A 61,833-nucleotide genomic window follows, 5' to 3' on the forward strand; every position below is an offset into this window, starting at 1 on the left:
ATCGGGGCTTACCGGGTCGAGGTCCTCGCAACGCAAAGGTGAACAGCTGGAATGGGGGTTAACCTCAGCTGGGTGTACCTGACCCCTTCTCTAAGAGACAGAGATAAATCCCCAACCAATATGAGTATCTTCCTTCCCGTGTGCAATGGCTCATCACTCCGTCACCTGGAGGTGTATTTTTAGAGAGGGGAAAGACCCATTTAAAGCTCATTAATCAAGCCAGAGCTAAATTTAGCTGGACATGAGATCACCTCCAGACTGGCCCGAGACGGTGTGTATTGAGGTCTGCAGTGTGGAAATTGGCAGCTGTTGCTCAGGCTCGCTGATCCAGACTGAATGCAGAGAGCTGGTCAATAGAGGGCACCTGGGGAAAAAAAAAAACGTTTTGCAAAATGTATATTAACATAATTTTTCTTTTTATGTATTTAGCATATTATTGTCCTATGTCCTAAATCGTCAGGGAAGAGTGCTTTTATCTAAAAACAGAAGGGTTACTAGAGCACTGTATTGCTTTATGGGGTGAATTGTAGGTCAAAATTCAGAAATACTTAAGATAGATTGAATACAAATAAAAACAAGAAACAAAAATTTGTATTATATTTATTTCATTATATCAAAAATATTTCATCCAAAATTAGTTTTTTTTTTTTACTGTACTCAGCTAGTAGTTATAGAAGCAAAACCTCATAATATCTCAAAATTGACCAATTCAGCCAAGATCCCCATTTTCACCTGTGGTGCCTCACATCAAGTTATATACATCCCATTTCATTGGCTTGTAAATGTGATTCTAATGGTGTGCTTATTGGCTGTCCAACCTCCAGCGCCATGTCTCCAATACCCCTGTTGCGTCAATTCCCAATTGCTGCCCCCAATCAGCAGACAGGAAGTAGAACCTCCTGATTATTACGGCTCTGTTTTTTTCCACCTGCATGTGTTTCTGATTTGGACATGAGGCAAAGTGTTTTCTTTGGAAGCCAAGGCCGGTGGCTCTGCTGGGTTTCCTGTTACAGACACTCTTTTGTGCGCTGCCATTCCTGAAAACCGTATGCCTTGTCCTCTCCACTTTTATTTCCTTTAACATGGAGGGTAAGAGGCCACTCAGCGCTGGTCATGGAAGGCCACAATGACTGCCGGCTTTTCTTCTGCAGGCTTCTCATCCAGCTAATTGGGAGGTTGTCTTAACCGAACCACTTTACCCCCACCCCAGTTATGACAGGGTTAATGGCTTTAGTGAGTGGTACTTTTTACTGGTCCTCAAGGGTCCTGAGACCCTGCTGTTTTCTGTTGGGCCTCAGTGCCAATTACAGTAATCAAAGCCAATATGTGGATACAGAGAAAGTCACCACATCTGGTAGTTAAGGTGTAAACCAATCTATGGAGTCTTTTTTTTCAGTAGGAGAATAACTCCTTGTTTAAAGGGTATTTACGCTCCAGTGTCGTTCATATTTTCCCCCACGTAGGTAAAACCCCAATCCAGGATATTTTGACCATATAAATTCTATGTGCATTGACATATGTTCTTGAAGAGATTGACTTGCAGGGATAAAATAAGCTTTTGGCAGCTTTGCAACTCTTAACCTATCGTAATTTAAAATACAGACTTAGTTTTGTAGTAGTGGGTGAGTCGGACCGGAAGCATGATGTGAGTTGAACGCAGACTCACTGATTATTTAACTTTGCCAAAACAACGATCAGTGGGTTAAGCTACATACTACATAAACATGGGTTGAATTCATCTGAGTTAAGCGTGTTATCTCCAGTTCTTTTAACACATGTTCCTTGCATGTGCATCCCTACACGCGTGCACCCAGAGACCATGTTTGTGGGTGCCATGTGCAAGTGACATGGTAATTGGTAACTTAAAGACACATGCGTCCCATTAGATTTTCCTTGTTCCACCTGCCAGGATGATTCCAATTATCACGTATTAGGCCAACTGCACTGATGGCAAATGACTTCCACAGACCTATGGGAAGCTGCTGTAATTACCTTGATTCTGTGTGCAGTAGTTTCTACAGGGAATCCACATTTGGAATCTATAATCAACTGGAATTGTGTATGCTATGTGTTGCAAGTCGTTTTCGATTTTGTAAAGTACATTTTATTATGTTGTATCCAATTAATTTCCCAATGGCAAGTTGCCAGTTGCCAGGCTAAGGTAGTGGTTCTCAGCGTGGGGTCCGGGGACCACCAGGGGTCCTTGAGGGGGTTGCAGGGGGTCCCCAGTAAATTGATGAATTGTTAAACTTCAGCATTATTTAATTTATAAGAAGTTAACACAATTAGAGAATGTAGAAGAATGACTGTTCTGATCATAGTTTTTCTCTTATCTCTCTACCTACAATACAGATAGTCATGGAATTCTGGACAAAATCAAATCTAACAATAAAAATATTCTCAGATTTGAGTTCAAGAGACAAAATCTCATCAAATGGGGGTCTGTGGCCCTAATGTGGACTAAATTAGGGGTCCTGGATATGGAAAAGCTTGAGAATCACTGGGCTAAGGCACATACCATGTACCTGCAACATCCTGTCAACTTCCGCCAGCTCCTCCTCCCAGGCATGCTGGGAGATGTAGTCTCTCCAGTGTGTCCAGGGTCTTCCCTTGGGTCTCCTCCTAGATGCCTGGGACAGTTCCAAAGGGAGGCTACGGGTGTTCATCCCAGTTGAAATGTGAAGGAGCAGCATCTCAGATGTTCTCCTGGATTGGTATTTAAAACGGCATTTAAAGGCAGTGCTTCAGCAGAAAGGCATAACCAGGTGAAAAGTCTGTGGACTGGTTTCCCACTGTAAGGACTAAGGGGCCAAGGTCAAACCTTAGATGCATGTTACCTGCACAAAACACCTTAAGTTAAGATTTTCCTTATTAAAGTCCGAGTTAAGGTTTCCTTAAAATAAAATCGGTTGCACAAAACACCCTTAAGTCTTCTCCTTAAGGTTTCCTTAAAATGTTCACTTAAGTATTTAAGGTTTTCTCCTTATCTTGGTCTTATGCTTAAGGAGTCCCTAAAAGTTAGTTAAACCATTGCCCAAAAGACCTTAGCAACCAAAGTAAGGAAAAAAACTTAAGGTACCTCTGACTCTATCTTAACCGCAACATGGCCGAGTTTATGGCAATAAATGAAGAAGTTGTCATTTTTTTTTTACCTCTTGGATGGACCTCTTCTTGAATTAATTTTCATTGCAATTTCCTCCCACATTCGTTGTTTTCTGTCTGCTGTTATTTACGGATCAAATTTACTTTTTAGTATGTGCTTTCTTTTAGTGTATTCCTCCAGAAGTATAATCTTTTCCTCCTCTGACCAATTTGGTGTTCTTGTCTTTTCTTCTGCCATTTTTTTTTACTATCTATAGGCCAACTTTGTGAGACGATAACAGGTGAGGCAATAACAGGTATCACAAGTGCAAGTGCAAGCAAACAAACGGTCTCCATGGAAACTGTAGAATTTTACCACTGTAAAATCTCTTTCAATGCAGTAAATGCCTTAACGTTTTTCCTTAACTAAGGAAACCTTTTAAGGGATTCTGTGCAACACCCTTAAGTAAGTCCCTCAGCTAAGGAGAAATTAAGCCTTAAGTGTCATACTTAAGGAGAAAACTTAAGGTGTTTTGTGCAACCGGCCCAGTAACATGGGAGTAATGTTGGTTCCGTGATCTGGCAGTAGTTCTAAAGACATTGCACTTAAATGATCTATGTGGAGATGTGCTTCTTGGCTCTCTCTGTGCAACCTGGTTGTACTGTCTCCTTTGATGATCCCCCACTGCCTCTTCTAAAAGAACAAACCATCTACACTGTATTCTTTCTCTGTCTTAATACTCATGTTATCTATTTTGGTCATTTACTTATCATCATCACTTTTGTACCATTTGCTTCATATATTTGTCATATTGTATTATCTTTATCCCTTCGCTGTAAAGTGTATTTGAGTACCATGTAAAGTGCTCTAGAAATAAAATGTATTATTATTATTATTATTATTATTAAAATCATGATGAAACTCAAACATCAGGAAACATTGAGTGCTCAAATTTGTTTAAATACCATTCCAGTTATTCACAGACCAATCAGCAGCATTCTTCAGTCTCATTCATTATCTTCCAGTTTTTGTGACTCAACAAATCAAATCTCTACATCAAATGGGAGTACTAGACATATTGTTTTGGGTGCGTAATGAAAGGTACATACAAACTGTCAGAATCTGAGTATCCAAGCCACTCCAAAAAACACTTAAAAAGCCTTTATTCTGTTTGGCTAGTCATAATTGTAATTTGAAAATTGCACCAAAATGCATTTGGCCCTCATTGCCTTCATCAGGTTGAGGTTCTTTGCAGCCTGTCCCAACTGTTCTACATAATTAGTTAACCCCTGACAACTTTGATGTACAAAAAACTATCCATCAGACTTTCCCTAAACCCGCCCCAGTATTAGTGCTAGCGCCCCTTGTATTAGTGCCAGTGCTATTGTGTTATTGCCAAAAATGTTTGGGCTACCGCCAAGCTGCAGAACTGCTTGGTTGTATGTTCTCTACATCCTCAAAGTTTTATTCATTTATTTTTTTTACATTTTAAGGGACTTTTCATTGGGACTCAAAATTGAGTGACATTATAAACATTACAATTTTCACAGCTTCACAATACATTTAATACCTAAATGTAGCATTGATTTTCCTGGCAATAAAAGCTTGAAAAAAAAGTTTCCTTTGCTTCTCCTTCCATTGCTACCCTTTTAATTGGATTGGGTCTTTGACAGTTCATAGTATCAACATCACCCCCTAGACCAGTGGTTCTCAAACTTTTTCATGTCAAGGACCCCTAAACTGACACAAATTAGACCAGGGTCCCCCATTTGATAAGATTTTGTCCCAGGGTCCCCCATCTGATAAGATTTTTGCTTTTAGATGTTTTATTACAGAAAGTGTATGAAACCCATGACCAAAATAGTCATACATTCTGTCATTGTGTTACTTATGGATGGAATTATAGTGAAAATAAATGATTCCCCCTTTTGCTGGGGACCCCCTGGAACCCCCTCAAGGACCCCACATTGAGAACCACTGCCCTAGACCACAATAACCAATATTATTATTTTGAATTTATATACTGTATATATATATATATATATATATATATTTTTTTTTTTTTTACATGGCTCATGCATAGATGCATTTGCCACAGTGTCTTAGCTATATGCTTACATGACATTGTCAAACCCAGCATTGTGAATATATGTGTATAATACTTCATAAATAATATATTGTATGCCCCTGAATTCCTGTAGAAAGTAACATTGCAGCATTTTAAATATTATTTTCCAGCCTTGAGCGCATTAACTCTGTGTTCTCAGTCCATTGTGTTTGCACCTCCTGCACCTGACAACATGCCTGCAACCTCCTCCCATCACGCCCAGGCTTATTTCCATCCACTGCCCTCTCTGGCAAACAACTCCTAGCTCTTCTGAAAAACACATTCATGCTTCCCCCCCTTCTCCACATGCGCTGTGCTCCGAGTTCCCACGAGTGGCATACACACAAGTAAGAGTGCCAAATCCGGACCTGCAGGAGAGCTGTTTATTTAGACTGTTGGGGTTTATTTTTAGACTGTGGCAGGGTCAAAGGTCAGCCCGTGAGGCTTATACCCACACATCTGCCAGGGCGAGGTTAAGCAGCTAGTGCATGGAAAACCTATCAGAGGTGCGGCCTGGCCTCTGCGTTTGGTGCTCCAAACAAATACATCATATAGAGAGATAATGGCCTCTTGTTAACGTTGCTGTGATCCTCCCAAACCACGGAAAATGGATTATCTGTACAACTACAGCATACACACTCATTCTCAACCAATACTTGGCACCTGTCATTCACATGTCATTTGCACATTTTACTCGAAACAATAGCAAGGACGAAGTGTACGTTCTCTGTTTTCCCCAGTTCAGACTTGCTGCTTGGTTAAGCAGAAATGGAATAGGTGTCAGGCTGTGTTTCCATGTTGCAGCGTTCTGGAGGAGCTCTAGAGAGGAAAGTTTCTGTTCTGGGAAAGCCCCTGACCTTCTGACAGATGTCCCCCCTCCTCTGTAATTGCGCCAATTACTTTTCCATAACAGCCCTGAAACACTTATGTATGTGGTTAGAATAACAATTTCCACATGAAACACTCGCTCATTCATAGCGTCCAGTTAGGTGATGCGGGGGTATCCTCGCCGCGGACGTCACGGTAGAAACGCCGCGCTGTGGGATAAGCGCTGTAGTTACATTAGTGCGACAAGATACAGCCTATGAAGACTGGTAGCTGGGAGGCGGCAGTGTGTCTTTCCTGCCCTCTGATCTGTGATTAGTGTGGGTGCTGCACTGCTGGCTGCCCCAGGCGCACCCTTTCCATGGCAGCGGGACAGGGAGATCCTTTTTGATCCACCGCTTCTTGTTTTGTCTAGAAAGTGTACAATCTAATCAACACATACTCATGATGGTGGAGATAAACCGAAAGGCAGAGACAGAGAGTTGCTCTAGGTTTTAACAACAGGGAGTTCCAGCCGATTCCAGCCAAGATAGCAGGCCTCGCATGGTCGGTAGGCAGCGTTCACACTGCAGCTGAAAGTGTCCAAATGTCCCAAAGTGTCACTTCAATCAATTCCCATCAGGACCACATGGATATTTGGTACAAAATCGGATCCAGAGGCACGTGCTCTACATACGACTGTGAACGTTCAAACATTCTAACAAAGTGTCACCATAACAATAAGTAAATCTTATGTCATTCACCTGAGACAGCTGTCATAATTTTGGCAGCTTGGCTGAGGCAGCATTAGCATGGAGGACAAGAAGACACAACAATGTAAAGAAAGACAAACAGTAGACTTGATTGGTATTTGAGTCAAAACTCAAAGGTACATACCGTAACCGAACATCACTGTCAGTTCATATTGGTATGTGATATGGGTTCTATCCTAGAATAGATATGAACTGTCAGATGTGAGCAGCAATTCTGCAATAAAGTCCTGCAGTGTGAACGGAGCCTTAGTGGTGGGTAATGGAAATGGCTTGGCGTAAACAAATCAGAGACCAGCGTGATAGTATAGTACCGAATAATGCCAAATGCACACATTCACACACACACACACACACAACTCTGTGTATCTCAAAGTGTCAAATGCTGTCTCATTAGTTTGGTGTCTAAAAGCTGAACTGTGTGTTGCAACAGTAAACACAATCATTCAATTCTAGTTGGACTGTGTGATGGATCACTCTTTCTTTTGCACCTTTTATTGTTTTGGACTAAATATGCCTCTGTCTGTCTTGGTGAACCAGGTCAGCGTGACCCTAGGTTTACACAATATTATGTAGAAATGAGAGTCGTAGAGGGAAGTTCCACTGCCTCTCCCATCCTCCTTTTCTCAGCTGGCATCCACACAGTAATACCAAAATATAGATGATAACGTCTTGTCAGCGCTCGGCACCACACTGTGAAAGAGCACCGCATGAATCTTTAAAGATCTGCATTAATTTCGCCGGAATTCTTTCTCTGTGTATTTGCTGTTCAGCCATATTTATGTCTTTTTTCTTTCCTCTGGTGTTACACGCATGGGGAGAGTAAAAAACCGAATCCCGACCCACTTTTGAGCCAAATGGGTCACCCATCTGCAGAGAAACGCACAACGCGAACAGCATGAACGAGGGAGAAAAAGCGCTGGTGTCTGCATCCTGTCGGACTTACAACCTGCATTTATGTTCACCTTACCCCTGCTGTAGGAAATGATGTCAGCGCGGCGAGCCGGAGGCGGAGGGGGCGCACTGACTGAAAACTTCCAGAGAAAAAAGACCTCGACGCCGTCCGGCAAAGCCGACAGACCCGTAGGCCTGTTTGTCAAGCTGGAATGCTGTCATGCCTTACTTCAGCCTGAAGAAATCCCATTTCTGTCGACCATACCTCACCCGCCTGTACGAGTGCTAAAGAACATTCATTGCATGACGTGTGGAATAAGTTACATAAGACTGTCATTAACTAGGTGACTAGTGATATAGACTGGTCATACTGAAGCATTGTCCGTCTGCCAGTCTCGGCGCATGTCGTCATCCCAAACAAACGGATGTTTACAAGGTCTGATTTTAAATGAGAGTATTGGGTTAATAGCATTTGATTCATTTGCTGATGACTTGATTGGAGGTCTATTCATAGTTGCTTGTTATCAGTGCAGTCATTGCGATCTGTGCGATGACAGCTTGGCTCACACGCCCAGCTGCAAACACGGTGGATGAGTGACTGCGAGGCACGTACAGCGGCCCGACACATTCTGATAAGGGCGGGAACAAGTATAGGCTGCAGAGGCTATAGAGCAGTGGTTCTCAACGTGGGGTCCGGGGACCACCAGGGGTCCTTGAGGGGGTTCCATGGGGTCCCCAGCAAATTGATGAATTGTTAAACTTCAGCATTATTTCATTTATAATAAGTTAACACAATAAGAGAATGTAGAAGAATGACTGTTTTGGGCATAGTTTCACTGTTATCGCTCTACCTACAATACAGATAGTCATACATTTCTGGACAAAATCATATCAAACAATAAAAATATTCTCAGATTTGGGTCCGAGAGACAAAATCTCATCAAATAGGGGTCCATGGCCCTAATGTGGACTAAATTAGCGGTCCTTGAAAAAGGTTGAGAATCACTGCTATAGAGAACAGAGCAGAAGTCACATGGTACCAGGAGTCCAGGAAGTGCTTTTTCCACCTTTTAGCACCTGCCCAACATCATTATTGTAATTATGACCCTTTATTCATCCAGGGAAAGTCAACTGAGCTCCCTGCTCTTTTCCAGCAAGACCCTGCTTTACATTCATACAGTTCCACACATTCCCACTGGGAGCTGCCCAGTACAACCACAGTCTGACACTGGTGGCCGTTGAGCAGCTTCACTGGAGCAGCTGGGGGTTCAGTGCCTTGCTCAAGGGCACTGAGACAGTAGTTTGCTGAGGGAGGGGGGAGTGTTGAACTGGTGGTCCACGGATTCAAACTGCTGACTTTCCAATCAGCCTTCTTCTTCTTTTTCTTCTTCATCTTCTTCTTCTTCTTCTTCTTCTATAAGTTATAATAGTTGCATAAATAATAATAAAGAGAATAAGAAGAATGATTTATTGTTACTATTAGTAGCACTAGTAACAGTAGTAGTAGCAGCACTAGTAGCAGTAGTAGTAGCGGTATTTGTAGTAATAATAGTAGTAGTAGTAGTAGTAGTATTAGCAGCAGTAGTACTAGCAGTATTAGTAGTGGTATTTGTAGTAATAATAGTAGTAGCAGTAGTAGTAGCAGTAGTATTAGTGGTATTTGTAGTAATAATAGTAGTAGCAGCAGCAGTAGTAGTAGCAGCAGTAGTAGTGGTATTTGTAGTAATAATTGTAGTAGCAGCAGCAGTAATAGTAGCAGTAGTAGTAGTGGTATTTGTAGTAATAATAGTAGTAGTAGCAGTAGTAGCGGTAGTAATAGTAGTTCCAATACATATAGTTGTCACTATTTGCCTGAAATTGAGAAGGCAGAATGTACTGTGAGTTTTAATGGGTCTTTGATGGTGGATGTGTAGATGTGCATAAAGCTGTAAACAGATGTGCCTGGTCAGTAGGAGAACAGGGAGGAGGAGGCTGGTGGCAGTCAGGCTCCATTAGCAGGGCCTGCTGAGAGATACTGAGCCTGTTGATTAGAAATACTCTACTTGGTGCTGCTTATACAATCTGAGAGCCACTTCCACTCCGGCTGCCAAATAACTGATGTACACAGTTTTTTTCTCTCCAAATACATCCTGATTTTTTTCTTGTCCTAATGACCTCATCTGTTCATCCAGCCGTCTGTGACCCTGTGATTTTTTTCTGGTCATTGACGTTGTGGGTAATTTTACAATCCAATTTTGCTACTTGCGTCTCTAGAAAGAAGCGACTGCTCAAAGCAAGCAAGTTGTATCTTTCTGTGTCTGCCGAGACCTTGGTAGGAGGATATTGCCAAGAAAAATTCAACAAGTGCAGTGATATTTCTTTCAAGTATCCATCCCTCCCTTACATCCTAGATGTGCGTGCAAACATAACAAATGAGATTTCATATTCCCTGAGTTTTAATAACAAGAGTAGAGTGAAGACGCGGTTCAAATTGTCCAAAGACATGCAACACAGTTCAATGTGTGTGCTTTGGCAGCTATCCCAATGTGTGAAGAGAAACCATCATGGTGCAATGAATCTCTCTGTATCCCTTTCCAAGGCTTCCCTATATCCTCCGCTGGACAGGAGACGCCACCATCATTTTTCACTGTTGCAATCTCTCTGCTCTTATATTGTTATTAGATGTAGGAATTATTCATTTGAGGCCCTTGTATATGAACTTGAAATACCTGTGCCATCTGAGGGAAAAAAAATCCTGTGGTCTCTGAATTTACTGATCTGGGAATCTCACAAATGCTAAATATATAATCTTTTTCAAATAGTGAGCATTGTTCGTGTCACATACCAGCCGTAGGTGTGTTTATAGGCATTCAACATTTATTCAGTCTATTGACCTTATTCACAGGGTGGCCATTTTGAACAGTCGGGGTGGGAAACTACCTGGAAGAGCAAGTACAGCCCAGCTACTGTTATGTACCAACATGCATCATACAAACATTTATCATTTCACAGATTCCCCACTGAAATCATATTAGAAACAAATTAATCTCACAAATCTGGAGGAATATAGGTTCACATTTGAATATATTTGGCCCATTAGCACTTGCTACCACAGCCTAGGTAGCTAACTAGCTTCCCTGCTAAATTCAAGCAGACCTTGTAGTTGTTGTTCCAAAGATTGCTAGCTAATTTGATAACTGTTGTGTTTATCTGAAGCCCTCGCTTATGTGTTGAAGTAATACTAGTTTATATATTCCGGTAGTAGTTCCAGGTAGTTTCCCAGCCCAAGTGTTCAAAATGGCCGTGAATAAGGTCAATTGGAGTCATTCCTATGTTCCCAGGGTCCTATGTTCCACAGATTTATATGGCACATAATGGGAACATGACAAAGGGTCCTATGTTCCCAGGGTCCTATGTTCCCCAGTTCTACATATGTGCTCTCCCAGGGTCCTATGTTCCCAAGGTCCTATGTTAACAGGGCCCTATGTTCCCAAGCTCTATATAGCACATAATGGGAACCTGAAAAAGATGTTCCCCAGCTCTGTATTCGCTTAATATGGTTAGTTAGGGTTAGGGTTAGGGTTAGGGTTAAACATAGGACCCTGGGGACATAGGACTCTGGGAGAGCACATATGTAGAACTGGGGAACATAGGACCCTGGGAACATAGATACACGCACGGTCAATTCCAGTGGTTCTCAACCATGTGCCATGAAGGACTCATGAAAACATGAAAGACTCATGTTTTCATTCCAACCAAACACTACAGCAGCTGATTACTCTCTGGTTGAAGTTGTGTTAATCAGTGAAATCAGCTGTTGTAGTATTTAGATGCAATGAAAGCCTGCAGACTGTTGGCCCTCTATGGCCCATTGAGAATCGCTGATCTACTCCCATGTCTACATGTATGTTTTTGCCCAGTGCTCTAGGAAAACTCCTGGCCCGCTCATCCCACCCATCCTCCAGAGCACCAGGACATTCTGTCTAATCCACCCCAGGTCAGGTTACAGTTGCCGGGGTGTGGGGCGCTCCGCTGAAAGCTCCTCTTCCTTGTTTTGATTGTGTGCAGGGTGAGGCCCCAGACTCCGGCTCCAGCCCCAGGATGCTGATCCTCCACTGCCTGCTAAGTCCATGTCATCACTGGACTTTGCTGTGCTGCATAGGACACTGGGTCTCAACCGTGTGGCCCATTGGGGTCCAAGAGTCTGCAGGTTTTCATCCCAACCAAACACTACAGCAGCTGATTTCATTGATTCGCACGCCTTCAACCAGAGAGGAGGAACTCATTGGTGGAATCAGCTGCTGTAGTGTTTGGTTGGGATGAAAACTCTCAGGCCACAATGTCATATGACTGAAAACCACTGCGCTTAGCAAGGCCTCATATGCTAATATTATATTGTCAACAGAGGATTAAGTCCACTTACAACGAAGAAGTCCAACAAACAAAATGTTAAACCTAAACCAGAATAAATATAGGTTAAAGGTCTAATTTATAACTTTTGATGTTTTACTTCTGATAACTTTTTTTTTTACATTTTGACTGTCAGTGAAGAATTGTCCCAACCCTGACCCTCAAAATTCTCCCAAAAGGCACTTCTGCTCTCATACCTCTAGAGGTCAGCGCTGTCAACACTTCAGTCTTCCACACACAGCCACAGTGAATACAATGGGCTTCTGATTTTGTGCTTTCATATTGCATTAAAAAGCAAGCATACAGTTAAAGGTATCACCCAGCTGTCACTCAGATTCTGAACACTTGAAATATAATACTTTATTATTTTCTGTCCTTTTATGTAACTTTATACGTTTTATTTATGTATAAGCTTATATGACTATACCTGCATTTGTTTATATCAGTTAGACTTTCTCTACCTTTTTTCTTCATAACTGGGCTGTGATCTCCATTCTGTCTAGTTAATATACTTTGTTTTACATTTGTTTACAGTATTTTTCTTCTCTTTTCTGATGTCTCTACATGTTTATGTTTTTGTCAGTTCTGTGTGTTTTGTGTTGTATTTTTGTCAAGTAATATAGTTTGACTTTTTATATAATTTTTACATACAGGAAGTGACAAATCATATTTATGATCTGTATCATAACAAAATGTGTGTTTGGGGTAGACTGCAAATTGTTTGTCCCTCTTAAACCAGAACCAGGCAGAATTTTAGAGGCCATTGTGACTCTATTTAGACATGCTTTTATGTGTTCATGTTACGTGTGCCTTTTGAAAACAAAGCCCGGGGGGAAGTCGCATGTGCTCTACTCCCAGAATGTGTGCGGGCTATATGCGTGAGAAAATTCAGACTCCCATGTAATTATTTCCACTGCTACTTGCGTAGCCGCCAACTTTACTAAGGGCCTTCCTGAAATTATTTTCTTGTGGAAGAAAAAAAAAAAAACTTCATGCACTCAAACAGACAAAGCTCCCACAGTTAGAATACCTGGGATCCTCCCACTTCCTATCACTTGATGCGTTTTACAGGATTACTGAAGATGGCCTGCCTGGGCACTGGCAGAATGAATAGCCTGTTTCCGTCGGACTGTTTTCCACTGGTGGGGCCTTCATCATTCACCTTGATTGAATAGGCCCAAAGGGAGTACATGGATCGGTGAAACCCCAGCAGGACCGCTGATCCAAGATAAGCTGAACCTTTCTCGCTATGAATCCTAGTCTTGGTTGATGATGTTAGTAGGAAAGTCACTACACAAATCAGCTGCACTTAGGGTGCAGGAAATCCATTCAAACCGCCTTTCATATGCCCCATGAAATCCTATCAGTTAGGCTACCTCAGCACCTTTGACAGATTCAAGATTGATGGGTCTCTTACCAGGGTAAGACCGATATCCTACTATTCCTACTATAAAATGAGGAAAACTCTGTCCTTCTGTCTGTCTGTCTGCATCCATTTTGCTCCTCAATGGGTTGGCCAATCAATCTGAAACTGCACATGGGCATTGAGCACTGGCATAGGCAGGGACTGACGAAGCTGATTTTTCCATTTTCCCAAATTTACGCTGTTTAAGCGCATTTTTGGCAAGTCTGCACGTAGTTGTGGCACGCGCATCCCCGGGTATGGACTAGTATCAGGCTGATATTGGCCTTTCATTAAATATCAGATATAAGCCAATCCTGTGGTCCAAGGATGAAATGTCCATCAAATTTCTCCAAATATCTTGTGCAGCATAACCTGAGTGTTTTATAGCCAAACAATTACAGTCAGCCAAAAGTCCAATATTTTCCTTACTGACAGCGACTCTGCATTATCAGCATTATCAGTGAGGGAACTCAAGGAGATAATGAGGTAAGTATTGGACTTTTGGACTGACAGTGCAATTGTTTGGCTACAAAACACTTATGCTGCACAAGATGTTTGGAGAAATTTGATGGACGTTTCATACTTGGATAGTAATGAGATAAATATTGGGAAAGGGAAGGGAAAGGGAAAACATTAGCAATATCAGCGCAAACTATTGGCGATCAGCAGCTTCGGTACAAAAATATTGGTATCTGTATCGGCCTTCAAAAACCCATATTAGTCAAATCTGTTACGCTGGCCCAGTGTTGAGAAGATGATGAACTGTAGGGTGGACAACCTGTAACCCCTCATTCCTCTCTCTGCCCTTGGGCCACTGAAGAACAGTGGGCTCCATTCACCAGAGACAGGAACTGGAGGTAGTCTATGTTGTAAGCCGTCTACAGCTACTTTACCTCTCCCTACGCTCGATGAAAAGGAGCAAAGCTGTTTGTCATGCTTTTTTAGTTGTTCCTTTCCTCCCGGTGCCTGCTGCACTGCTCGGAGAGAGCAGCTTGGCTTTTCAAATGGACCGCACCACCCTCTCTGGTTGCACCAAAAAGTCCCATGATGCAGAGTTAATGAAAGCCTAGTCAGCTCTTGGCTGAGGCGGGTCTTAGTCTCAAAGAAAAAAATCAACCGCTGACACCGATGCACTGGTTTCATTTTGGCTTTTGAAGGAAGATTTTCTTTACATGTAACTTTAATTCTGTTAACCATTTTCATTTAGCTGCATTCAAAAGGGACTAAACACAATTATTCTCCACCAAATGAACAGGCTTCTTAGGACAGTGATTCTCAACCTTTTTCATATCAAGGACCCCTCATTTACTACACATTAGAGCTACGGACCCCCATTTGATGCGATTTAGTCTCTTGGATCCAAATCTGAGAATATTTTTATTGTTGATTATGATTTTGTCCAACTATCTGTATTGTAGGCAGAGAGATAACACTGAAACTATGATCAAAACAGTAATTCTTCTACATTCTCTAATGCTGAAGTTTAACAATTCATCTGTTTGCTGCGGACCCCCTGGAACCCCCTCAAGGACCCCTGGTGGTCCGCGGACCCCACGTTGAGAACCACTGTCTTAGGAAATCAAGAGAGGTCATGGTTGTGGAGCTCCATGACCTGGAGCTCCAGATCATGGAGCTCCAGGTCAGGCTGCTCCAGGCTGATTTGAACAGTGTTTGCTGAAACCCTGTTTATCTGACTCAGAACATACACTACCCCAAAAACACTGATTCAAGGAGAATATAAAGCTGCCTCCTAACTTCACAAATATGTAATATAATCACACGAGAAAGCCCAGAATTCACACGAGTAAAAACAGAATCTCTTCACGATGAGACTCGTATATATATAACCTTTCAGAGACCTTATGTTTCCATCGGTGTTCGGGCGGTGGCGAGCGTGTCAGGGGCAAACCGTGGTAATTGAACTCGAATAAAAGTTCTTAAACGCGAGCATTTTTGATATAATCACTGTCATTATTGAGGCTACTAAAATAATCAGGCCCATTAAGAGCTTGAGGCCTCGCCGCGCCGGTGCCCGGGGCTTCCTCCAAAGTGTTCGCAGATACCTTCGCAGCGCCGGGCCGCCAGCGACCGCAGCAGAACCAGACTCCGGTCTCCAGTACGGCGGGACTGGAAACACCGGGCCGCCTCGACTCGGAGCTGCCAGCCCTGCAGGCAACAGGAGGGCAAACATCTCCGAGGAGCCCGAGCTGGAAAGCGAAGGGAAACCGATCCCGAGCGTTTGATGCACCGGCGATATTTATAGCCCGTGGCTGGATGCTGTTTTTTTAGCGCGCAGCGTGGGGTACGGTAACTTAAGATGCCAGTTGTCTTCGTGTGGGACGGCGGGATTGTTGTGTTAAATGAAGGGGAACAACAGGCAGGCTGGCTGGAGGTCTGGACGGGACGCCGGTGGATGACACAGGATTTGGCCGCGCGTTTGTTTTTGGGAAAGAGTAGCGTTTCACCTGTCAGCCAGTGATGTGACAGAATGAGAGAGAGCTAGGAAGGAATCTCTCTCTCTCTCTCTCTCTCCCTCTCCCTCCAGCAGAAACCACACTCAGCCTCAGAGGGATAGACAGAAAGGAGGCACCACTACAAAACACAGCAGGGGCTTTCAATACCAGGAGAGCTCAGGAACCAAAGCGTGAAATGTGATCAACACCACACCATCTAATTATCCATCCATCCCTATGTATTCGTATTTGCTTTGAGACTTACCGTAACGCCTCTGCGCGCAGGGCCAACAGGAACATGGTAAAATAAAAAATCCGCAGAAAAGCTTTTTGTTGACTTTACGGAGAAACGGCATTCGTTCGCGGGCCGTTGATTCGTGTTCGGTATTTCTAACCATACACTTCACCCGGGGTTATGTTGGAGCAGGTCTGGATGGTGGCCCTGCTGTTTGGGGGGGTGTCGAGTTATCGGCCCTCAGCTGGAGGTGTTGTTGTTCCACACCAGGAGGAGGGAGGTGGGAGCCAAACCCAGCAATCCCCTGGCACTGGGGACTCCAGGCTTTCTCCCAGCATACATCACTGATAGGCAGTGCTGGGGAAGCTACTTTGAAAGTCTAGTTTTACAGGCAAACCAGTTACTTTGCATCGGAAGAAACTGAACTACAGTAAAGCTTTCCTCAAGACAAATATAGTTTTGTTGACTGACGTTACTTAGAAAAAGTAGTTCAAACTATCTTGTACAAAAAAAAGCTACTAAAAGCATCTACAATGCAATGTCATATAACACAAAATCAGGACTGCAAAAAACACCACTTATTAGGATGTTAAAAGTTGAAATAAAAAAAATGTATTAAATAAATTAAAGGATGAAATAATGCAGTTCCCTTCTTTTCTTTTATGGCCTAAAATAGTAGGTAGTTGCAGTAATTAACTCTGCCTCTAAATGACAAAAACAAGTAATAAACTAGGAAAAATACTATCCAAATTTTAGTTGAACGGCCAGCAAGCTACTGCAAAATGTAGTTAACTATTAGTTTAAAGGGGCATTAAGTAATCTATGACTTTTATCGACGTCTATAGGTGACCAGTAGAAATTACAACAACATTGACACGTCTCTGGCAGCTTACAGTGGCCTGTAATGGACACAAATAATAAAGTCACATATTCACAATATAGAGGATTACACTAGCTCAGTGGTTCTCAACGTGGGGTCCGGGGACCACCAGGGGTCCTTGAGGGGATTCCAGGGGGTCCCCAGCAAATTGAATTGTTAAACTTCACCATTATTTCATTTACTAGAAGTTAACACAACTAGAGAATGCTGAAGAAAAGACTGTTTTGATCATAGTTTCTCTGTTATCTCTCTACCTACAATAGAGATAGTCATGGAATTCTGGACAAATCATATCTAACAATAAAAAATATTCTCAGATTTGGGTCCGAGAGACAAAATCTCATCAAATGGGGGTCTGTGGCTCTAATGTGGACTAAATTAGGGGTCCTTGAGGTTGAGAATCACTGCACTAGCTAATTAGAGCAAAGTTCCAACAGGAATGTCTAGTGAATCTGTTTGCCTAGATTAAATTCTGGCATTGGTATGGTCGTTGGTACGGTCACTGCACAGGATTTCCGGGTAATGAAGTCCTCCAAATTCAAACAGTTACCTCTCACTGCCATTTGGGGCCGCCAACGTGGAAAAATTGTCAAGTGCAACTTTGATTACATGTTGTGAAAATCAGGGGCGGTCTTATCATTAGGCAAAGGTAGGCGACTGCCTTGGGCCCCAGCAGCCAGAGGGCCCCACAACATGAATAGAACAAATGTAAACTTATTTTTAATCAATTTAAAATAAATGTACCTATTGAAAAACACCCGTCATGGTCTCCCCCCTACTCATTCCGGCTACAGTGGGCTATTCCACTTCTTGTGATTGTGCCATTTGACTTTAAGCTAATTTTACTTGCAACTGCATCAGTAGAGAGAAGTAAAATAATAATAATAATAATAATAATAATAATAATAATTATCAGCAAAGCTACCCATGTAGAGCGGAAAAACAAAAACAAAAAAAAATGTCCTTGCATGCATACTTTGCTCAGCCCAACTTGAAGGTAATGTATATAAAGGATGGATTCAAAAGGGAAAGGGTTGGGATTCAGGGGGCCCCATGCTTGCCTTTGCTTAGGGCCCCCAAATCACTAAGTCCGCCCCTGGTGAAAATACATCAGTTAACAATTTCTGCCCCTTATAACCATTCCACTCAAGTTGTATAGTTCTGGTAAACATGACCACTATAAATCCAAGTCTACATGAGTATTTATTCATAGCAAACTGAGAATTGAGATGACAAGCTGTACTCTCCTGCCCTTCTTGAAGGCTTGTGATGGAGTAGACAGCACACCGAAATATCATTCATCCAGTAAACTGCTTTATTCTTTCTTTTGTGAAAGGTATTAAGGATGACAGCTAAGTATTCTGCGACTTCAGACAGAAATGCGGTTTCTAGATTGGCTGCTAATTTGAACTGGGGTTAGACCAATCCATTGGAATAAAACATGGAATATCAGACAGTCAGTGTTGCCCGCTGCTGATATGACGGAGGTATGGAAGGATTTCAGGGGTGTCAGTCTGTCAAATCTGACCAGTGAAACCTGCCTCACCCTGCTAACCCCACTTAAAAGAATTCCATTAGTCTGACTTTTCAGTGGAGAGTTTTAGTGTCCCATGATGGTGTAAATGCCGTTTCAGAGGCTTTTCCACCCTGACAAGAACAAAATTCTGGGGGAAACACTGACTACTATTTTTGGAATGGATATTTTTGGCATGAAAATGGCCAAATTTAAACATGCAGCAGAACATATCAGCACAAAATATCAGCTTCAATCCAAAAATATCCGTATCGGCCTTCAAAACCGTCGACAGTCGAACCCGAATTTGAACTGAGCTCAGATTGCAGGCGTAGAACCTCTCTGCTTGGTAAGATTCGACCATTCACCGTGCCTTTCAGCTTTCCTCCTCCTGTACTGTGTTGTTATGTAATCACCCAACCCACCATCTTTCACCATGGGCGCGGCGGGGAGATGTCATCCCAGCTGTCAGCTAAGCTGTTGTAAATGAGCTTCTTCCCTCACTCGTGAGCACTGTTGATCTGCCTGTTTTTGCCTGTTGCTTAGCGAGTTTTAGTGCAGCCTTCAGGTTGCAGACGCTGCGGTGGAAGGGAATCCGCACGGCTCTTTGCAAACTTAAATGAAAAATGCTTCGAGCCAATTAACATCGCCGAGTGTGGCCTTGGTCAGATGTTTTGTTGAAAAGCTTGAGGTGTTTCCATATTTCTGCAGGGAAACGGGCTGCCAGGGTTTTTACGGTTGCCATGGCCTCTTGGACAAGTGGAATATTTGGGAGCATGAAGCAAGTGGGTCAGAATGATTCTTTATTTGACTAAATTGCAGAACATTACTCTCGACTTGCATTAAAATAAAGGAAAATGTAAACAATTGTCATCGTTTGATTGGTTGCTATGTCGTTATGGCTGTAACTTCATATTTTCATGTTATTCCCGCTGCAAAGTCTGTAGGAACTGTCCATCAGCCAATCATCACTGGTTATGATGGCCTTTAAATTCATCCCAAAAGCCCTTCTGATTGAATTCTCCACAAGCTCCCTTCCTTCATGTGTGGGCCGTAATATTGAGGCTTGCAGTATTACATGACTGTCTGGGACTGGATGTCCCAAAAACTTCTTCCAACTCAATTCAGACAAAACTGACATCGTCATTAGTCCTAAACAAATCTCTGCACAGATTCAGCTGTCTTTTGGTCTTTTAACTCCTTTAACCTCAAGCCTGGATGTAAAAAAAATTTGGATTTATCTTTGATTGGTGTTCAATCCTTGAGCCACATGCTAAAAAGCTGGTTAAGACAAGTTTATTCTAACGCAGAAACATTGCAAAGATTGAATGTTTTGTCTTTTAACAACACTGAGAGACTTGTATGTGTTTCTCTATGATCTCGCCTCGATGTGAGGCCTGTGGTCGTGTCTCCAGCAGCAGGCAGGCAGGCTGTGGCAGGTCGGGCCTCCAGTTACAGCTTAGGTGTTAACCCTCTATGGACCAGACAGTGGCATTGATATCTGGGTCCTCGGCTTTTGAATTCCTTTGAATTGACTTTGGATCAACCTGCCCGAGGAGCTTGAGCAGCTAAATCTGTTTCATCTTTTAAATCTGTTCTTAAAATTCTTTTTTTATAGACTTGCCTTATGTAATGATCTTTACCCTTTTATGATTCTTGCCTTGCTTTCATTCTTTTGCAGTTTTTGTAAATAGCATTGTAACTATGTTTTTGAAAAGTGTGATGTAAATAATAATAATAATATGAATAATAATATTATTGTTGTTATTATTGTTTATTGTTTATTTGGAACCCCATTAGTTGTTACCAAGGTAACAGCTACTCCACGTTAAGAACATAAATGTATACACATGCTTTCACATGCATGCATACATTAATACAATTACAGCAATAATCTGGTCCACCCCACCCCACCCCAATTAAAACAGTATAAACATTACAAAAACCAAATACAATTTCAACAAAACCATGTGAAACTCTCTCTATATAGGCTACATCTCTCCTTATATGTAGCCTATACATATATATATGCATACACACACACACACACATACACACACTTATATACACATACATACATACACACACACACACATGCATACATACTATATAACAAGCAGTATCTATGACCATGTTTACCAAATACTTTGAGCTACCAATTTAACACATTTGACAAATTTAACAAAACCAAAGTTTTTATTTATTATTTATTTATTTTGCAGGCCTGTACCCAAGAATAACCTCTTTAGTTGCTTTTTAAAACTTTCTTTACTTGTTGCTTGAGTAATAAAGTATGGCAAACTATTCCAATGAGAGATGGCTCTATGCATAACATTTTTTTTCATTGCATTGGTTCTAGGTTGAAGAATTGTAACATGACCCCTCTTCACTTGTCTTATTATGATTTATTAAAGTTGTGGGGTTTTTATTATTATTCTTATATTGTTACCAGTAGTAGTATTTAGTAATAGTAGTAGTAGTAGTAGTAGTAATGGTACAAGTAGTTTTAGTATTGTTAGTGTTGGTATTTTTATTATTATTTGTAGTATCAGTTGTATTAGTATTATTAGTTTTGGCATTATTATTATCATTATCGTGATTGCCCTTATTATCCTTATTATCGCCATTATCATCAACATTGCTCTTGTTCTTGTTCCTGTTATTCTTTGTTGATCTTTGTTGCATAGCACTGCGACCACAGCTGACAAAGTCACCATAAAGCAAAAATGCGTTTGGCATCTGTAGTGTCTGCTCTGATGAGTAAGCTTCATAGCCAGCTGTTACAGAGTAAAAATCAACCCGTAGTCAAAAGGCTTCATAACCAGGAATGTAAACCCAGTTGACCCACCTATTTGTTTGCAGAATAGAGTTTACCACCTTTTTTTTTTTTTTTTTTTATAAATCTTTATGATGCAAATTAATAGTATACATCAAAATAAGTAGTATCAAACTAATGTAAGTTAGATGAAGATAGGGTCTTTTAAGGGAAAAAAAAAGCAAGAATCAATGTTTTTCTGAAAATATAACATAAATTTTCCCTCCTTTTTATTTACCACTACATCGCCGTTATAATGTTATTTTGTTGTTGGATTAACTATTACATTTGTCCCCTGTATGGACATTCAAATGTCAAACACATGTCCAGAGATACTGTATTTAAGTCCTGTCTTTATCCATTACAGATGTCCTGGAGTATGAGTGACTGATGTACTTTATTTCAAGAGTTCATCCACATTTTGTTCGGCCCATTCACCCATATAAAAGAAAAGGTTGCCACCAATTTACTCTAGGAACACACACACACTTTAACTGATTAAATTAAGGTATATTTGTACTACTTACAGAAATGACATGGCCTACATTTTGATTTTTTTTCTCTCGATGATCTGGTTTATTTTGCCCACAATTCTGCACCTAAATTCCAGAGTCAGAGAGCAGTCCTGTCTTTCTTCTCTTTATGGAAAATGTCCTCGACAAATTAGCTATCCAAACATCATTTCCAAAACGGACAAATTGAATAATTCGGCCCAATTACCTGAACAAACACACACTTTCACGCATGTTAATAGGATTAACGAGCTGCACTTAACTGTCTGTTGACATTTTCTGAGGACATTTAGCTTTCCATCTTTAAACCAACATCCTCACTTTTCCGAGAGCTTGTAATGGCCGCATTGATTAACTCCTAACAACACGAGCGCGGACCCCGACCCCAACAGACTTGGACACATCCAGTTGAGGTCTCTCCAAGAACAACCCCGCGGGCTTTTGAAGTGTGAGAGCGACCGGCAGACTCGAACAACACGACCGTTTTCTGTAGACGGGCCAAGCCCACCAAAGAAGACGCTTCCGCCCGACAGATCCGTCAGTGGCAGGAGGCTGCGGCGCTCCAGCACTTCTCTTTGTTGTCTGTCTCTCCATGGAGCAAACACAACCGACGGCTTAGCCCTAATTAGGAACACACTTCAGTTCATAAAGTTGAGCATTGTTTGCACTTTTTTTTAGAGAATTTATGAACTTAAAGGGGCGATAAGTACGATTTTTCCTGCCCCATCCCAGAACAGGACCGTGATATATCTGCAAAGGGTTGCTGATCAATAGCAGTGACTCTACGATGACTTGGCCAGGTGCTGAGATTTCTGGCTTTCAAAACCCACTTTTCCGTTCTGTACTCTGTTGTGGAACAAAAAAACTCCCCAAACCAAGATTCAAGACTCTCCCAACTTCCCCCACCCACTGGCATTTTCAACTGCGCAAACGATGGAGGACGGCGCCGCGAGAGAGTAACCAGCATCTCAACACATTTCAGCTACCAAGGCTAAAAAAAACCTTGTTCTCGAGCCTAAAAACCAAATGGCAAAGCAGTGTTATTATTCCAGTATTTAGCATGGTGATATAGCTCTTCACTAGATGTTTCTGTTGGATCTCTGCTCTAATTAGCTAGCTTACTCCTCTACATTGGTCAAATGGGACTTTCTTGAGTGTGGGTTTGAAAAAGGAGTGAGTGAACTATATATTATAATGGGATGGCCCACATGTGAGACAACATTCTATTGCACTAATTTCAAAAATTCAAAAGTTTAAAAAGCCAGTTAGTATTAAGGACAAACTGTTATTAGTACGTGATAAACATCAAGTTAACATAAGAATAAGAGATAAAAATCATTATGTACTACCAAAAATAAAAACTGAAATGGGAAGACGGACTTTTATTTTCAGAACTGTTCAATTATGGAATTCATTACAATAACTCACTCAAGAACAGTACAGCTGTTGGATTGTTGATTGCAAGATTTCAAGATTCAAATGTAGTTATCATCACACTATTGTATTGCACTGTCAATAGGGTTGTAGACTATTGGTATTATATGTGAACACATGTAGATGAATATGTGTATATACAGTATGTAGGTCCATACAGGATATGTGCCAATGTATGTAGGTTATATGTGTGTATGTATGCATGTATGTATATGATATGTGTGTGTCAACAATTATGTGTTGTATTATTATGAATTATTGTATGCTTAAAGAGTAACTAAACCCCAAACCCAAATCTTTGGTGAAGCCTGACACCTAATAGTGAAAAGTAGGGTATTGAACTGGCCATCTGCTATTGGCTGGTCTTTGTCCCAGGTGATGTCACCACCTGTTGTACTCTATAGATGGTGACATCACAGGGCACAGAGACCAGCCAATAGCGGATGACCAGTTTAGTACCCTACTTTTCACCATTAGGTGTCAGGCTTCACCACAGATTTAGGTGGGGTTTAGTTACTCTTTAAATGTTTTTAATGTGGATTCTTGGATTAGCCAATGGGGTAAAAGAGATCCAAAATCAAATCAAATCAAATCAAACGGGACTTCCTTTGTGTCAATTACAGGTCACCATACCTCAATTTTGTAGGAGGAGACAAGTTCTAGCAATTCCTACTGGTCGCCTATAGAGGTCAATAGAGGCCATTTACTTAAAGAGTAACTAAACCCCAAACCCAAATCTTTGGTGAAGCCTGTCACCTAGTCTTTGTTAAGGTCTTTGTTCCATGTGATGTCACCACCTGTTGTACTCTATAGAGGGTGACATCACTGGCACAAAGACCAGCCAATAGCAGATGGCCAGTTCAGTACCCTACTTTTCACCACCAGGTGTCAGACCAAAGATTTGGGTTTGGGGTTTAGTTACTCTTTAATAAGTTTGAATGCTGACATCCTACATGCTGAAATCATCTCTGAGATTCATCTGGGATTTCTGGGTAAACCTTTGAGCCCAAATGCTTGGGAATGCTTGACACAAACCAGTCCATCCTGTAAATAAAGGACAATATTATAAACTGGGAGATTGGATATTTTTAATGTAACGAGACACAGCCCATTTGCCCTCGACGTCTGGGCCTCGTCTTTTTAAGACTGACTGATTCAACATGGGCTGTATTCCCTACCAAATAAAACGCTATGCCCTATTTTTTTTTTTTTTGCTCACCTCCATACTTGCCCGCTAGTTTCCAATAATAAGTCACTGCTCCCCTGTGGAGACCAGCGGTGCTCTGCTTAGAAGTACATGGGGAATGTGCCGAGCCAAAAGCCAAATTATAACACTGGAGAAATATAGAAGAATGGAGATTTGACATCACACAATTATAGCACACAGTAAAAGAGTTCAAAAAATGCAAAGGGGTCCCTCCAGTACACTCTTGTCATCTGATATTGTTAAGAGGTGGGACGTCCTTTTCGCGGCCGATCCTCCATCTCACTGCATCTCGGACGGAGGATCAAAGTCCCGGTTAAAAGATAAATCCTGGAACACTGTTTTCTCCGTGGGCATTCAGATGAAGGCCAGGTTTTTCCAAGTGTCCGGGGATGTGCAAAAACCATCGGTCCTGAGAAGGGAAAACACATGTTGGAGCTTGGCAAAGCGAGGCACATCCTGGATTTCCTTGATTTCACTGGTAATGATTCTGGTCTGTGGGCCACTCCAAAGACAAAAGGCAGACCACCAAATGGAATTTGTGTGTGTTTGTGTCTGAATGTGCATTTAATTTTACATTTGCATTTGTTTTGGTGAAGACCACATTCATATAGTGTCTATCCATGGCATTATAATGTAGCTTTATAGTAGGGTAAACTAACCTAAACTGAGTTTGCCACATTTTTTGTCTGACATAAATCTTTATGCTGTAAACTTATATTATACATCATAAGTAATATCACACTGATGTAAGTTATACGAAGTATAAAAGTAAAAAAGCACACATTAATGCTTTGATAAATTAATACCTTAGTTAACATGAACACCATTAGTAGATTACACATTAGTTTTTAATTACACATTAAACTAACCCTTATTAAGCATTAACTAACCCTTAACTTAGTGACCCTTATTGTAAAGTGTCACCGAATTGTTTTTGTTGACAGCTGAGTGTAGTGGTCCCTTGTCATCATAAGTAAATGCAAAAATTATCATGACAGCAAATACTAATGAATCACCAATCATAGATTTGAGTCTGGAGCTCTTCTCACAAGACTGTTACACTACTGTTAGACTGTTACATCTGTTGATAATGACCTTTTATTATATCTCATCCTCTTGTCTCACCATTCAGTGTCAGTCTCGAAATCCTGACATGACGTTTTATTTTCTTTGCACATTTTATTTATTTATTGAATTGTTCAGTAATGTTCTTTTGTAATTGAATTCTTGAGTTAAACGCAGTAATGTATCCTAGAGTTTCCCTAACATTGAATGGGTGTGGTGGGTCACCCTGCCTTAGAGAGCTGCTAACACTGAAAGAATTTCATTAGTCTGTGTTTTAGTGGAGAGTTTTAGTGTCCTATGATGGTCTAAATTCTGTTTCAGAGGCTTTTCCACCGTGACAAGAATACAGTTCTGGGGGAAACACTGAATCTTTTGATTTTCTTTTTTTTTTGGTCATGAAAATTATTGCATAACATATTGACTATTGGCACAAAATATCAGTATCGGCCTTCAGAAGGCCATATTGGTCAAACCCCAGTTTACACATCACCATGTGCTTTTCCAATGTTCCCTGTTTGTCAGAGCAAGAAAGGAAAAGCCATACTAAGTTATCTAGGTCAGTGATTCTCAACCTTTTTCATATCCAGGACCCCTAATTCAGTCCACATTAGAGCCACGGATCCCTATTTGATGAGATTTTGTCTCTCAGACCCAAATCTGAGAATATTTTTATTGTTAGATATGATTTTGTCCAGAATTCCATGACTATCTGTATTGTAGGTACAGAGATAACAGTGGAACTATGATCAAAACAGTCATTCCTCTACATTGTCTAACCATGTTAACTTCTTGTAAATGAAATAATGCTGAAGTTTAACAATTCATCAATTTTCTGTGGACCCCCTGGAACCCCCTCAAGGAGCCCTGGTGGTCCCCGGACCCCATGTTGAGAACCTCTGATCTAGGTTATCTAGTTAGTGTAGCTGACCTTCCAAGTTCAAACTAGCCATAGCCTGTATCTACCTTGGTAAGCTAGTTAGCTAGCTGCTGAACTTCCAATATCATCATGAATCAATAAAAAAAAAAGTCATTGGCATTCATATTTTTATTTATATTTGGACTGCAGTCTCTTCTTTGTCATTCAGGTTTGCTAATTGCACTCCAAAAAACTGATTTCTGCCTCTGTGAAATGTTTGTAAAATAAAAAACTCCAATGTGCGCGTAGTGGGCCACCTACAAATGTGTCCATTATTCCGTTAAAAAAAGGGAGTACAAATTGACAGTGATTTTTTTTAACAGTGACAGCCACAGAGACGGCTATTATATGAGCAACATGTCCCTAAAAAAATGAAATTATGTTTGAAATGTGTTGGATGGAAAATCTCTGCTTTGTTTTATTAATGAGGTGTGGGGGCGTCAGAGTGATGTTGCATGCTCTTGTCACAGAGTTCACTGGCTACTGAAAAAACACAGCACCGGCAGCCAAGAGCCAATCATACTTTTCCATCATAACGTTTGCAAACAGAGTCTATATGACGCATGACAAGGCAGTCAGGCTATGTGCGCGGTGCCTTAGATGTGCTAATGATAAGAGGACGGGCTTCGTCCCAACGCTGGGGTCTGGTTCCTCTCAACATGTGAGCGAGCGGCTCCGGCCAAACTTTCTCTAATTACCGTTATCATGCTGGATTAATCTGGTGCCTTAGCCTCATGCACCATATGCTCCAGGTTTATAAAAAGTGAGCTGTGTGTAGATTTGATTGATTTTTCTGTGCTCTTTAGATCAGAGGTTCTCAACCTCATATCAAGGACCCCTAATTTAGTCCACATTAGAGCCACGGACCCCCCATTTGATGAGATTTTGTCTCTCAGACCCAAATCTGAGAATATTTTTTTGTTAGATATGATTTTGTCGAGAATTCCATGACTATCTGTATTGTAGGTAGAGAGATAACAGAGAAACTATGATCAAAATAGTCATTTTTCTACATTCTCTAATGGTGTTAACTTCTTGTAAATGAAATAATAGTGAATTGGACCCTTGGTGGTCCCCGGACCCCACGGTGAGAACCAATGCTTTAGATAATGTTGTTTGATGACATATGTTTGCCATATATATGTTATTTGACATAAACCATACAAAGCACCTTTGTCATTTAAAGCTCTTTTCAAGTCTATACGACGAGTTCGGAATGAGAATGGGTTGCGAGTCCATATTATGCCAAAATGATCATTAGATGTAATGAATCTTGGTGGGAGACAGTGTGTGTGTAGTGTAGTGCTTTGGCACATCAGAGATGACATGTCACCAGTATTTAGCCTTGTGGGACAATCAGTTTGGCAATCTGACTGCCACTGCCTCACTGACTGCTTTTGTACTGTAGTCCCCATGGCCAAGGCAAGACCTCCTCATCCAATCTGCCTGCTCCCTGTTATATCTTGGCCATTCATGTTGGATTGCAATCTGCTTTTGGATGTTACACTTCACCCATGTGCATTTGATTCAAATTTGTCATTAAAATTTACTTCTTTCCTGTCTACAATATTTCTCCATTGTTTTGCTCTTCTAGCTTTTGTGCGGTTTAGCCGTAATTCATGTTTTATTGTATCTTCTCTGTATTTTCTCCCACTGTTTCTCATGTAAGTTGAGTCATAGGAGAGTTTTCAGAGGACTTTCCAGGGCTTTCCTGGGTTCAATATATCCGCATAAAGCTACATTGTTTAGCTGCTCTCAGACAGATATGTTTCAACAAATGTTCTCTCCTTCATATAGACTTGGAGTTCTTCTCCAAATAGTCCCATCCAGTGACAATGGGTCACTTGACTTGACATTAAATGCGGTCTGAGTTATCAATATGTCTCTTTTGTGCCGATAGGTACTGAGATAGCACCTGTAGCTACAGGTAAGTTTGTGACATGTCATGTAGAGCAGTGATTCTCAACCTTTTTCATATCAAGGACCCTAATTTAGCACACATTTGGGCCACAGACCCCCATTTGATGAGATTTTGAATATTTTTATTGTTAGATATGATTTTGTCTAGAATTCCATGACTATCTGTATTGTAGGTAGAGAGATAACAGTGAAGCTAGGATCAAAATAGTCATTCTTCTACATTCTATAATTGTGTTAACTTCTAGTAAAGGAAATAATGGTGAAGTTTAACAATTCATCAATTTGCTGGGGACCCCCTGGAACGCCCTCAAGGACCCCTGGTGGTCCCCGGACCCCATGTTGAGAACCACTGATGTAGAGCTATAGAAAACATGTTAGAGCACAGTATTTACCTCGCCCCTATTATTTACTGATGTCCTCTCACAATGTCAGAGTTGAGGTAATGTTCCTTTGCTTGAAACATACGCACATGACCTTTCAGTCACTGTCATGAAGGCTAAACTGACCCACAAATCATGCAAAGCTGGCCGGAAAGGGATAAGGGAACTTATTGTGGGCAAACCAACTTCACTCATAAATTACAAACATATTGGGACAAAGAGTAAACCATAACTGAGCAATCACAGTAAAAATCCATCTTTGTGGCCTGGTGCCACTTCAGTCCCTCAACACAACTTTCACAGGCTCAGCAACCATCCAGTACAGAGCCACTACTGCAAAAAACTTGCATGGAGCTCTTTTTTTTTTTTTTTACAAAACAGCCTAAAATAAAGGGTGCATTTATTCCGAGATCGTTTCTTTCTCCTCAGGCTTTTTTTTTTCCCGCCTTCCTTGTCTGTGGCAATGGAACAGTCAATATATTTCAGCCAGAGTTTGGCTTCAGGATGCTGCCAGGCTGCCGGCTCTCCACCACCGCCCTGACTGCACCTCGAATTCCCCCTGCTGACAACCTGAACATTTCTGCCCTTTATTTTGCTCCCTTTTTTCTCAATGGATAAAAGAGACCATTTACAGACATGATGGAGGACCTCTGAAAAAAAGTGTACAATGTGAACACAACCTCTTGGTTTCCTCGCAACTCCCCAGCGGACATGTCCTTAATTCATTTAAGGGGAGTTTCAGTTTGAAATGGATCTGCTAAGCACCAGTGAGTGTTGTCAAGTGACTCAGAGAAATGGGGTTGAGTCATAGTTGAAGTTGATCTGACCCCTATGGAGATAAATCTTTAATTCAGCATCCTGAAGACTCTCCACTGTACTTGCCCTCCATCCCAGCTTCCTTTGCCTTACTACATCCTGATTCCCAAGCATCCTGGCGCCATGAATATAAGGACTGAGTTTTTTCTCCTTCTCCACCCAGACACTGCCAAAGTCCCTCGCTATGAGCCCGTGAAGTGGAGCGTTGTAACAGATACCGATGGGCAATAAGTTCAAAGTCCTCTCTCTGTTTTTTTTTTAACGAGTTTTTGGTGAGCACCCTCGCTGGGAATAATGCTCTCTCTGTATGTCCAGTTTGCCGCTTCATTGTGGCGTCTATGAAAGCTGACAGCCTGTTTCATCAGAATGAGATCTTAGATGAAAGCTCCCTGGCCCGGGCTCAAGGTGAGGAGGGGTCCAGTTATCGTCAAACCAAATGAGCAATGCTGTGTTGGACAGTTCTGGGGCCTGAGAACCGATGAACCTGGACCCACTTCAAAGTAGATGCTCCACTTTATGTAACACTGCTGTCTTGTGAATTTGGGTGTTTTTACTTTTTTTTTGCATGAAAGTTAACATGACCCAAGATGTGCTAATTTTTTTTACTAATTTTCATGACCCCAGAAGTTATGACAGCCAAAATATCTGGGCATCAAAAACTAAGGCTGTTTTTCTTAAAGCCGCACCATGCAATTTTTGCAAGAAATAACTGTTTGAAATTTAAAGGATAAGCTCGGCAATTTTGAATGTATAATTTGTCTCTTACATAGGCCTACCTATAGTAGGCTACTTGAACCCACAGAGAATATTGGCTCCGGAGTCAACTTTTGGTTACAACGGCAAGCTCCATTGCTAGGCCTCTTGTTTGTCAAAATATTGGTCTTAAATATCAGTCCAAAATCGCCAAACTTATCTTTTAAAGACTTCAATTGGCCTTATTCCACAGCAGCCATTAACACTCGATCTGGGACACTCTATCTGGAAGATTGACATGCAAATAAACCTAGCTTTATTTCAACACATGAGTAAGAACTTAAGATATACATAACAGTTACCAAATTAGCTAGCAATCTCAGGAAAAAGCAACTACAATGACTGCTTGAATTTAGCAGGGAAGTTAGTTAGCTTAATAGCTAGTTAGCTGTAGATACTGTAGCTGCCTAGGCTAGATTCGTGGGCAAATATTACCTTAAAATGTGAACCTACTGTATATCAGTGGTGGAAAGTAACTAAGTACATTTACTCAAGTACTGTACTTAAGTACAATTTTGAAGTACTTGTACTTTACTTGAGTATTTCCATTTTATGCTACTTTGTATTTATACTCCACTACATTTTAGAGGGAAATATTGTACTTTTTACTCCATTACATTTATTTCACAGCTATAGTTACTAGTTACTTTTCAGATCAATATTTTATATTTAAAACATTTGATCATCTTTATAAAATAACTATAAAATAGCATTGTTATAGATTAGACTGCCCAAAAGTATAGCTAAATTGTTAAGATTAGCTTCACGTTGACGACTTTAAAATGCTGCTTACATGTACATGTATGTCAATAAATCAGTATTAATATTCCAATAATTTATGAAAAATATAACTCTAAATGGGGACAGTTTGCATAATGAGTACGTTTACTTTGATACTCTAAGTACATTTTGCTGCCAATACTTATGTACTTTTACTTAAGTAAGATTTTGAATGCAGGACTTTTACTTGTAATGGAGTATCTTTACATTGTTGTATTTTATTTTTATTTATTTTTTTATTTAACTTTTATTTAACCAGGCAAGTCATTAAGAACAAATTCTCATTTACAATGGCGACCTGGCATATTGTATTGCTATATTGTATTGTATTGTATTGTATTGTATTGTATTGCATTGTTTTGCTACTTTTACTTAAGTAAAAGATCTCAGTACTTCTTCCACCACTGCTGTATATCCCTCCAGATTCTTGAGATCCATTTGTTCTAATACATTTTTTAGTGGGGAATCTATAAAATGGTAAATGTTTGTCCAATTCTTGATGTTTCTATGATGTGAATCTTGGTACACAACAATAGGACATAGCTGGACTGTGCTTGCTCTTCCAGTTTCCCACCCTTAGTGTGACATAAATTCAAAATGGCCGTCATGGGAATAAGGTCTATACCCAGAAACCATGTAGCATGACATTAGTAAATGTTTCCCAACCCAGCCGGTCTGTGATCACTTTATACCAAAGGATACCAAAAGGAAGAGAGGGGCAAAACATCTTGAGTCCAGCTTGCTCTGGGCAGAGCTCTCTCACTGCTGTTTACAATACACTTTGTATTTTGCTCATAAGTTTTGATTCGTCACTTCCTATGGGCAGAGATTTTCCCGCCAGTAACATCTGGGCAAATAGTGTGAATCTGTGGCATCTCAGTTAGGGGGATGGTTGCTTCTCTGTTGCAGTGATTTATATTGAGAAGACAAGCGTGTTTTTACAAAAAGATCTTGCCTAGTGCTACATCATTCCCTTTAAAGGAATAGTTCACCCAAAAATGAAAATTCTGTCATCATTTACTCACCCTCATGCCAGTTGAAACACAGGTGAAGTTTGTCCATATAACACACAGGGAGGTTGCCAGCACAACTCCATAGCAGCCTTCTCCAAAACAACTGAAGTCAGTGGGGACCTACAGTATATTTACACCATAATTTAGTGCAAATCTTAACTACAGCTGATTGATTTGCAACAAATAATGGTGTATAGGTCTTTCTATTCACAGTGTGATTGTTTGGCTGTTTTTGTTTTGGAACTCTAAAGAACAGGTCCCCATTGACTTCAGTTGTTTTGGAGAAGACTGCTACCAAGTTGTGCTGGCAACCTCCCTGTGTGTTATATGGACTAACAAACTTCACCTGTGTTTCATTTGGCATGAGGGTGAGTAGATGATGACAGAATTTTCAATTTTGGGTGAACTATTCCTTTAAACCAGTAACTCATGTTGGTATTGAAGGAGGTTGGTATGAAAAGAAATTGCATATTTCATATGTTTGAGAGTCTACAATGTCCAAAATATCCTTTGGATCATGCCCATAAGCTCTTTAACCTGAACTTTTCACAATCATTATCAGCCTATTTTGGAGGAAATTGTGAGGAAAGGAGATCACACAATTGTCTGCTGAGCATCAGAGGATTAGTCACGTTTAGACAGACTAGGCATTCATAATACTTTAACAATATATCTAATTGTGAGAGATCAGATGATTCACTGCTGTTCCACACAAACCAGGTATTGTTGTTGCTATAATTGGCCTAATGATACTCTGAAGAGACTGTTAAAGTTTTGTTGTCTTTGTTCTCCCATGTCATCTTCGCCCCGGCAGGTCCGACTGCACTCAAACTGACAATTCGTGGGAGGTTCTGAGCAACATTAAAGCGAAGGGAAAGTGTGTGGCTGGTCTGGATCGAGCTTTTAGCACATTCCACTCCAGCAGCCATAGCCGTGGTCTGGGTTCAGTCCTGCGTGTCCCTACGCTCTCCGCCTGGTGAAAATTGGGCAACCTTGAATCCAGTCAATCAAATGGCTTGCGTCTGAGGCGAAGGTGCTGAGTCAGCGGGTTGCGACTTGAGTTCTAACATGCTGCCGATAGCTGAGCCGGCTTTTACTCTTCCCTGTCTCTCCAGACCAGACCAAAGAAAGGTATTTTTGTGTTTGAAACATGCTCTTTTTTCCAGTGTAAGGAAACCTAGGGGAAATTCCCAAACTCGTGGCCACTCTTGGAGTGGTCACAAAGCCTTTCAAAAAAGTCAAAATGCCACAGTAGTAACAATTGTGAACTTCAGTTGCTTTAGACCTTCTCTGCTAAATATGTTGAGCTTATTGACAATTCCAACAATGACCAGTCCAACCACATTATTTGGCTGACCCCTGATTTTCTATAATAACTCTTCACATACTCATTATGACAGTGGGAAGAAAGTGATTAAATAGAGAATACAACATCAGATGATAAACACCAAAATAGACAATAACTAACTTCAGCGGCATCCCCATAAGCTTCTGTTATATTTAATATAATACTCTGCAAATATGGAGTGCCTGCAGGTTCCAGAAAGCTTTTTTAAGAGCTTAATACTGTGGAACTGAAGTTAAGATCAATTTAATCACCTGGATTTAAGATATTTTAATACTTTTTAAGGCTTTACATTTATTTACATTCATATTTATTACGATTTAGTACCATATTTCAGGCATTTAAAGGATCTGCAGATACGCTGTAAGAGTTTTCAGACTCAGGGAACATCTCTGGTTAGCTGTTACAGTTCTGCCCCACTTTCCAGGACACATTGTGGGTAGAGAACTCAAGTCAGTACCCAGTCCTGCCACTAGATGGCCTATGGAGCAGGTAGTACAGTGTCCCTTGTTCGAGAAGATTTGCCTGTCCACCTCCTCCACATCCATAAACACATTGAACCCAGTCCGCCCTCTGCCACCACAGCATTCATCTCTACCTGCCAGCTGGGCTCTGAAGACCTGACACTAAGAGCCTTTATGCCCTGTGGATCTTGTGGCTTGAGGCTTTGCCACTCGGTGCCCATGGAGAGTTCTTGGAAAGCCGGTGCCTAAGGAGATCCACAAAGCCTCCCAGCCACCTCAAGCCCATGGCCTAGGCCACAGAACAGTAAACCTGGCAATGGCTGCGACCAGACTGCGGTCAAGTCTATCCCTCCTGCCCTCATTGCCCGAATTAGGACTCCCCTCTGTGTGAAGGAAGTACAAGTGCATACAGGACTCCATGAAAACCCTCTGCAGAAAGCCATGGTCTTGATGAGGAAAGAGGACGTCTTTCTGTCCAGTGTCTGACAAATCACTGTCAAATCACGGTTTGGACACATCACAGGAAGGTCATACAACGATATTTCTCCCTGATTCATCTGCAGCTACTTTGGGTAAATCATAATCACTAGGGTTTGACCGATACAAGCTTTTGTAGGCCAATACCAATGCTGATATTTTCTGACCAAAGTCGCCAATAGCTGATGTTTTGTGCAGCAATTTAATATCCTTACATTTGACCATTTTCATGCCGAAGAGTTACAAGGATTCAGTGTTTCCCCAAAAAATCGGCAAACCAATACATCGGTCTAACCCTAGTAAGCACATTACTCAACCGCTTGCACATTAATCACTCAAGGTGTTGATTTGCTTTGTGGGATTTACAGCATGGGATTGTAGTGTCACTTGTTGTGAGGTCTAATATTCTTAATGAGAGGCTGGCCACATGGGGATGACAGTAATTCTTTTTTTATTAAGCGGTGCGTACATTTCACGGATGAAAGATTTCCCCCCAACTGATCTTAGATCTTTTTTGGAACTCTTGTTGATTTACTTTGCTTTTTTTTATGTGTCTTTATTTATGCATGGAAGGCTTGCAAAGCGTGCATGCTGTTTTTCATTGATGGCTTGCTTCATGTTCATACAGTTACATAGGTTCACACCTGGAAACGACCCAGTACAACCACAGTCTGCTGGTGGCCACTTCTCTCACATCTTGGCTACTCCTGGCCATGACGTTTTGTTATATATGGCTGTATGGTATGGCAGTATGGCTGGTTTTGATGTTCAGCACTGAGACTCATGGTACCCACTGACCTCCTGATGAAATCTTTATTCTTTCACACTGCGAGGCGATTACTATTGTACCAACCTTGAAATGAATTGTATCTGACATCCTCAAATACTGCTTTATACCCGATGAACATAAAAGTATAATTTTTGTCTAGCTTTCTGTGTGAGAACCATCAGCACCCCTTTGTTTCATGAAACTATTTCATCTGCAGAGGGGAGTCTATTTCAACCATCCATGTCTATTCGAAAGCATAGCCAATTATATTTAATGACCTCTAAGTTCTTGGCTACCAGCTTCACAATGAGTTCCATTGGGAAGCACAGCTTGCTGTGAACCATAGTCAGAAACCCTGAAAACTTGAGAACATTTAAATGTATTCCAAACAATGTTTTAATTCCGCCAATAAAAATGTGTAATATACACTGAGCTCCTTTGTATGGAATTGATTTCTGAACCTATAACCTGTTTCCTGTCAGAAGTGTGCTTTAAGACTTGCTCACAAATAATGGAAAATGTTGCTACTAAGCGAGCAGTAATCGTTGGATCCGGCTCATAAACATGTGCCTGCATATTAGAATTTAATTAACCATCTCTCTTCTAGCTGCTTATACCTCCAGAATTGCCATTTTGAGTCCCATTTTTGTTATGTTATGTTTGGAGTGCGTTTTACATACCTTGGTGAAGTCAGCTTATTATGAGACATTTTATTTTTTTTGGTATCCTTAATGATTTTACATGTTTATAACTGTGACTCATTCAAAAGAATGTTTTCCATCGCCGAGTGAGGTCTTTTCTCCAGCCACCCACTGCTCTCTCTCCTTCACACACACCCATGTACCTCCCACCCATCTCTACTACCACCACTTGTACATGCATTTTAACACCACCCCTCTCTCAGCATGCTGCCTAATAAAGAGCTGAACTTCATATTCTAATGAGCTTCCGGTTCAATATATCACGCCAAGACTACAGTATAAACCCATGTTGCCTCACTTGGGCAGTGTCCAACCCAAATCCAACCCTGTGCTAAATATGCAACATCTTTATGATTAAGATTTATTTGAATCAAAGTATATGCATCAAACTTTTCTGCTGATTTACATAAAACATATGGCATGCTACTGTAGCAGCTTCCAAAACATACCGCTGAAATAATATTAATGGAATACACAGAGTTTTTGGGAGACTGGCCATTAAGTGATGAGAACATAGACACCAAAACCATCCATGTGTCTGCAGTAGATTGGCTCTGGTGCTCGATGCTAACTCTTAAAAATAGAAAATAAACCTGGCTACATTAACTATGCTGAGGTGATGATATTTCATTTTTTTAAATTTATGAATATACATGTAATAAAAACCATTAACAACATTTTAAAAGGTCAGTCACTCAACATAGTGCATGCTAAAGTGTTAGCATGGAGCCTAAATCACTCAACATAGTGTATGTTAAAGTGTCAGGAGGACTGGAACCAACGATCTACCAGAGACATGGATGATTTTGGTGTCTGTGCTCTCAACATTTAATGCCAATGGGCCAATCTCCTAAAAACTTGATGTTCTTTCAACAAAAACATGTGTATGTACAGAATACCTGGATGCAAATCAGTGGGAAACGGATGTGTATTGAAGCTGCTATATGGTTTCTCACATTTCACCACAGTGGTCTGGTTCTTTATGGACACTTTGGACATTTCTGTTACAGCACAAGAATACATAGAAACTCAGAAGCGAGGGGAAGGGAAGGCCTCTCACCATTGCCAGCAATGTTAAGAAGCCCACTTTCTGCCACCTCCCATTCAGCCTGTCATCAATTATTTAGAGTTCCAGTGAAACCTACAATGTATCCCTTCCAAAAACTTGAAGTGTATTTTTTAAACTATACACTGACTTGCACTGACTTCGGTAAACTATTAGTTTACTTGTAAGTGTACTATTTTGTTGCTTGTTGGGACTTAATTGGCCCAATATTTAGTTCATAAGTACTTGCAGGCTACTTTAAGTTAACTTTAAGTTTATATCTGTATACTTCTAGTACAGTGATTCTCAACCTTTTTCATATCAAGGACCCCTGATTTAGTCCACATTACGACCACGGACCCCCATTTGATGAGATTTTTTCTCTTGGACCCAAATCTGAAAATATTTTTATTGTTAGATATGATTTTGTCCAGAATTCCATGAGTATCTGTATTGTAGATAGAGAGATAATAGTGAAACTATGGTTCAAATAGAAATTATTCTATATTCTCTAATGGTGTTTCTTTTAAATGAAATAATGGTGAAGTTTAACACTTCATCAATTTGCTGGGGACCCCCTTGAATCCTCTCAAGGACCCTTGGTGGTCCCCGGACGCCACGTTGAGAACCACTGTTCTAGTATACTTGAGGTTGACTCACAGTGTACTAAGTGTACTAAGGTATATTCAAACTTTTTGTGACTTAATTTTAAGTTTACTAAAGTATACTTCTAGTATCAAAAGTACAAGTAAGCCTAAGTATACTATTCTTACCCTTTGCAAAAGTATAAAAATGCCTATTCATTGAATTCATTATTTAACTGGGCTCTAAATTCATTAAAAGTATAAGTACATGCCTATGTATGCTATTCTCAAGTGTACCTTTTGCAAGTACAACAAAAGTTAAAGTACAGAATGGTCCAAATTGGTAACAAAAGTCAAAATGCCAGCATACAGCTTACTGTTGGGTGCTCAATAACAACGTTAACGCACAGCTTTGCCTTCATGCCTTAGGGAAGACTGCCACCATGAGGTCAGACTCTGCAACAACTACAATTCAGTAGCAATCAAGTTGAAGACTTGAGACCTTTTAAATCACTCTATAAAACTCATTTACAGAGTCTTTTAACCATTTGTGAAGTGGTTTGTGTTGACAAATGTCAGTTTGTTACAACCGTCCCATAAAGAATCATGTTATGAAGGTGATCTAGGTGACATCTTGTTACTGGTAACAAAAGCAGCAGGTGGACCATTTTCCGTCTGCATCTTCCCCATTTGAGATCTCTGGTTGTCTCCCCAAAAGTAGTATTACTGAAAGCTTTCTTCCATTGCCACATTGTGGGTGCACTGATGCTTTGTAATGTTGTCTTTTTCTACATGTTCTTGTTTTGCCCGTTTCTGTCCTCCTACTTTTGTTATAAAATGCTCATCATAAAATAAACTACCAAAAAACAGGCATTTTCATTGCCAAGACAGGCCTGTGTGTTTTACAGACATGACAAACTGCTTATTTGCTGTTCTGCTCTCTATAGTACAAAATGAGCCCAGTCTCCACATTGCATTGATGCTGCCGATATTATACTGGTACATGACCGAGTACACAAGACAGAAGCATGAGACAGAACACACACTGTTCATACCAAGTAAAATTTGTTTCTGTGCTAGATCCAAGGATTAATTGACAGTCAACTCAGAAATAAGTCAAAATGAGACAACAGTTTTTCTACCATAGGAGTTTTTATTTTCCCGCACAATATGAAAAAAGACAATTCCTTTAGAAGAAGGTGTTTGGTCTCTTGGTGGTGAAGCGGGGTTTGTGCTGGCGACGCAGGACCCTGTGGGGCAGAGGGAACTTGATCTTGGAGTCCTGTAGGAAGAATCAAATACAAAATGTTCAGTTTAATTGCAGAGAACAACAAGTTTCAAACAGTGTAGACATTCGAAAACTAATGTCAGATCTGCAGAAAACTCCCAGTCGCAAATTGCTTGTCGCCAGTTTCAAAACCGCCAGGTTTGAAGATGGGAAACTAGAAATCTGGAAGAGGAATCTGGCTTTTGTCTGGCGGGTTTTTAAACTGGAGCTGACAAATGTAGCGGCAGTCCAGAGAGAGACCCGCTAAGTTACAAGAAACAGACTGTGCAACCAAAAGGAAGCGACAATCCAATCAAACTGCACTGATTGGGAAACAATGGCTTCAATCAGCTTCCATTAGATGTGGCTGTAATCAACACTAACGCTCACTTCATGTGTGGGTAGACACTTACGTGGAACTGCTTGATGGCAGGTCTGCGACACTTGTTGGCAGCGATGACCTGCACTTTCATGATCTGGATGGAGTGGGCGCGGGCACGATGGCGGGCTCCCATATCCCGATCTGAAGTAAAACACAGCAACAATCAAAACACTGATTAGTGTGCGACATCAACTAGAATATCTGTATTCCGTCTTGAGCCTAAAGCAGAGGACTATAGGCAATTTAACTGTATATAGTATGTCTGACACATTGACAGTGTCTTGGATGAAGTTGAGCCTGATATTCTCTCCTAACAGAATGGCATCGGTACTGGGGCTGGTCCCAGTTTCAACCAACTGTTCACACCTGCCTCATCCACAGTTGTATGTTGGAGTTACTTTGTAAGAGATAATGTGCAGTCAGAACTAGTTCCACGTTGAACCTCCATTTCATTTCCATCAGCATGTGAGCCAATGAAAGCTGACCATCTCATGTTTGTATGTACAAATCAGGCCAGAGTAATCATCTTCAAGTTAGTGTGCAATTAACAAACCTCTGAAACCTCCATACTCATACGCCTCCTATGGTTATACATTGCATATACTGACTAACTTTTTAGCTTTATATAATCTACAAATCACATCTTTTTGTCTCTGCTGCTACTGATACTGCAGCTACTGATACTGCAGCTGTTATTTTGCATCCTGTTAAAACTGGATTGCGCAAATCATACATCTCTACATAATATGTTTGAGGATTGAAATTGTCTGTGTATGTTTTTTAACCTCCCATTTGCTCTATTCTTATCCTATTACAAAACAATCTCCCCATGGAACATCATGTAAGCTGGGTCAGCTGGTGGATCGGCCCTGCAGGGATACTCACAGCACTGTGTGACGGCTCCGGAGGTGGTCAGGTCCCTGTACTCTCTGTACATGTTGTGGGTGCCGCTACGGGAGTCGTAACGCAGCCAGATGCCAAAGTTCTTCACCTTCAGCGGGGTCTTCTCATGAACCTGATGAGGGCAACCAACAAGGTCGTCCATTAGTTAGAAGGAAGTGATTAGAGGCAAAATACAACTACCCAATATTCTACAGCTGCACATTCACGTCTCAAAGATTTGAGATCAAGCTTTCTCATGGCATCTAAAATCTGTTAAGATGAGCTTTCTGATTTGTCAAACCATACTATTTGGCTGATTTTGTTATGACTATATCAGAATTATGACATCGGAGAAATAAAAAAATGACTGAATAGAGAACATCTGATGATTTAAAAAAACAAAAAACAAACAGCATCCCCATAAGCTTCTGTTATTAAACAGAATACTCTGCAGGTTTCAGAGAGCCAAATTTAAGACTTGAAAAACTTCAAGGATTTGAATTTAAAAGCAATTTAAAAAACAAAATAAAAGACAAAGCTGGCAGCCTATTTCTTATTGAGCATAGCTCATTAAAGTTCCAAAACTATAAATGGGCAGTTTAAAAAATTAATTGTTAAGAGAGTAAACCATGTTCTGTATTAATCTAAGACTATTAATCTAAGAGTGGACATGTAGCACAATGAAACCTGTCATTGCATGGAGGAAAAATAAAACATTTAATAACTGTAATTTAGAGGCTTAAGTTTTGACTCCTCCAGACTAAGGACATGCATATTTCTAAAGCCGAGGAGCACATGACTGACAGTGCCATGTCCTCTTCACCTCTCCCTGCTTCAGACACTCACCAGGCCGCAGTAGACGGTCTCTCCAGAGGCCTTCTTCATCTTCCTCAGCTGGGAGACAAAGTACCAGAAGCGGGACTTGGCCACTACATGGTTGGGGGCGAAGATCCTCATACGATACAGAGGAGGAGCAGGGTTCTTGGCAGAGGGCAGCAGACGCCCAACTACTTTGTACTCCCTAAGCTGTAGAAAAACAAGAGAGATGTTAAAAACCAATGTGCATTACACAAGATCATGTACGTGCAGTGACAAGAGGAACTTGTTGAACCTTGAATTCACTTTCAAAGGCACTGCAGCATCAGAGAAAGGCGACAAGATTCAATTTCTATTAGCACACCGGACAAAGTCATACCATTTATTTGATATGACCGTTGGGTTTGGGTGCATGCAAAGTCAGTCTGTAGGCGACTGTGACCATCAGGAAACGTGTAGCTCGTTCTGGGAGTACTGGTGATGTGGAAGAATTGGTATCCCCTAAAAATGTATTTCCATCGCGGTGTGTCCTCGTTTTGTCTAATGTGTGCTGCAGTTTTCCACTGTACATGGAAATTATATAACGTGGGAAATGCACTGAATACATGACAAGAAGGCTACTGTCATGTATAGGCATGTAACCTCCCAGTACAATTAATGGCCAAGCGTGATCACCGTGCCTTGCGTGGCAGCAAAGCAAGCTACTTTGATTCAATATAAAACCGTGAAATGTTTTAACAGCGTTGGCTAACCGTTTGAAATGCCAGTGGTAGGAAAACACTCCACGCAAATGTATTAGTTATTTTCCACCCCTGGTGTGAAATTAAGGCGAGAACACACCGCCAAAGGAAACACATTTTCGCACAACACCGGCGGCTAACGTTAGCTTATTTGATAGCTAAAAGCCTAACGCCGCTAACCATACAGGGGTAATAAATGGACAATTCAAGGCATTTTAGGAAAAAACGTTTTTTCGAGGCGACCGTTGCTTTATAGTTGCGACTCACGATATGTCATTCTACACAAGACTCTCATACTGCCATACACCGTCTTACTCGAGACTACTGTCGTCCACATGGTAAAGCGGACGCCATGTTGTAGCCGCAAAGCATCGGGATGACAAAGGCTCAAATTATCAGTCCAGAACACACTTTAACGCTACATTAATGCATAAATCAAAGTAACATAACTTTATGTTATCAAATATGCTTAAATTGGTCGTCTTCCATCGGCGCAGAGTGATAAATAAACAGTTTTACGTACTGTGCCAGACGCCTTCATGGTGCCTCTCGCAGACTGCCACAGTAAAAGAGGAAGTAGAAGGGCGGAGAATCGGGACGTCAAGTACAGAGGAGGCGGGATCAAAGGGGTTGTTACTACGGTTGGCCTAGAATTAAGAGCTTTAAAACGCGTTGAAATTCAAACAACCTACTTATAATACGTAATTATAATATAACACGATAATATAAGACAACGTTGCTATTTCAATGTACATTTTCAGTCAAGAAGAACTAAACAATTTTTCATTTCAAATGTTAATAATCACGGGACATTTTTCCATGCCTCACAAATTGTTTTTTGACAAGTATTCACCACAAACGAGACACAATTTATCCTCATATCATAAATAAAATGCATGACGTATTTATTCCTCCAAAATGTGAATTCCTTCCTGTGGCTGTGACCCGGATATGTTTCCGCTGAGTGGACACGCCGCACCGTTCCCCAGTGTGGATCCAACCGACATACAACCTGATTTCTGGAGAATTCGCAACGGCTCCGTAATGAGTTGACGAGAGCGGAAAATGTGATTAAGTTGTTTATTAAGGTGAGTTTTTGAGAATGTGTTGTACGCCTTTGTATTTCGGCGGTGTTTATCAGGGGAAAAGGGGCAGCAGAGTTTGTCTTCGTGAGATTTTTTTACAACGATGATATGATTGAGGGAGGCAAGCGTGCCGATGATGCGCGAGCAAAAGCAGCCGGTACGGAGCCATAATAAACAATAATAAACTACAATAACGGCTTTTAACTTCAACATTTACTTTTACTAGACTGTCAGTATCACTGTAAGTCAAAAGGATATGCTTGTCGGCGACTATTGGGCTTTGATAATGAGCAGAGTAACAGGATTACCTCAGCAAGGCAGCTCATAAGCTAGTTGGCTAACGTTAGCTTGCCAGCGAGTTAGCAGCAGTCAGCTATTTTGCTATACAGCTAAGTTAGCATTGCAGTGTCAACTTTTTTGAGGAGTGGCCTGGTTAGCATGTTTCACCGTACACAACGTCACTCGTCTTTTGTAGTTTAACAAATTACGTGTTACGGAAGAGCTATTTTGTCCGAAGTGTGACAGAAGTTACCGCTTAGCTAATAGTTATGAATCGGGCATCGTGGCTAAATTATTGACGCTGTGTTGCATCATGTAGACTGACTGATAGCTAGTCTGTCAGACTGTATTGTTCATCCTTTCCACTGAGGCCAGCTGAACCTGGCCCTCCCACAACAAACACCATTGTAATGTTAATTCGGCGTATTTGAGGCACGTCAGGTATTCATCGGTTCAAAGCAGTGCTGCTCCCATTGTTTTCCAGTCATCTCACCTGTATATACACTCCAGCCACTGTACAGTAGGCCACTACCTAGCCATATTTATCAGATGTCAGCATACTATCATAGTCTCAACAGGAGCTTGTGTGAATGTGTTGGCCCTCTTTGAACAGTATGGTTAAAATGAGATAAATGATGTATGAACACTCTCAGTCAGTATATGTCATGTCAATTTTTTTCCTTCCTCATGCTTGATTTGCTAGATGTATGGAATCTGCTTGATGGTAGCAGAGAGGAGTGAACCTACATTGGAGACAAGCTAACCCACGAATGGCCTGCCAGTCTGTTGCTGCAGTCATGGATGAGCAGGCCCTGCTAGGGCTCAACCCCAATGCCGATGCCCGTTACAGGCAGCGGGTAAGAGTCTGTGTCTTTCTGTGTGTCTGGTTGATCAACTTCACCTATTGTCATTGGTTGCTTTACACTCAGTTTGTGTCGCTTAGGTTCAAGCCATTCTCTTTTCATATGGGAGAGAACTCCAGTCGCAAAATGTGACTGTTTATGTTGCCTTGCTTATTGGCAAACATGCACATCTCGCAGAGCCGAAGTTAGGACCTTTTCCAAATTATTAGGGTCCATTGGTAAATCTGGCATACATCTGATCAACCAAGAAGCACTGATTTCAATAAAAAGCAAACTGTTAAAATTGCTTCTCACTGCCTGCCTCTACCCCCCTACGGTGTATTTTGGTGGAAGAAAATTATAGGATTTTCAGGTAAGCCATTTCTACAGGTTGAATATAGATTAAAACAGTGGATCATATGTATGCTAAATTTACCAGTGGACTTATGGTGTGGTAACAGATCTTAAGTCATGTTTTGCAAGCTATATTTGGTGATAAGCAAGGCAACAGATATGGCAGCAGAGTTTGGTGTGAGAGAATGGCACATGCTGAGGCTAGGAAATATCCAGGAAACCAGGTCTACCTTATGAAAGACATTTTTAAACATCATACAGATTTGTTAGCTATGGACCAGCTAAATGATAAGTAGGCCCTTTGTACTGTAACTCTGTGTTGTCTCCCATATTCCATTTTCAGAGATAACATACAGTATGGAGTATTTATTGACAGTTTTTGATCAAACCTTGCTCCACTTGAACTTTGAACCAGCCTTTTCAAAATATCACACTGATTTATAAAGTATCATTTGGAAACTTTTGTGATCGATCTGAACTTGTGCTAATTTTGTAAATGAGTGTGGGCTTTGATTCATATCAGACTGGATGCATGAATAAATGTTCCATTTTCTATATGACTACTGGTTTCACATGTGCTGCATTTCAGGTTCGCTATTAGTTTCTCTTAAATCATCTCTACTGGTATTAAAGTAGGGCCAACCTCTCCATTTTTATTCAGTGTGGGTCTTTGTTGACAGACAGTTACTGTTTTTAGGTTAATCAACAGAATTGGCAGATGCATAAATAGACCATGAACAACAAAAAACACATCCACTGTTTGATATAAGTTACAGATCGGTTCAAAATTCTCAGCAACTGTGTCTCCTGGTTTTGTCTCCCTTCATTGGGAGTTGTGTTGCTGTCTGCAGAATGCGGTGAAGTGAAATGAACCAGACATGTTTCCTTCCTTGATCCTCTCTTTATTTCTTTTGTTTTCCGCCTTGTGTCTTGTCCTCAGGCCATGGCATATTTTGAGCAGCTCAAGGAGTCTCAGGATGCTTGGGAAGTATGTGCAGAGGCCCTGGCTAAAGGGATTTACAAGTGAGTTTCAGATCGTACCTCAGAACCCATATTTTATTAGCCATATCTGCAAAAAAGTGGCATATCCTATAAAACGTTTTCCTCTGTGTACATTTGCTTGTGTCTTATGCTTCAAACGTGTTTGAACATATGGAACTGTTGCTGTTCATTTATTTTAGTGATGACCATGTGAAGTTCTTTTGCTTCCAAGTCCTGGAGCATCAGATTAAGTACAGGTAAGCAATAAAGTATAAAGGAGCTGGTTTTCCCTGACAGCAAACCGCATATTTTGTGTAGAAGCAGAAATATTTTTAAGGTTTACCTTGTTTTACCTGAATGGACAAGTGTGTTTTTCGTTCTGTTACAGACATGCTGGCCTAAGTGCTGTTCAGCAGCAGCTCATCAGAGAGACTCTGATGAAATGGCTCCAGTGTCAGGTAGCTGTATATGTTTTTTTTTATATTGTAGCAATCAATTTACAACCATATATCTTCACATTTGGCTGTCAGTGATGAGTTTTTTTGTGTGCACATACTTAAAGGTGCTGTGTGTATCATTGAGACCTCAATAGATCACGAGAACATTAATTTTGAGAGTTTAGTAAAATTGCTGTAAACAAACAAGACAATCGCTGAGAAGATTGGCAGCCTCTACCAGCCTCTACACTGCATTTTACATTGTGAGCCACCTGGTCGGCTTTAGATGGAAGTCTTCTGGATTGCTTTACAGCAGAAAAAAGGAAGAGGTTGTGGTTTTCCTGTGCAAATGGAGCCACAGCTTTCAGAGTTTATGGTAATGGCCGATGGAAAAAAATCACTTGCAACATGTTTAATCTCTTCAGTTTAGAAAACATTTGACCGAAGAAGCAAAGATCCTCTCGGTGACAGAAAGCAACAGGGTTTATGGGAAATGTGGTCGTAATTTTGAGAAATGATACTACTGGTGAGATAGAGGCTACCAATCGTCTTGACCATGGTCTCATTTGTTTATGGTAATTATACAAAGGTATCTAAATATATTTGGCAATGATATATTGATGATTACAAAAATGTGACACACAGCACCTTTAAGTTGATGTAATTTAGAACAGAGTAGCTCTTTTGCAGACCTGTTCATTTCAGTGTCACCCCATCCCCTTTGACCTCTAGCTGATGAACGCCCAGCCGGAGAAGCCCTTCATCCGGAACAAGGCGGCCCAGGTCTTCGCCCTGACTTTTGTCATGGAGTACGTGACCCATTGGCCCAAGTTCTTCTTTGACATCCTGTCCCTGGTGGGCCTGAACCCTCACGGCGTGGACGTCTACCTGCGAACGCTCATGGCCATTGACGCCGAGGTGGTCGACCGGGACATCCTCCACTCACCTGAGGCAAGGAACCCTCTTCCTCTTTCCAGGCTCCCCCCCGCTGGTCCTGGAATTTCTGGAATATCAGGGAATTTGGAGAAGTTTATTCCAGACAGGGAAAGTCAGGGAATTAGTTAAATTCTCTGGCGAAGTTGGGGAATTTTACAAATGGGTCACTTTAAAGGAATATGATAGGATGTATTTTCCCACTTGTTTCACACATTCATTGCATTGCATTAGATGAAACTACAATGGTTTTTCAAGTAGCGTACAGTGAACTTGTAAATGATAAACCAGCTGCTCCAGAGTTGACTGACTCTACCCTTCCTTCCCCCAGGAGACCCGCAGGAACACCCTGATCAAAGACACCATGCGGGAGCAGTGCATCCCCAACCTGGTGGAGTCCTGGTTCCAGATCCTGCAGGCCTACCAGCAGTCCCATCCGGAGCTCACCTGCCAGTGTCTGGAGGTGGTGGGGGCCTACGTGTCATGGATCGACCTCAACCTCATCGCCAACGACCGGTCAGTGACTTGAAATAAAGACATGGGGAATGAGCTTGGCGAGGGATCCAACTGACACAGAATACAAACATAGACACCAAAATTAAGCATGTGTTCCTGGTAGATCGTTGGCTCTGGTGCTCCATGCTAACACTTTAGCATAAACTATGATGAGTGATAGTAGGCCTCTTGCATTATTTCAGATTTCCTTGAAGCATCCTCCCAAACATTCAAATGCAGCTGACATGTGAACCATTTGTAAAAATATCACCAGAAATTCTGGTGAAAACATTATTTAGGATTTGTTTGATTAATCTTGCAACTGATGGCATTGCTGCTTTTTGTTTTGCCACACACCACAGATATGTTATAGCTTCTGTGTTCATAAACTTTGAAGGGTGGACTAGGCTTGCATGATGTAACTTTGATTCTGCCTATGAATCATTCGGTGCTAATGCTAGAAAGGCCAGGGCCCATTGGGATTTAACAAAATTACTTTTTACCAGCATTGTAAATATACTCATACTTCCATGACTTATAATTTTCTCCACACAAAATAGTCTCATTAGCCACTGAACAGTGCAATGCAGGGCATCGGTACCCAGGGGTGAAATCTCTCCCCAACATCTTCCAGCACTCTATTCAGCAACTGAATGGCCACCACATTTATTCACTGATACAGGGAACACCATAAAAGCTCTATCGAAAAAATGTCACACATGAATGCTCATTTGCCTGTAGAACAGAAGCATGACAAAGAAAATTAAGAATTTAGTGAGGCGGTGAATGATTATAGATTAGCCTTAGGGAAGATTAGGCTTCATAACCTCCTTGAAATAATGTTTCAGATACATCTTCGAGTAACTTGAATTGACTAGACAACACCATGGCAAAGTCAACACCTGCAATTCCTACCATCTCAAGTTCCAAGCCGATGCAAAATAAAACACTAGATAATTATTCCCAGTAAAATCTTGATCCTCATTCACTAATCCACCCAACAAACCGGTTTGACATCAAGTTTTGGTTAGCTGCAGACATGGAAAGGATATCCATGCTGAATGCTTTCCATATTTGGGCAGACACACCTGGCGACCAGAGCGGCAACCACTGTCTGAGTATGTGGTGATGAAGCCGATGGAGCCTTTCCTTGGCGAAGGCAGGAATGCGACCATGGGCAATAACTTAAGCATAGGTCACACTAGGTGATTTGTTTTTTTGATAGGAATCGTGTTGATATACAGAAAACTAACGCCACTTGCTTCACTCTTGATATATTTGGAGGAAAAACTCTAATATAATACAGTATAAAATGGCAGTGTGCCTGGATCAGTCCACATAAGTATGCAAAAACAAATTAAGTGAAAGAAGGTTATTCTTGTAGTAATGTCACTTCAAAACACAGTTGTAATGCAAATGTAAACTTCTGTACCATAGAACAAGAAACAATAAACACCTATTTTGTTATTATGTTTACAGTAAACTGTTCTGAACAAATGGGTAAGCCTGTTTTAAATAGGCTATAATAAATTTAAATAGCAATAAACAATACAAACCAAATGTAATGATCCAACAAATGCATTTTATTAACAGTCGAGTCAACAGAAGGGAAACTTTATTACTTTATTACAGGTCTGTTGGCCGTCAGCGATCTGGTAGAAGAGTCTGCTGCCTTCATGTGCTCCTCATAAGCTCGTACTTTTGAGTTTGACAGTCGTAAACACAACTCATTGCGTATTCAAGTACTTTTTATTCAGATATAACAAAACAAACCTTGAAACAAAAGTAGCTTTTTTTCCTATTACAGAGCCAAAGTGGTACAGAGCTACTTTGTACTGCAAAGTTGCAATCTCATGGCCTGAATACCAGGGCTAGTGTATCTAACCTGAAACAACCCAATCTAAAAAGCAAAGTAGGGAGAAGTACATTTCTCTACACGGGGGGAGGGGTGGAATAAAATCCCAAAAGAAATTAAATCTGCCCATTCTCTGAATAGTTTTAAAAAACAACTCAAAAAATGGATGCTGAGTAAGTTAGTATAGTGAAACATCTTTTCTAGGACAGTTCTAAGTTTGGACTGGTTTCTGAACTTGTGTGTTTTTTTATTATTTTCATGGTTGTATAATATTGATGTTTTTATTAGGTGTTTTAGTGTCAAAATAGGATATTAGTAGCATATACATGTCTCTCCCTTTTCCTGCCTGCCTCCTAGCCTAGACCTCAGGACCGCAATGGAAATCAGTCATGTGACTTTATTGCGATATCGTGATGAATTTTAGTACTGTATGTACATTTGTACGTTGTATTTTAATTTATCGAATAAAGTGAATCAATCAACAGCAGAATGAAGAGGAACCTATTGCCATCAGTTTTGAAATATGTTTTGTAGTAAGTAATACATTTATAGGCTAAAAGTTGTTGTGTATATGCTTGCCAGCTAAAAGTTAAACAGAGTGAGAATGTCACATCTTGGCCTGGTGTCGGGTATGTACACTTCTCCACCCACAGGAAGTGACCAATCAAAACTTGAGCGTGAAATACAAACTGCCTCCTAAACAGTTTGTGTTTCATTCTTATATGCCAATCACATGTGGCAATCTTCATACCTCGCAGATAAATGAGTTGAGGTGAAGTCATCAGTAGATGGTTTTGTCCTGTGTCGGCAGGTTTGTGAACCTGCTGCTGAGTCAGATGTCGGTGGAGGAGCTGAGAGAGGAGGCCTGCGACTGCCTGTTTGAAATAGTCAACAAGGGCATGGACCCCGTGGATAAAACCAAGCTGGTGGAGTCTCTGTGCCAAGTGCTGCAGTCTGCCGGCTTCTTCAATGTGGAACAGGTATTACTTCACCCTGCTGGATCGTGACTTTATTCATGATCTTTGAGAGATTTTATGTATGCATAGTAACATGAAAAGCTAATTAGGGCTGAACGATTTTGAAAAAATATCTAATTGCGATTATTTTGACTGATATTGCAATTGCGATATGATTTGCGATATTAGAGGGAATGATCATTTTTACATCATTATTCTCATTTTCATTGAAAAACGTATTAAAATGATTATGGTGTGATTTTTTTTTGCGGGGATCTGCACCTAACAAAGATGTTTTCTTAAGTCTGTAGAATATGATGTGTAGGCCAGGACATCTCTGCAGCACCACAATATTTCATTTAAAATGGTATATTGACACACATTTCGCCTTTAACAAATATTGCGCCTCCTGCGATTTGAAAATTGCAGTAGGCCATATTGCGATTTTGATAAAATTTTGATTAATTGTTCAGCCCTAAAGCTAATGCTAAAAAGCTAGTGATAAACATACAATAGAAATATGTTTCAACCTGTCTGCTGACATGGGTCCTGAAAAAATCTTAAATTATCAAAATTGAAGGCCTTAAAAAGTATTAAAATGTCTTAAATACAGTTACTAGAGGCCTAATTTTTTCACCATGTTAACTCTTCGATTAATACAGAACAGGGTTAGTAGTATATATTAATCCTATCTGCTTTACTGAACACAGTAGGACTTCATGTCCCTTTATTAATTTCCTGATGTCCTTTTTCTTATACTGCCCATTTAGTGTTTTTTACTAGCTTTGTTTCTTTATTTCGGTTTTTAAATTGGTGTTCCGGGTAGCATTAAAAATGTCTTAAAAAGTCTTTAAAATTGGATTCCTGAAACCTTTTGATACCTTGGTGTATTAGATTTTAAGGACTTTATACAAACATTGGGTGGTGGTTGGTTTTGCCAGCAGCCATTGTAGGTCATTGAAGATAAGAGAGACAAGAGGCCCAGGTTTACTTTAGAGCCACATGTTCATTTTCACACAAAGAGGGTAGAAGTAAAAAGGTCACATGTGCTTTTCCTGCTTATCCTCACTTCCTGGTCGGCAAATATATAAATCTTTTTGTCTTCCTCCCGTGTCAGGAGGAGGATGTGGACTTCCTGGCCAAGTTCTCTCGGCTGGTGAACGGGATGGGCCAGAGTCTCGTGCTGAGCTGGACCAAGCTGGCCAAGGGGGGCAACGTGAAGGTCGCGGCCGACACGCTGCAGGCGGTCGAGGCCAAGGTGCCGCTGCTGCTGCAGCTGCTGGTGCACGAGGACGACGACATCTCGGCCAACATCGTGGGCTTCTGTTACGAGTACCTGCACGTCCTGAAACAGGTCCGTGCTCTACCTCAGCACAGCACAGCTCACATAGGAATCACACAAGTCCAGGAACTCAGGAGACTGTTAAAGTACTGCAGGGTTCCCACTGGCCACGGAATCCCTGGAATATCATGGAATATAGCAGATTGTATTTTATAATTTACTTTTTTTTTTTTCAACAATATGTTTATTGAGTTTTCAACATTTTAGTAAAAAAAAAGAAAAAACAAACAAACAATATTAAAATGATTAAAAATAAATAAATTAAATTACAATTTACAATTTTAGTGGAAACCAGACTTGTCACTAGGCATGGGACAAAAATTTCATGTCATGATTATCCTGGCCAAAATAATTGCGATTCACGATATTATCCCGATAATCATCAAAATATGCTTAAAACTCTAAAAATGGCACTAAAACATACTGGAATCACTTTACCTTACATTTTGTTAAGAAACAAATATTTTTATTGCATCATAGGACACATATTTTTTATTGTGAACATCCTTTTTAGTGAAAAACAAACAAGGACAGATTCAGACTGTCGCCAACACCCAGCAGGTAATCACAATGAGAGAAAAAAATCCATTAATAAAAATAATCTACCTATCAACCTCATATCCAAGCATTCACATGGTTCAATTAGTTATGTGTTGTAAATGTGGCAAATGGCAATTCAAAATACATCAGGAAATCAATAGGACTGTACGTTAGTGAGCTAGACAGCTTTTTCAGTTTTGTGTTTTTATCGTGATAAAAGATAAAATCTTATATCCTCCCATCCCTACTTGTCACTTTATTAGAACTGAAAAAAAATGCATCAAACCAGGAAGGAAGACAATTTTGATGTCATGGAAATTCTCTGACATAGTTATGGAAGAGTCATGGAATTTTACATTAGGGCCATGGTGGGAACCCTGGTACTATTTTAAAAGGATTGCGGTTTTTCAGTTCAAAGGGGTCATATTGCTCTAATAGTGTGCAGTTTAGGACTGGCAAAGAAAAGAACAGTATTATGACAGAACCAAGGTGTAGATTTGGTCTTCAGGAGCTACTCCACAATCGCGTATTTGGCTCACAACTTCTTTTGACCTGAATTTATAACTATTAAAATTTGTATTCATGACATGTTTTCTGTTGTATCTCTAGCTTCCCCAACTGACGGACCAGCAGAAAACAAATATAGAGGTGAGATTTTAGTGTAAACAGTAATGTCAAATACATTTTTATGTATTGCAGATAAAAAAAAACAACTAACGCACCACCTTTTCACAACAGGCAATCATGCTCGCGGTCATGAAGAAACTCACATACGACGATGAGTACAATTTCGAAAACGAAGTGAGTACTGCTCTTCATTGCCAACATTGCATTAAGCCGTTGAGAAAGGATAAAATGCTAAAAGACCCTCTTGATGTGTTTGTTAGGGGGAGGATGAGGCAATGTTCGTGGAGTACAGGAAGCAGTTGAAGATGCTGCTGGACCGCCTGGCTCAGGTCTCTCCTGAACTGCTGCTGGAAGCTGTACGCCGAGTCTTCACCAACACCATGCAGTAAGACCCTGCTTATGAAAATAAAAAGGAGTATAACTAGGCGGCGGTTCTCAATTACGTACCACGGATGCTTAAGAGTCTGCAGCAGCTCATCAACCAGAAATGGGGAGGACTAACTGAAATCGACTGCTGTAGTGTTTGGTTGGAACGAAAACCGGCAGACTCTTGAGCCACAATGGGACCTGACTGAAAACCACTGGTCTAAGGATTACTATGACAAGAGTAGATAAATGAAACTATGGTTTGACCCATGGTGGATTCTCAAATATTTCAATTGCAGCTACTGATAGCTGATACTCAATATCCAAAAAGTGACGAGTATTCAGTGTTTCCGCCAGAATTTTACTTTTGTGAGGGTGGAAAACCTAAGACAGCATTTGGACCATGATCGGACACTAAAACTCTCCATTGAAACCCAGGATGATGATGATGATGATAGTATGAGAATAGTAACATTTGTGCATACTTGTGTGGCATTGAATCAAAATGTATTAGAGTCAATTTAGGTTAAGGGCTTTCCATAGACGACCAGTGTAGTACTGATCAAATCTACAGTAAATATCATGTAATCATACCATCATATCAGAGGTTGACAACATTGATGGGACCAGATCCCATTTTTAAATAATTTGACAAATTATGTTGATGTTTAGAAATGCTACATGCAGCACCCTTCATTCCCTGCTGAACCCGGTTGTGTGTGTGTGTGTTTGTCAGGAACTGGCAGACGGCTCCGTTCATGGAAGTGGAGGTGGCCATCAGACTGCTCTACATGCTGGGCGAGGCCCTGCCTGCCTCTCATGGTGCTCACTTCTCTGGAGACACAGCCAAGACCAGCGCCCTGCAGGACATGATGAGGACGGTCAGTCACACCAAACTTAATCAAATCCAGCCTTCATTTACTAAGATGCAGTGTAGTATACAGCTATTTTACAGTAGTCAGTTGCTTAAGAGGTTAAGATGTCTGTGTTCAAGTTGTCAGTTGGTCACTACTGCTTTAAATTTTGGACATGGGGATATCTGTATGTCTGTGCATTGCTTAGAAACAGTTGTAGGCTTACATCATGTTTTTTTTGTTTTTTTAATGTTCAGCTGGTCTCCTGTGGGGTCAGTGGATACCAACACACCTCAGTGTCTCTGGAGTTCTTTGAGACAGTCGTTCGATATGACAAATTCTTCATTGTGGAGCCCCAGCACATTCCAAATGTTTTGGTGAGTTTCTATTTAGTAGGTATACGAAACTAAGTCTACATTTATACTTCTAAACACATCTCCAATAGATCGTAAGGCGTCATAACACACCAATTCGCTTTATTCGCACAGCAGCCATATTTGATTTGTGCCATACTAGGATTGGGAAACCCTATCTGGAAGACAGCAAAGCAGATGGAAACAGAAAGCCAGCCTGTTTTTTGACAAAAAATGTAAAATATACAGCTACTGGACTGAAGATAATGCTAGCTAATGCTATCAAGTCAGCTATTTTATATTTATTTCCAAGCCAACCTTGTCGAATTGTGTAAGTTGTAGCCGAAAGCTAGTTTTAACGAGCTAAAGTAATCTAACGCTAATGTTAGCTAGCAGACACAGCTAATATAAACAGTTTGCCAATTTGACAAAGAACTGCCACTTATGTTAGTGTATTACTGATGCTACAGAAGGCTGCTAATAAGAATTCAGTCTAGTTGGTTTGGAGATGAATATTACAATAATAACATGAAGTAGCTGACTGCTAACATTAGCGTGGATGCTCCTTTTCATCCAGCTGCTGTGATCCAGTGGTTTTCAGTTGAATTTCCCCCGTTTCCATCTGCTTTACGGTCTTCAGAGTTGGGTGTGCCATAAATCCAATATGGCTGTCATGTGAATGAAGCAAATAAGATGCTAACGTATCTAAAGCTTATTGTTATTTTTACTGTCATTCCCCCTGTGTGCAGATGGCGTTTCTGGACCAAAGAGGACTGAGGCATAGCAGCCCTAAGGTCAGGAGCAGGGTGGCTTACCTCTTCTCTAGATTCGTCAAAACCCTGCAGTAAGTCTAGCCCGGGCCTCTGAAAATACAACACACAACACATGCACATGCAAACACCTCACATAACTTAACACCATTTAAGATTCTTGGAATGGTAACCCGCTAAATAGTTGTTCTGATGATTGATCTGGAATGTTGCATCTCCCGATAAGCCTCAACTCTACCACCACATATTTGCCTTTAGTTACATTCGTTTTGTTCGGCAGTTGTGTAGAATCCACCCAGAGACTGACTCAGTGTTGGATTGTGTTGATGTCAATTCTAACAATGCTCTCTGTTGACAGCAAGCACATGAATGCCTTTATCGAGGACATCCTCAGCAGGATCCAGGACCTGCTTGAACTCGCTCCTCCTGTAAGTATCAACGTTCTGGACCATAATGCTATAACTCAGTCCTTGTGCAGATCTCAAATCCACTCAGACTTCACCAATTTATTATTATTATTTTTTAAATCAGGGACCCTCAAAGAGACCCACATTAGGGCCACAGACAGGGCCATCATAGTAAAATTAAACGTTTCCTCAATTTGTCGGGGACCCAACGTTGATCTCATTCGTCCGAATCCCTCTCCGATCCCCCAGGAAAACGGTTTCCCAGCACTGTTGACCAGCGACGACCAGCTATTCATGTTCGAGACGGCGGGAGTGCTGATCGTGAACGGCGAGAGTCCCGCGGAGAGGAAGCAAGCCCTGATGAGGAGCCTGCTGACCCCTCTGATGGACGCCTTCCGCCTCTTGCTCGCCAAACTGTCCCAGGAGACGGAGGAGGAGGGGCAGGCCGCCCTCGCCGACTGCCTGAGCCACGCTGTGGGCTTCGCAAGGTAAGGTGGCTGCTCCAGTCTCATGCTGTTTTATCGAACGCTGCATTGTTTGGTCACCATCACTCCCAGAGAGGTACACAGTTTATAGTATTCTGATATCAATAATGATATCAACATCTCCACTGCTGTAGATCATTTTAATGATCAGTTCACTGCAGCTTCAAGAAGTATGGAGGCCCCACTTCACCAAACTACTGTCAATAAGAACGGCAGGTGCCATAAAACGGATAGTTCGGTATTTTGAACCCTGGGCCCAAATAGCAAGTTTTTCTGTCATGACCCCTATTAGTAGAAACCAGAACTTCGTCCCCTCCCATTCTACCTAGGGGCATACGTGACAGTCTTTGAAAACTATGATAAACATTGTTTTGCAAAAAACTCACAGTATAATCATTCCAGTGTCAGTATGTTGTCTTGAAAAAATTTTTAAAAACCAAGCTGTCAGCAGTTATTTTTGGATTCTTCTGGCTCTCGTGGACGCTGACACCGTCTTAGAAGGTAGTGCGTCTTTGAGAAAAAATAGTTCCTATCCAAATAGAACACAGCTATTGACAGAAAATTAAATCAGATTTTGCCTCAAATTGCCCCATAATCCATAAAAAAAATGCTAATAATCATGCACCATCACAATATAAAGATATATTGCACAGTTTCTACAAGTTCAGTTCTGTATACTGTATATAATATCGATACAGTGTGAACTATCAAATCATAGTATAACACGTCAACACATCTTATCTTTTGCTCTCATCCTGCTTCCAGTCGGACCAGCAAGGCCTTCAGCAACAAGCAGACGGTGAAGCAGTGCGGCTGCACAGAGGTGTACAGAGACTGTCTCCAGACCTTCCTGCCCGCGCTGAGCTGCCCGGTCCAGCGGGGGGCGCTGCGCAGCTCGGTTCGCTCCTTCCTCCACCGTATGATCATCTGCCTGGAGGAGGAGGTGCTGCCCTTCATCCCCGCGGCCTCGGAACACATGCTGAAGGACTGCGAGGCCAAGGACCTGCAGGAGTTCATCCCCCTCATCAGCCAGATCACCGCCAAGTTCAAGGTAACTCAGTGGCCTTTTGGAAAGCAGAGAAATACTCTGAACATCAATAAGTTGGCAAGCAACATGAAAATGATGTTAAACTAGACAAATACAATTTCTAAATGAAAATGTCTTTGTTTGCATTTGTATTATAGTAGGACCTTTGGTAAAGAACAAAAAACAAATTAGATCGTTTGCTGTTAAAAAAAAAGTTGGAAAATTTAAATCACTGACAAGCCCAGATTCCAATCGGGTGTAGAATTGGCATCACAATTGTGTACTGTGACCGAGGCTTTAGATCCTATTTATCCTACTTATCCTATTTATTTGCAGGCAAGTGTTTAGATGACAAGGGTTTAGATCAGTGGTTCTCAGCGTGGGGTCCGAGGACCACCAGGGGTCCTTGAGAGGGTTCCAGTGGGTCCCAAGCAAATTGATGAATTGTTAAACTTCAGCATTATTTAATTTACAAGAAGTTAACACAGTTAGAGAATGTAGAAGAAAAGACTGTTTTGATCATAGTTTCACTGTTATCTCTCTACCTACAATAGAGATAGTCATGGAGTTCTGGACAAAATCATATCTAACAATAAAAATATTCTCAGATTTGGGTCCGAGAGACAAAATCTCATCAAATGGGGGTCCGTGGCTCTAATGTGTGCTAAGTTAGGGGTCCTTGATATGAAAAAGGTTGAGAATCACTGGTTTAGATGACAGATGTAAAAGAACTACATAGCATCATGTTGCTATCGACCAAACAGGACCAAAAGTCAGATAACCAACAGTTTTGTCCGTGTCGCGTCGGCAGCGGCAGGTTTCTCCGTTCCTGCAGCAGGTCTTCATGCCTCTGGTGCTGGCCATCTTCGAGGTGCTGGCCCGGCCCGCCGAGGAGAACGACCAGGCCGCCGCCTTGGAGAAGCAGATGCTGCGGAGGAGTTACTTCTGCTTCATCCAAACCATCGCCAGCAGCGGCATGAACGAAGTGATGGCAAACCAGGGTAAGCTCTACTAGGTCTGAATGGTCTTTCTTTGTCCATAATCTGCTTTAGCATTTCTTAAATTTCGGCACGCACTGAACGTTTGGATGGTTTGTTGAAGCCACACACCGAATCGTTGACCATGAGAAGGTGGACTTGTCACCATCCCACCAAAGTGAAATTTACTGGATCCTATCTCATTTCCCAGGGGCGGAGAACATCGAGCGGGTCGTGTTCACCATCATCCAGGGAGCGGTGGACTTTCCTGACCCCATTGCTCAGAAAACCTGCTTCATCATCCTCTCCAAACTGGTGGAACTGTGGGGTAAGGGAATCTGGTTTTTAGCGGGAATTTATTGTGTATCAGGAAGGGAACGAGTACAGTAAATACTACAGCTTTGATTGATTGGTTTGATTTGATGAATCCTCCAGGAGGTAAAGATGGAATGGTGGGGTTCCCCGACTTCATCTACAAAAACATCGTTCCTGCATGCTTCCTGGCTCCTCTCAAACCAACCTTTGACCTCACAGATGCTCAGACAGTTCTGGTAAGTTTCTATACCAGCATGCAACATAGTGTACAACTTAGATGTTACACGGTATTCAACACAACCCCTTCTGTTTTTCAGACGCTGTCGGAGTGCGCTCTCACATTGAAAATAATTCATCTCAAAAGGGTATGTCTTACTTGATGTATTTTCGTATCTGATATATGGACAAATTTCTTAATACTAGAGTTTGTTGTTATTTTTTTTATAGTTTTAAAACCTTTTTCACTTGCAGGGGCCAGAGTTTATTCAGTTCTTGCAACAAGAGTACCTACCATCACTTCAAGTGTCACCAGAAATCACACAGGTAAGACGATCACCGTTTAGGTAACTTTGTCCCTGGCTTGAATCTGCTGTAAAACTTAATTGGGATAACTTTAAAACCAGGGTATCTAAAGGAAAAAGTCTTAAACTGTCGAAGTTTTAATTTCATCATGAAATTTTAAATGCCTTAAAAGCATTAAAATGTCTTCGATACAGTAATTAGAGGTCTTAATTTTCTTCACTATGTAATGCAGTTTCATTTTGATTGTAATTATAAAATCAGATGGAGGTATTGACTGATTCAGTGATATCTAGTTGAGGCTGTTGGAAAGCAAGACAAATGCAATGGATTGTGTCATTTCACCAAAAGATGTGAATGGGACAAGCAGTAGTGTTGGTTTGATTTTGTAATGTTTTATTACATTACTGCACTTCCAGTTGGTCAAATTAAATTTGACCCATAGCTAAATTCTGTTGTGATGCTGCCTGCTCGCTTTAAGCAACGTCTTCCATCATTCAACCATCCACAGCTATATGCTCATTTTGTGCTATAAGCCAGTAAAAATCTTAAATACCGTATTTCCTCTAATAGAGGCCGGTAGTCAATTAAAAGCCGGGGCCGTGGTCGACACGAACAAATAAAGGCCGGCCCCAAATACAGGCCGGGGAAAAAAACAACAGTGGATACCGGTAAAATCCTGGTGCCTGTTATATAATGGAACTGTAGTTTGTAGTAACGTACAAGGTTGGTAATGCATTGCAGTAACAAAAAAACGGCTACCTAACGAACCCCAACAGAAGCAGATCAGAAAACAAGGAGGCTTCGTACTAAAATATGAGCAAATATACTTATCAGAGGGAATTAGAAATAAAGGCCTGTCTCTAATATAAGCCTGCTTCCAATAAAGGCCTGGTACCCTCTGCAGTTGAGGTAAATAAAGGCCTGGGCCAATATTTTAGGAAATACGGTATCACCCCTTTAAGTCCAGTTTCATGTCACATTAAAAAGGTCTTAAAAAATCTTAGATTTGGCTTTCAGAAACCTGCAGATACCCTGTAAATTTGTTTGATGCTTGATTCAACAGGAGCTGTGTCAAGTGCTTCAGCAGCCAGATGTCAAAGTCCTGAAAAGCTACATGAAGGTATGAGCTGATCACTGACGGACCTCGAGCACGAGACTCGCTGGTTATCCATGCTTCTTAAGTAAAGACGTTCCTTTGGCTGTTTTTCCTGACGAGATTCTCCTCCTCCCATCTGTCTGCACAGGCATTCTTTCATCGAGCCAAGCTGTAGGAAAGAAACACCACCTTGGAAATTCATTGGGATCGAAAGGACACTTCAGAGAGGAAGCGGTTTGTCCGTGCCACTTGCAACAAAAATGGGACTTAGCATAGGAGCTGCTTTTGCACTTAAAAAGTAATTGCATAACAAAAGCCCAGTCTGTTGGGGGGGAAAATGGACAGGAAAGAGGTAAACGAGGTCGGCGCTGGAGAGGACGGGCGGCCAAATCCCTCCAGCGGCAGAAGCCTGAGAGACGTGCTCTCCATGCGGGCTCGGTGTTTGACCGGTGTGACCACTCGACAAGACGGAGAGAAGTCTATGAAATGAAAGGAGGCGGCTTGTGGAAAGGGCTTTTTTTTTTTAGAGTAAACACGGATCCACGGGAAGGATGGAAGCCTGAGTTTGGCGTTGCCTATCCCAAAACGTTAAAGAGTAACTAAAACCCCAAACCCAAATCTGAGTAAAGCCTGATATCTAATGGTACAAGCATGCTAATGAAATGGCTATCTGCTATCGGCTGGTCTTTGGTGCCAGGTGATGTCATTGCCTGTTACACGCTATAGAACAGTGATTCTCGACCTTTTTCATATCAAGGACACCTAATTTAGTCCACATTAGAGCCACGGACCCCCATTTGATGAGATTTTGTCTCTCGGACCCAAATCTGAGAATATCTGTATTGTCAGATATGATTTTGTCCAGAATTCCATGAGTATCTGTATTGTAGGTAGAGAGATAACAGTGAAACTATGATCAAAACAGTCATTCTTCTACATTCTCTAATTGTCTTAACTTCTTGTAAATGAAATAATGGTGAAGTTTAACAATTCATCAATTTGCTGGGGACCCCCTGGAACCCCCCCCCCCCCCCCCCCCCCAACATCATCTGGTACTAAAGATCAGCCAATAGCAAATGGCCTTTTCATTAGCTTGCTTGTACCACTAAATGTCAGGCTTTACACACATTTGGGTTTGGGGTTGAGTTCCTCTTTAATTACCTAAAATGACTCGGCCTCTTGTTAGGATTTGTGAAGCATAGCTTTATTAGTCGAACCATTACAGTTAGACATTTCAAAAAAAATATATATTAGATTTTTCATATGAGTGTGTGGACATTGTTTGCTGCCACATGAATGGATTTGTTTAAAAAAAAAAAAAAAATAAGGGCTGAATTGTATCATTTTTATTGAATATGTGGCATTGAGGTTTTTTTTTTTTATGTTTAAGAATGGATGCTTGAGGATTGTTTTAGTTTGAAGTGAATTACATGGGAATCTTAAGTGCTTATGGCTCCGGCTCATTGTGCATTTGCCTTCCCGGGTGTACTGCATACCTCTATGGTCTTTCCCACAGTCTGTCCGCATGTCATGAGAATGGCAACCTACAATTTCCCTCTCAGTTCTCTAGACTTGCAAGCAAATATTATTGGTATCGTTTCAGCCATTATAATATTTTGTTACCTGATTTGGTGTAGAGAACTCATTTTTTGAGCTACATCGCTTCTATACGGTGGGTTAGTGCTAAAGTTGAAGAGATGATCATTAGTCGTTTCATATTTAGTATTCCATTAACTGGAAAACTTTTTTTTTTTTTTTTTTTTTTTTTTAGGATGACTGATTGTTTGCATTGGTGCAGGCTAACAGCTGTTTTCTTTCAGATGGAAATGAACATAAACAGAGGAACAAAATGTAAATAAGAGAATAAGATGTTAAATGTAAATAAAGTTCCTAGGTTTAGCTTTTTTTAAAAATCTTCATTCCCATCTGAAAACGGGTGCAAATAATCGGTGAATAGGAACCTTCATGTACAGCTCGTGTAAACATTGCCCGTGTATAGAAGTAAACCAGCTAGATGCATTTTATATTGACGCATTTGTGACAATTCAGGAGATTGAAAAATTTGATTATGCAACGCTAATTGCGAGCAATACTGTGAAGTACCTGTCAAACAGCAGCCCCGTAAAGAATTGTCAACGCTATCTATTCTGAAGTGAAATCAATCAGTGCTCGATGAGACTTAAATGCCATCTGCTTTTTTGTAAGTACTTGCTTTACTCTTCAGTTGTGTCTGTTGTTTCCCTTATTGGTGTGCAGATGTGAACGAGGCAAATCCAATTGAACTTTTGTCAACTGTGTACAGATGCTTTTGTCGGGCCTT

At 41.0% G+C, this 61,833-nt stretch overlaps 2 protein-coding genes and 1 non-coding gene across 3 annotated transcripts; 1 reads left to right on the forward strand and 2 right to left on the reverse strand.

Moving 5' to 3' along the window:
• Positions 1 to 38,660: 38,660 nt before the first annotated feature.
• rpl18a (ribosomal protein L18a) lies at positions 38,661 to 42,189 on the reverse strand. Its single transcript, XM_071540973.1, has 5 exons — positions 42,139 to 42,189; positions 40,906 to 41,085; positions 40,063 to 40,192; positions 39,209 to 39,318; positions 38,661 to 38,810 (listed from the first exon to the last, which is right to left on the reverse strand). The coding sequence occupies exons 1-5, from the start codon at positions 42,154 to 42,156 to the stop codon at positions 38,718 to 38,720; spliced, it is 531 nt and encodes a 176-aa protein (XP_071397074.1). The 5' UTR covers positions 42,157 to 42,189; the 3' UTR covers positions 38,661 to 38,717.
• Positions 41,160 to 41,290, reverse strand: LOC139662320 (small nucleolar RNA SNORA68). Its single transcript, XR_011696645.1, has one exon. It is a non-coding gene; the product is annotated as a small nucleolar RNA SNORA68 (small nucleolar RNA).
• A 420-nt stretch (positions 42,190 to 42,609) lies between the features above and the next one.
• Positions 42,610 to 60,524, forward strand: xpot (exportin, tRNA (nuclear export receptor for tRNAs)). The gene is made up of 25 exons (XM_071540974.1): positions 42,610 to 42,703; positions 43,683 to 43,836; positions 45,116 to 45,198; positions 45,357 to 45,413; positions 45,545 to 45,614; positions 46,326 to 46,544; positions 46,858 to 47,042; positions 49,688 to 49,856; positions 50,950 to 51,186; positions 52,324 to 52,362; positions 52,453 to 52,515; positions 52,602 to 52,726; positions 53,444 to 53,588; positions 53,819 to 53,938; positions 54,664 to 54,758; positions 55,043 to 55,112; positions 55,341 to 55,579; positions 56,342 to 56,627; positions 57,415 to 57,604; positions 57,792 to 57,908; positions 58,016 to 58,131; positions 58,213 to 58,260; positions 58,367 to 58,438; positions 59,481 to 59,537; positions 59,662 to 60,524. Exons 2-25 carry the CDS (start codon positions 43,750 to 43,752, stop codon positions 59,686 to 59,688), a joined length of 2,916 nt encoding a protein of 971 aa, XP_071397075.1. The 5' UTR covers positions 42,610 to 42,703; positions 43,683 to 43,749; the 3' UTR covers positions 59,689 to 60,524.
• Positions 60,525 to 61,833: the final 1,309 nt, after the last annotated feature.

Source organism: Centroberyx affinis, unplaced genomic scaffold, assembly GCF_046629955.1.
Source record: "Centroberyx affinis isolate AG114_WGS23_722 - 3 ecotype Tasmania unplaced genomic scaffold, CSIRO-AGI_Caff_v1 ptg003756l_1, whole genome shotgun sequence".
NCBI lineage: Eukaryota > Metazoa > Chordata > Actinopteri > Beryciformes > Berycidae > Centroberyx > Centroberyx affinis.

Bases quoted from the DNA above. Each gene is read 5' to 3' on its own strand.
- rpl18a (XM_071540973.1), bottom strand. The intron at 40,193-40,905 runs GTGAGTGTCTGA...TGCCCTCATCAG, and splicing joins AGACCGTCTACTGCGGCCTG to GTTCATGAGAAGACCCCGCT. The intron at 38,811-39,208 runs GTAAGTGTCTAC...TTCTTCCTACAG, and splicing joins CTGCCATCAAGCAGTTCCAC to GACTCCAAGATCAAGTTCCC.
- xpot (XM_071540974.1), top strand. From the start codon at position 43,750: ATGGCCTGCCAGTCTGTTGCTGCAGTCATGGATGAGCAGGCCCTGCTA. The intron at 47,043-49,687 runs GTCAGTGACTTG...CTGTGTCGGCAG, and splicing joins AACCTCATCGCCAACGACCG to GTTTGTGAACCTGCTGCTGA. The intron at 56,628-57,414 runs GTAACTCAGTGG...TCGCGTCGGCAG, and splicing joins AGATCACCGCCAAGTTCAAG to CGGCAGGTTTCTCCGTTCCT.